Genomic DNA, 72,089 nt, shown 5'->3' on the forward strand with positions numbered 1-72,089 from the left:
AAGGAGGGACACATGGAAGCACGGATGGAAGTATGGAAGGACGAACGCCAAGACGGACGCATGGCTGGATTCACGGACAGATAAACGGGCGCACAAACAGACGGACGTACGGACGGACGGGTCAACGGAGGCACGGACGAACTGACGGACACTTCGTTTTACTCTTCCTCATGCACTCCGTGGATAAGCTGTGATTTTTAAGCAGCAAATGCGCTGGGACAACTGCTCAGAGCTCTCCCATAGTACAGTACTTTGAGTCGTCTACTATCTGTTCGAGACACTTTATAATCAAATCCACTTTACTTGAAGAAAACGACAGCACTTTTTAGGGGCGAAGCTCCTTAATTTGTGGGTCCTGCGTCTTCGATGTGTGTAGTAGAAGCATGTAGACACCTCTAGTTCAGCCCTTAAATTTTCTGCCGGCAAGTACCCCTATACAAGTACTCCCATACTTGTATATGATGAAAAATGACGAAAAGTTGTAATAAGGTGGTGCTTGGAGTGTTGAATGGGTGGACGTACGGACGAACCGATAGACAGACAGACGGACGCTTCGACGGGCAGACAGCCAGACAGACAACGCATGGACGAACAGACAGACGGACATACAGAGACGGACTACACACAGACTGACAGGTAGACGGAGAAACAGATGGACTGACAGATGGACGGACAGACGTCGCCAGCGGACGCACGATTAACAGTTAACTGATAAAACCCTCCAAACCTTCGCCCCACTCTTCATTAATCACTCCGTATAGATGCTGTGATTTTTTCTTCGCAACTGATTTAGCGGCCGGAGGTGCTCCATCAACATTTTCGTCTATTTTTCGGTGTATTATATTTACATAAATCTATATTACGGGTAAAAGTTATGCAGTGAACTATCATAGGTAAATATTTGGTTTGGCTGTTACAGATAAGAACATTTTATTTTAGCTCCAATAGGCTCCTAAAAAGCATAATCGGCCGTGAAGGATTAATATCACAGCAGTAACTAACAAAATCAACGCCATCTCTGTGTTCCGTGGTTACCGTCTTTTTCTTCATGACTTCAATGGCGATGAGAAGACTTCCAGACAGACTGGCCTCTTTCAAGCAAAAGGAGCTACAATCTGTTAACGGCAGCAATTTGTTTTTCATGGAATATATTCAAAGCCTTCGGGAAGAGATGCAGCTCTTTTTCCTGGCTTGTTTTATGCCGAACTGTTACTGATTACTTCTAGAAGAAGTATATCGAAGTCCAATCGTTTTGGTTTTCTTCCTTTTCAAATATGCCATTTTAGAATGAAAGGGGCTACATTATCGCAAAACTCGAAAATAAAAAAAGACTAAGAAGCAATGCGATGTAGGACAGTCGGCCTGAAATGTCTTTTTTTATCAGTTTTTTTTCAAGATGATGCCTTTTGGTAGATTCTAGCTTGCCTTAGAAAACATGTTGTGGAACAAAAAAGGGGGATACGAAAGGCGCTCTCGTCTATTGTAAACGAGAGTATGTCGATAACCTTGAAGTACCGTGTTATTGTCTCTTTCATGAGCTCAATCATGACAAGCGAAAGAAGTAGGCTCACTGGTCCAGATAAGTAGAATAATATGCGGCATGTGGTATGCCGTGTTCAACATGTGTCTGTTGTACACGGTACTGTGTCTGAAAGCTCGGCAGGCTACCTTTCAGACAAGAGAAATTTAGAATGGAACTTCCGTAAGTAAGGATTGCGGCATTGGAGGCAATCGCCAGTGCATTCTTCCACCTCGGACATTTTCTGGGGAGCTATGCGATTTGAACCTAAAATGTTGTGAACAGTCCTACGCATTACGCGAACTGTAAAACTGTAAGATATTTGGGTTTGAAAAAATGTACGTCACAGTCAATTCCAATTCTCAATTCAACACAACACTTGCTTCCTATTTTTACATTTACGAGCATGGAAAAAGGTGCACCTTAAAAAACACCAGACGGTCAACATTTGCGGAATCTTCCACTACGCCTTCTCTTGCAATCATGTGGGGGTTTTGGGACGTTAAAACCCAACAAATAATATCGTTATGAGCATGAAAAACATGCTTCAGTCACCTGAATAGAAACCAACACGTGATATGACCTAGAGGCAACATGTACAAGTGAAATTTCACTCATGGAGTCACGGAGATAGTTTACCACAAAAACCTGGTTATACAAGTGCACTCTACGTGGTTGAAAAGAAAGCACCAATCGATTGCGAATGTGTACATTCTGAGTTTTTTTTTACATGGAGCTTCTGTCAATGCCAACCGCGGCTCACAACTGCAAGAAGTGGTTAGGTGGTGAAAAAACAGGCTTCACGTTTATTTCACAGACCCACACAGTATGGCAAGACTACTGCGGAAGGAATAACTTCTCGCCAAAGAAGAAGAGCTTCTCCGAAAGTACAAACAGAATCTCAGTGTGCAACAGCTCGGAGATTGTAAAGATTATGCCAGCGCGACCGCCCTAAAGCTGTTGCGCCGAAGACAGAAAGCGCCGGCAACAGTGAGAAGGTACGCAAAGCGGCCTCGACAACAACGCCTAGAAGGCACGAAGCTATGTACTGGGAGGCCATCTACTCTGAGGCCATGAAATCCGCTTACGCGGTCCTCCACAAATACTTACATTGGAACAATAATTTGGCACAAGATAATTTGTTTCCCGAAAGGGTAAGTTCTGGCATGTGGCTGACTGTGCTGCTCTTAATTTCTAAAGGCGATAAAGAGTGGAAGCACACCCACACACCCTCAGACACCACATGAAGTCTCAAAGGGGACACGCAGAAAAGAGGCCGTTAGCTCACTTCTATAGGCACGCGACTGCAGCTTGCGTGGTGAACTGAAGGAAGGAACGCACCGATAAAGAGCTATTGTGTTTATTGTGGGCAGGTTGACTGGACTTGATCAAAAAATGCAAAAGCTGCTGCGTCAATCGCGGGGTTCGTTATTTATTGTGGCTCCATGCTAAGCAGTACGTAAGACGGGAAGTGTCCGCAGTAAGCACCCACACATCAATGAAGAAAAGCTTGCTCGATAGTATTGACTTATATTGAAATGGGCAGTAGGAAGTGCAGTGCCTGTAACCGACAGCGCATGGGCACTGAATGAAAAGGAATGACTCCCTTGGAACGCTGTTGTCCTAGCGCAGCAAAAGAGGCCGACTCAGTGCAACCAGATAAAACAAAAAAAATTGGCAGCATATCCACGGATGAATGATGGAGAGTGGGGCGAAGCATTCGTCCGTTCATGCGTCCGTCTGTGTGACCATCCATAGGTCTGTTCGTGCACCCGTCCCTGCGTTCGTTCATGCATCCACCCCTGCGTCCGTTCATGCGTCCATCCATGCATCTGTCTGTGCGTCCGTTCGTCCATCAATTCAACACTACAAGTACCACCATCTCGCATCTTTTTATCATATATTCCCAATATAGAAGCACCGCCATTCAGTGGACATTCCAAGGACTAAACGAGAAATGGCACATGCACACTTTCTTACGGCTTGCGCTTCGGGTCTACTTCCCACCTTCAACCACCTTGAGTTGGTGGTATTACTAGTTCACTGTATTCATGGCACTGCGGCCCAATGCTCGCTAAACCTTTCCAAAACCAAGGAGGTTACGCCCAGCGAGTATAACGTAGCAACCTTTTCCTGGCAGATAGAGCTCAATGTACATGCCAATGGCTGCATGAAAAATGAGAGACAGGAGAATTCGGCTTTTACTTTCCTACGGCTTGCACTTCGTACCTACTTCCCATCTTTCACTACCTCGAGTTCATTCATGGTATATACTAGTTAATTGTATTCATGGCACTGCGGCTCAACACTCGATAAAACTTTCCAAAACTAAGTTGGTTACACCCAGCAGGTATAACGTAGCAACGCTTTCCCTTCAGATGGTGCTCAATGTACATGCAATGGCTGCTAATGGGGATTGCAGCGTGCAGGTTAACTCAAAGCCGAATGCTCCGGTCTCTCATACCCCATTATCAGCTATTGGCATGTACATTGAGCACTATTTTTTGTTGTTCAACAACGCACAGAAGGAATCTCTCATCGGCACCACCTTGGAGGTCAAAATGTTTGCAGGTCAAAGCGTAAGTAAGACTGGTTACATCCTACGCGGGACGAACGGGTGACGCTATAAGGAGCTTTGTCCCTGAAAAGGAATGCAAAGCCGACTGCAGAGATTGCACAACACGTCACAGTGGTTGCACCACGTCACAGTGGTACCAAGTTTAGTCACAAAATACAGCCTGCGGAAGGCACATCTGTTGGGGAGGCGCAAAGTCGAATATATGTGTGTACGGAATTTATAATGCCTACAAGAATGGTAAGCGAAATGATGTCACAACTACTATAGAGGTTGTATAAAATACCCTAAAGTACGTGACTGATCGAATTCGGGAAATGAATTTGCGTTGGTGGGAGCGGTGTGTTGGACTATGTCATACAGTAAAATGACAACCAAAATTTTTTACTAGGCACAAAATTTTCAGATGCAGAACAAAACACCTGAACATGGATTGCCTGGCTATCTCGTTTAACTTGTACCAGACGCCGTGCACATAAGATAGTATGGCATGCCGGCTCTTTTTGACGCTACTGCACTTTTTCGGATTGTCCACTCACCGTAAAACAGTTAGAACGTTGCTTTATCCCCAATAGAACGCGATTATCTGCCTGGCTGGGCTTTAGAGTACCCGAGGACCCGTAACACGTGTTTTTATGCAGACATGTTGATGAGGCTACTTGTTTTGTATCGTCCTCTTCCACACATTTATTTTGCCACTTTTCGAAATTTTATTTATTTATTTTATTTATTTTATTTATACTGTCAACCCTCACTTGAGGGTCATTACAGGGAGGGAAGCATAGGATATGGAAAGTAAATACAGACATTGATATTTTCAGCACTTTGAACAACAACACAATAGCATATTCATTGCTCGGCAAAGTAAACATCAAGAGCACATTCAAATTTTTTAACGTCAGAATTTTCAACAATATGTCGCGGCAATTTATTCCACGCTTCTATAACATCAGGGAAAAAAGATTTGCGAAAGACGTCCGTGCGAGCACCGAAGGGGCGAACCGCCGCGTCATGATTGATCCGGCTGCTGAGCTTATGCGGGGGGTGTACGTAAATTGTTCTATCTATTTTTATTTGACCATGCAATATCTGAAAAAATACCTTTAGGCGCTGCTTTTGTCGTCTAATTTCTAGAGATTCCAAACCACTTAATTTTAGCATCTCGGTAACCGAATCAGTCCTTTTATACTTCGAACATATAAATCGCGCGGAAAGTCTCTGAATTCGTTCCAGTTTATCTATTAAATCCTTTTGGTGGGGGCTCCAGGCAGCACAAGCATATTCTAAAACAGGGCGCACAAACGTTTTATATGCAAGCAGCTTGACGTCTTTCGTAGCATTCGGTAATTTAGCACGCAAGAAACGCAGTTTTCTGTAAGAGGCACAGCATACATTCTCGACATGTGCACGCCATTTCAAATCATTCGTAATATGCACTCCCAAATATTTAAATGCACACACCTGCGGGAAATAATTAGGTCCAATGCTGTACGTAAATGGTAAAACGTGTTTCTTGGTAGTTATATGCGTATATGTTGTCTTAGAATAATTTATTTTCATCTCCCATTTGTCGCACCATGTTTGAAAATCATCAAGACAATCATTAATTACAATTTGGTCATTCGCACACGTCACTGGGGCATAGATTAAACAATCATCAGCAAACAATTTAATTTTTACAGGAGGGTTAACAATGTCCACAACATCATTTATATACACCAAAACAGCAATGGGCCCAACACGGAGCCTTGGGGCACACCGGAATAAACATCAAGTGATTCAGACTCAAACCCATCAATTCGTACCAACTGCTTGCGGTTCGTTAAGTATGCTTCAATCCACTTCAGGATATTTTCATTTACGCCTGTTCGTTTGAGCTTGAAGAGCAATTTATGGTGGGAGACCTTATCGAAGGCTTTTGCAAAGTCTATGCATATCACGTCGACTTGTTCTCTGTTATCTACGGCAGCGGCAAAATCGTGGAGAGTTTCAATCAGTTGGGATAACGTGGAAAGCCCTTGCCTAAACCCGTGCTGTTGCCTACATATCAGCCCATTTGTCTCCAAGAAAATAGCCATCTGTTTGGCAATGACGCGTTCAAAAACCTTACAACAAACACACGTCAGAGACACTGGCCTGTAGTTGGTAAAAAGCATCCTGTCGCCACTTTTAAATACCGGTTTCACAATGGCGCTCAGCCAGTCTTTTGGAAGCGAATGTGTCAAGAGTGATTTTTCGAAGATAATGACTAAGTAAAACGACATCCACTCCGCATACCGCCTCAAAAACACAGTTGGTATTCCATCCGGTCCATTAGCCTTCTTTTCGTTCAAATTAAGTAGCTGCTGAAACACGCCCGCTTGATCAAATGAAACTGGATCCATGGCGCATGTGCAAGTATCGGCCATTTCCTTATCTTCATCCGTGAATGCCATCTTTGTAAATACAGATTGGAAAAAGCGATTGAAACCATTAGCTATATCTTGTTTCTGGGTTACAACATCAGAGCCAACCGCGATATGTTCAATCGCTTCTTTCCTATCGCTCAAGTATAGCCAAAATTTTCTAGGCGAAGTGCGCAAGAACCCAGAAAGCGTTTCATTGAAGAACTTTTTTTTGGACTTGGAGATTTGGATTTTCAACGCTGCTCGTAGTTGGGAAATCTGCTCAGAGTGGCCTTGTCTTTTGCGTAATCTCTTTATTTTGCGTTTAGTGTGGATAACATCTCTAGTGATCCAGGGGTTAGTCTTCCTTGTTTTTTTCAATCGAATGGGAACAAACCTTTCTATACAGCTGTTAATTATTGATTTGAATTTCTGCCACAAACAATCAACTGGCTCGCTATCAGAGGCTTGCTTGAAATCATCAAAAGCAGTTTCCAAAAAGTCTAATATTGACGTGTCATCTGCCCGGCCGTAGTCACTAACAGGCACCCGAACGAAGGGTCGTTTTCCAGGTTTTGTACCACATAGAATCTCAACCGAAATCAGTTTGTGGTCAGATATGCCGTCTTCGACCGTAACACTGAAGTCCTCTATAGTGCCCGAAAGGAATACCAGGTCTAGCAGTGACTGAGAACCCGATGTTACTCTAGTGGCCTGTTGAACAATTTGGGTTAGGTTATGGCTGATCATTATTTCAAATAACTTTTCGCTGCTAGTAGCATCTTTATTACCGGCCGATAAAGAAATCCAGTCTATATTTGGTAGGTTAAAGTCTCCGGCCAGGACTAATTTTGTTGTCTTGTTTACATTTGAGTTCAAAAACGTCTGAAGGTCTTCCAGGAACTCGGGCGAAGTGGCAGGTGGTCTGTATACGGCTCCGATAAGGTAATTGGTGTTCGCGTACGTAAATTTACACCATACAGATTCCGATAAATTGCAATTAATTGGAACTGCTGATATGCATTTTTTATGACAATTGCAACGCCCCCACCACGGGAATTTCTGTCCCAGCGAAACACTCTGTACCCAGGAGGAACAACCACATCATTCGGAATATCGTTGTTTAGCCAAGTCTCTGTTACGATCACCACAGAGGGAGATCTCGACAGCAATAAATGTTCGAGTTCAGTTACCTTATTAACAAGACTACGAGCATTGAACAGGAGAAGCACTAGCTACGCATGTGACGGTGCAGCCACTGCCCCTCCCACCGGGGCGCCGCCAACGCTGTCAGAGCTGCGCGTTGCTGCCGGCGATCCTTTATCATATCGCTCCTTACGATATGGTTGGCGTTCATCTCGGTTGTAGTCCCAAGTAAATAAGCTTTCGCCTACCTTCAATTTGTCATAAACTAGCGATACCTTCTTTCCGCTGCCCCTGTCCGCAGCTGCGCTGTCCCACAACTTTTTCCGCACCGCGACCGTCTCCTTCGAATAATCATTGCTCACGCTAATAGAAGTTCCCTTTAGTTTGCTGCAGTTTCGGAGTATAGCAGCTTTTTCTTTGAAATCGTAGAACCTCATTATGACTGGTCTAATATGCCCCGGCCGTTGCTTGCCCAATCTATGAATTCTTTCTATTGTTTTAACATGGACGTTCAGTTTTTTGCCAAATATATTGTCGACTACAGAAACTTTCAGGTCTGACTCCGATTCCGGGCTGCCTTCCTTTACGCCAAAAACCAAGAGGTTATTGCGTCTACTTCTGTTTTCAAGTTCACTTAGCCTTTCTGCCTGTGTTTTTACAGTATGTTCCAGAACTTCAATTTTTGCGTTAAGTTCTTGGACTGAAGCAGCTAAGCCAGCCAATCCATCGGTATTTGTCTGTATCTGGGCTAATTGATCATGAATGTCAGTCAACCGACGGTCAAATGCTGCCTGATTTTCCAAAATAGTCTGTAGCTGCTGGGCCACAGTAGGGCCGGGGTTTTCTTCGACATCCCCCGCCATCAACAACCGCAGCAACACAGACCAGCAATCAACAAGAATCAAGGAACATATATGAGGGCACGGCAGGACAATCAAAAATCTATTATCACTACGGTAAGTGACAACAGTAGTTTGAAAACCAACCTGGAAGACGAACGGCGGCAGTTTAGGCATTTCGTTCGCATGGACGTTGCCGTGCCCTCTGAGGAGTTGCTTGATGTGCTGCTCTTTAAGTAACTGCGCTGCCGGTGACGTCACTGAGGCCGGTGCTCCGTTGATCCACGGCGCATCTTCCAAAACCAGGCTGAGATGAGGAAGCAGGAAAGGCGTCCCATCAGATCCGCTTGTCGCGATCGCTGTCAAAATCCACGGCACAACCTGGAAGACGAACGGCGGCAGTTTAGGCATTTCGTTCGCATGGACGTTGCCGTGCCCTCTGAGGAGTTGCTTGATGTGCTGCTCTTTAAGTAACTGCGCTGCCGGTGACGTCACTGAGGCCGGTGCTCCGTTGATCCACGGCGCATCTTCCAAAACCAGGCTGAGATGAGGAAGCAGGGAAGGCGTCCCATCAGATCCGCTTGTCGCGATCGCTGTCAAAATCCACGGCACAACCTGGAAGACGAACGGCGGCAGTTTAGGCATTTCGTTCGCATGGACGTTGCCGTGCCCTCTAAAGTTAGTTGGAAGTTAGAGCTCTTTGAGTTTACTCTGTCTTTCTGTCCTATGTTCGCGCGCTGACAAAGCTTACCAGTATCACTTTACATAAGTTAACACATGGTGTCACTCTAGCGAATGGGACACAAAACGTGCATACAAGGTGCGTTCGACCAGAAAAAAAATAATGGCGCAAGGCCTAAAGTTCAGAGAGCTAACAAAGAAATCGGAGACTTTTGGAAGCTAGGCACTGCACGTGAAATCAGAGCATACTCAAAAAAGAAACGCAAAGGCGTCCGGTACTGAGGATGTCACCTGTACTCTCAACCCCTTGCTTCAGCACTAACAAAACAACTGGGCTTAAGAAAACCACAAGCTTTCACAGAAAAACGTAGCCCCCTATAGAAGTGCGTTAAAATAAAAAAATGCCTCAAATTAGCGTTTATTTGGTGTGGGCTATCAATACGTGACATGTTTATTTTTCTTTAAAATTTATTTTGGACGAATTCAGTAATTTGTGTCACTTACCACCAGTAACTGTGGTTACAAATTGACCTCGCAGCACTTATGATGAAGTGACCATAACCTTCGATCCGAATTTTCTCTTGCTGCCCACATACAGCGCTGGTAGCAGCAAGTGGTGAAGTCAGCCATCGATCTGTTTCAACATTCCCCAAGGATTAAGCATTCGGTATGTTTTGTAGTTATTAGCGAGATATGCTGCTTGCTTAGATGCGCCAAGCCTAACGCGCCAAAGAGGTACTGCTCGGGCTGCATCGCCCACGGAAGGCATCGCCAGACCGAAAACGCTGCATATGTAAATATTGGACGTGCAACCTCGTGCAGCGTTCGGCGTGAGTCGGACTCTCCTTCAGTGGACACAAGAAAATCAAAGCATATTCATAGAGTAAATGACGATGAGCGCGGCGAGCATTTGGACGTTTTATTGGTATCATCTGTACGTCCGTCTGTCGGTTGCCGCATCTGTCCGTCCAATCGGCTGTCCATACATCCATCCATTTGCTTATCCGCCTGTCTGTCTGTCTGTCTGTCTGTCTGTCTGTCTGTCTGTCTGTCTGTCTATACGGCTGTGTGCCTCTCTTTCTGTCCGTTCATCCGACTGTCTATCTGCCCGTTTATATCTGCCTATATGTCCGTCCTTGCGTTCATCTCTGCATCTAGTGAACTTTCCTAGTACCACCACCTCACATCTTTTCATCATATATTTATTATACATAAGTACCGCTGTCTAGCGGATATTCTAAGAACTAAACGAGAAGTGGCCACCCACAACTACATACACCGAGGACGCAAGACCCAAGGCTTAAGGATCTTCACTCCTAAAAAGAGTGAAAATGAGCGTTTCTGCAGGAGATACCAAGGATTGCGTCGACGAAAAGCCATACGCGCCATGAAAGTCATACAAGAGCCACAGAAACCTTCGAAGAAAAGAAGCGACCATTCGTTTTCGCCATAAGATGAGTTCCTTGAGATCTCCGTGTAGTTGCTTGTTCAGCGTTTTACTGTGTATTAAAGCTATAAACCAGCCATATTAACTGCTATGAGCTTGTAAAGACAATGCGGCGAAAGCACGCCGTGAAGACGGTGAGTCGACGACACAATGTGGATGTATACACGTGGTGGAGCGAATCGTCCTTTTATTGGCTGAAGGACCCTGTAGCCTCCACAGTGCTGAAAGAAATTTTTGAAACGGAATATATAGTGTGTAAGACCTTTCCGGGGAGCTCAAAGTATTTAACAACGCCACGAGGCCAGGTGGCGTATAACAGAGCAGTCGGGGGTCTTTGGGCTCTCGCTTCAGCAAATGATTTTTGGGGTTTTTCATGTGCTGCGCCCCAGGATCTTGCTATGAGTCGACGCATAAGTAGCTGAGGTTTACGTCGGTAGCGGACTTTTACTGGAAGATCAATTTTTCAGCATTTTTTGGAGTTTTACGCCACCGACTACACTTCGTGTGCTTGGGCGAACAATCACCACACCGAGTTTGCGTCTGCCTGGCAGAACGCGCCAGGACCTTCTCAGTGGGGACGCGGGGAAACGCCAGGACCTTTTCAGTGCTACAAGAAAAGCTCTAAATTGTAAGAATAAAGTTATCAAATCATCAAGAATGCCTCGACTGCCTAGCGAGCACTAGAAAATTATCGTTCGTCCAAGGGGTGGCTTGGATGTTGAGAAGACGGGCTCAGCTAGACATTGCCGGGCAATCGCAGAGGCGGCTGGTATTGCCTCCACGCTCATGGGTCAGGATGTCGTCTGCCCGAATGCAACGCAAAATATTACAGTTGTTAGTACGGCTTTCAAGGCGAACGCTGGCTTCTACCTCAGAATTAGCAGGCTTACATAGGGAATGAAGAAGTGTGACATCAACACTCACGAGGCTGCACCGCCCGAAAAAGTGCAAGGGGGTCATCCGTAAGATTCGCGCAATGGAGCGTCACACGAAGCTGGAGAGGAGCGTCCTCACTGAAAGAAACCCCTCAGCTCTGGGTGTGAGACGTATTAACATCACTGAAACGGTGACTATTGTCTTTGATGGCTACAAAGTTCCCAACTTCATTTATTTTGGCATGGCACTGGTCAGATGCTCGCTTTATCATCGGCAGCATGACTGTTGCTACGCCTGTGGCAGACTGGGGCACAGTGCGGACGTCTGTTCGACTCCGGACAAAGCCGTGTGCAAGAGGTACAGAATCAACAACCCTGATGAGAGACATCAATGTTTCCCGACCGGTGGATTCTGTGGTGACCCACACGCCATGACTGATAAATGTTGCCAGCGAAGGTTTCAGCTTCTTTTTATTGTGCGAAGGCGGCGAAGGGAGCGCTGCGCGGAATCTGGGTCTAGTAGTCAGCAAATGTTACGTGTCAAGGCCGATGAGGGTGTGAGCCAGCCTGCGCAGCGCAACTCCCGTTCAAACAGTCGTTCTTCTGCAACTAGGGTGTACAGCCGTGACTCATCGCAACGGGCAAGCTGTGGGTCCAGATCCAGATCTTGGTCTATAAGTCGCTCGCGATACCAGCGAAATGGAACGTCGTCTAAAGGTCGAGTCATGTCCTGGTCCAGAGATTGTCGTTGGTCTCAATCTAGAGGCCTGTCGCACTCGAGGAGCTGGTCCAGGGACCCACATGGAACAGTCTGTTTCCAAAGCCCACCCCAACCGCAGATACAGTGTGGCACCTAGGCTGACCGGGTGCGCCGCGGAGGAGGTGGAAAGGTAACGGGGCACGTTGCTCCAGAGCATGGTCTAGCAGAGCTCAACCAGCTTAGGAAGGAGAATGCCGAACAGCGCAGCATTATTGAAGCACTGTGAACCGAAATGGCTGAGCTTAGACGTGTCAGTACATCTCAAGCTACTCGGGCATCTTTTTCTCATTTGGGAGGTTCTTCCCCTCCTCAACCTACGGACGTTCCCATGGTCGGGAAAGTACACCCCTCGGGTGACCCAACCAAGCGTAAGGCTGCAACTTCGGCTGAGAATGTGCAGGCTAAAGCTAAATCTGAAATAAGGAGACCTTAAATTCAATTTGCCTCGAGATTCAGACTTATTGCGCGTTTCTCGGTGGCAGATAAACGTCTCAGAGTTATGGATCAGAAAATATATATTCAACATGCCAGAATTCAATGTGTGAAGACTCAATCAGAGAACGCCGGCTTTATGGTGCTGAGCCCCAATATCAGTGGAGCAACATGAATTCACCCGCATTTCTTTACAGAGGGAACGTCTTTATCGGCGCCCATTTTTATGAGTATCCCCGATTCTTATAGTACAGTTGCTTTCGTACAGAACCTGACAGTATGGTCAGGGAGCACCTCGAAGGATCAAGATGACCTCGCTCGCTGAATTTCGTATATGGCAATTGAACTGCAGGGGGATCCTAACAAAAGGGGCACAGTGCAGCAATTAGTCCGCTCCCACAGCAAGATGTCGCAGGTGATCCTACTGCAGGAGACGCTGTCTGATAGTGTAACGCTCGTTGGGTTACATGGGACACACAGTTAAAGGGGAAGGCAGAGGGATTGCCCCGTTAGTCAGCAACAAGTTCGCCTTTGTGACAAATGTTCTAGGGGTAAGGTCTAAAAAAACAGAACTCTCCCTTATTGAGGTCATTCCGAGTGCTTGCAACCATTGCAGTATTTTTATACTGAATGTATATAGTAGCCATAGTGATCATAGACAGCATTTAAAGACAATCATAGTTAAGGCAACAAGATTGACGGGGTTCTACCCTCCGGTTGGGGTGGGAAATTTTAATGCGCATTTCTGGGCGTGGAACTACCTGTTTGATTGTGTTAAAGGTTGGAGCTTGTGGAAGAAAACGGTGAGATGTGCATCTCTCGTTAATAGTGGACCCGGAGTTTCCTACTAGACGTTTCACATACACCACTTGGTACTCCACCCTGGGCCTAGTTTTCGTGTAAAATGCTGGCTCGGTAGGTTGGAACAATCTTCTGACAGATTTAGGAAGTGATCAATATATTACAGCTACTCAATTTCAGATGAGGTAAAATCTAATAGAAAGTTTACTTACGTGGATTGAAAAAAGTTTCGGGAGTAACGCAGGGCTCGAGCGGAACAGGGGAAAATCTCAGACTCCCTGGAGCAATGGACGGATATGCTGCTGTAGGACGTTAGGGCGGTTACGAGGACCATTGAGACAGAGGTACAGACAGAAAAATGGACAGTCGGCACGCGCAAATACTGGAGGCAAAGCAGTCGCTATTGGCCAGATGGAAGGGTCAGAGGCTTAAGTGTAATCATCAGGAAAAGATTGTAGAGTTAAATTGAAGAACATTACCAAAGCTTGTCGAGGCAGAGGTAAATGGAATCTTTTAAAACACCTGCCTAACGAGTCATGCACTAAATAAATTCAGAGAGGGGTCTTCGCTAGAGTACTCCATCTTGCTCAAAAATACTGCTCGGGCACGGAGCAATTGGAGCAGGTTGTTGAAAAGCATCTACAACTGGCAGTCGATTCCAACGTGCAAGCCTATCCGGGGTATATGGGAATACCTTGTGCCCATTTGGGTGAATCCTTTGCCATCAGGGATGTGCGACGTTCCCTGCACGAACTCAAGGGCCAATCAGCACCGGGTACGGATAGGGTCACCAACAAAGTTTCTTCGGAATTTGGAAGAAAACTTTGTTGAATTTCTTACTGAAGAGACTAATAGGATCTTGAAGGGAGGTGACATACCGGAGCAATGGAAGTTGACCATGGTAATACTCATTCCCAAGCCCGGTAAATCACCAACGTTGTATAATCTGCGCCCCATCTTTTTCACGTCATGCGTGGGAAAGGTGTCGGAACACGTTATCCAGAAACAAATGGCAGATTACATAGAGCACAATGATCGTTTTCCTCATTACCTAATTCGTTTTAGGCCAGGCTTATCTACACAGGATGCTATGAAAAATTTTAGGACTCAAAATTTAGATAATCATACCAGAGACACCAGGGTGATCCTAGGCTTAGCTATAAAAACATTTGATAATGTCCGTCATAATTCTATTTTCTCTAGTCTCAACCCAGCTTCCTCATTTTATGCGTTTGTCAGATACTTCCTGAGTGGTCCACAAGCCATATCTAATGTTGGAGATCTAGAATCACATGCTCAAGTGCTAGGAAATAGTGGCATCCCGCAGGGATCTGTTCTACCACTTTTACTTTTTAACATCGTCATGGCTGGTTTCTCGAGGCAGCTTTCTGGTATTTGAGATGTTGGTCACGCAATTTATGCCGATTATATCACAATTTGGTTTAGAGAAGAAAGTGATGGCACTGTGCAGGCTGGCCTGCAAGAGGCCATCGACTTTTACCGAGAGTTTTCTGGAGGACGCAGGCCTTTTCTGCTTTCTGGAAAAGTCCGAGCTTCTCCTCTATAACCCGGTTAAGAAGGGCCATCGACTGCGAGGCTTTATGCCACTGCTAGAGACAGACATCCACCTACGTACCGAAAGTGGACAATCAATCCCCTAGGTGGCTTCCATTCGGATCTTAGGTATGACGCTAGAAACAACGGGCACCAATAACATCATGATTCAAACGTTAGAAAAAAAGACGGATAACCGTATTAGGCTGATAAGGCGGGTGGCTGATTGAAGGGCAGGACTATCACAGGACAACTTAGTCAGGCTTATACATGCTTTTCTGCTGTGTCATTTTGCATAAGTGGTGGCAATTCATGTTTGAAAGAGACAAGGAAAGGACAAGCTTAATGTAATGATTAGGAGAGCGGTAAAGAATGCCCTTGGGCTCCCTAACTACTCCCACACCAATCAACTCCAGCAGTTGGAAATTCGTATTACATTGGAAGAAATCGCGAAAGCGCAAGAAAGAACACGGGTAATTAGGCTGTCTGGCTCAAAAGCGAGGAGAATTATTGTTGCGTATATGGGTATTCCACTAGCTCAGATTGAGGCTCTGTAAGAAGGGTTGACGAGGAATCAGAAGGAGAACATTATTATCTCGCCTGCCCCGCAAAACATGCATCCCCAACAAAATTTTGGAAGGACGAGAGCACGTGCTCGGACTCTTCTCCGCCTAGTGGCGGATCTCGACGGGGGTGCCTGTTTGTAGCCGTGGCGCCATATGATGACCAGAGAGACCAATTCACAGTAGTGGCAGTCAACCACAAAGGGGTGACAATTAATGCACCATTGGTACGCCCCAAAACTGCCAATGCAGCTGATCAGGTTGCCATTACCTTGGCTCGTTGAGATCATCGTCATGAACATATATTTAGCGGTTCTAGAGCTCCCATTGGTGCCTTCAGTGTTGGAGCTGTGTGCAAAGAAGCCAAAAACATACTCGGTGAGAAGTCGCTTACAACCCATACCTTTACATGGTTGCCGGCTCGTAAGGGAAACATGGACGAAGGGATTATCCATCTCAAGGAGTTGGCCTACTCTAAGCGCGAGGGTTAGCTGCCCGCGGTCATGGAGGACCTTTGGGTCAAACGAGAGATTTCGTAAACAGGGCTTCTCCAACTACATACATTGAAATTGCCCAACAATTCACTATAGATCGGAGAATCTTTCTACCTCCACATAGGAAGCTAATTAGAGCGCAGGCACTTACATTACGATTACTTCAAACGGAAACGTACGCTAACCCTGCCTTTCTCCTTAAGCTTCACACTGAAGTTTATTTACCAACTGGTGTACAAAATGTGGCGGTTTAGCCACCTTAAATCACATGCTCTGGGAGTGCCCTTCGGTACGCCGCACCGATACAGCATCATCTAGAAAGTGGGACTCCGCTCTCCGGAGTCCGGACATAACATTGCAGGTTTGGGCTGTCCAGAGGGCCCACGATGCGGCGCTAGGCCACGGCCTTAATGTCCCATTGTGGGAGTGGCCCACTGTGTGCTAGGGCGCACGCTTTCGGACTTTCACAATAAAGTTTTCTCAAATCAACCTAACGCGACGAGACTCTATGAACGTAATTTTCTACTGAAATATACAGGCTTGTACCGCCAGCCACATGATCAATTTTATAACACTTATTTTAGTGGACACAAAACCAAGGAGGCAAGACTAAAATAACTCTAGGCTTACTATTAGACAATTAGAAGGTATATTGCAGTGATTAATGGTTCTTCATTCTAGCCCAAGCTTCTACACAAGGTTTACCTGTACCATTTGTGAAGTAACTTCAGTGAAGTGCTTGGCATACCAGTAAGACGCAAAGAGAATACTGCTTTCCACAAGGAGCATGAGATTTTTATTGCAACCTTTTTTTCACGACATGGCTTTTCAGGGTAGAAACGTCTTAAGGCGTCACGATATCATCCGTCTTCAATACGCCCGTATGATGTGCACAGTCTAAGCGCAGGTACAAAATATCTGTGGGCTAACCCGTCTACAGAGTGCCTGTGTGGTTTGAAAATATACAGCCCGTTCATCGGTCCGTTCGTCTATACGTTCATGCGCCCATTAACCCGGCCGTACTTGTTTGCGTTCATCCGTACGACCATCCGTGCGCCCGTTCATTCGTCCGTCCGTCCATCTGTCGCTGCATCCTTCATTCATCTGTTCAGACGTATATGCGTCCATCCATCCAGCCGTTCTTCCATGCTTGCGTTCATCCATCCATCTTGCATACCAGCCGGCCATCTGAATGTAGATATTTAAAAGCTTAGGACGTAGCTTCGCTCCATTATCAGCATCCGCCTACTACAAGTATTTAAAGCCCTCGTAAAGGCATTGTGTAGAGGGGGATCTATAGAGAGCATGAAAACATTGGATTAGCATCAAAAACATGTAGAAACAACGTAGAAGAACACAAAAAACAATTACAAGAACAGTAAAATATTTCTTAGTACAAAACTACTGTATGTATGGCGCATACGCATGCATAGGCGTGGACTGGATAGATTTATATCTAGAATTATATTTTTTGACGTACTTTTAATCGTTCACTGCTTCGTCTTTCATGAGAAACTGCCAGTAAGTTTCATAAAGATGCATTCAAATCACCAAAAATGATGGACAAGAAAAAGCATATTCATTAAGATAATGATGATGCAAGAGCTCACCCTGAACTGATCGAAAAGACCCGTGAACTTTCTTGACGAGGCATTCCTTGTAGGACGGCTTGTTAACGAGCCGGCACTTTACGCGTACATCAATGGTGGTGTTATCGGGTACGTTCCACTGCAGACACTGCACGAGGGGAAGCTCTCAAGAGAGCACAGCGATGTTGTTGGCACAGGACTAGTAGTTGTGAGATGTAGGCGATGGGGGTGAGGTAGTTGTCAAGCCACAAGTGATTGCATGCCATACAGCCGTGGCAGAACAAGTGCTCAAGGAAGTCACACTTGAAGCACGTGTCAGCACCATCAACCTTGGGTAGCGACTGCTATCAGCGCTAGACCACTGCTTCTCGGGCCCGTACTGATTTAGGTTCTCTTGCCAGCACTTGCGTATGGTTTCCGCTCCGCGGTCTCTCACTCGGGGATTCAATTGTCGACGAGCCCCCATTGCTTCAGCTGCGCAAGCCCTCGTCACTGCCGCTGCTTTGGATCGATGCTGGTACTGGCTTGCAATTGTTGTCGACATTGCCGTGTTTTGTAAGACTCGGGAGACTCGTAATACTCGGTAGTACCGGTTTATAGCAGCCTACAGCATTAATAATGATATTTTCTGGGTAGGAGGCCGATATTCGTTACGCTATTCTTCGTCATTACTTTGATAATCGTAGTATCTGCTTGAGACTTGCACGGAATTTTGTGTCTATTGGTCGTGCCGTGGCTGACGACGATGAGGAATGACGCCTGAAGTGGGTATGCGCGGCAGTTACTGGTGATCAAGAACAAGCTTTTGTAGTGGGTTGGAGCATTGGATGACCCACAGGTTTCGCTAATTGCACTGTGCGACGCCTAGATGTTCTTTAGCTCTTCTAAAATGCTTTATTACTCATTTTAACGCCGTTCCTTTTTTCCAAATCAAACCTGCCGGAGGCAAATTTGCGGACAAGTCCCAAGCGCCAGCATGGCTCAGTGGTGGAAAACTGGGCTGGCAGACCGTGGACCCGGGTTCTATCGCTACTGTGTCTTCTGTACTAGGTTTCGTTCCTTGTTTCTGTGATTGTGGTTACGGACACCGGTGGCGGCAGACAACTACGGCGCCGCGCATAACCAGAGTTTCGATCTCATCACAGCTTTGGACATAAAAGCAGCACAGAGAAAGAAGATTGGCCTGCCAAAGCCTCATTGGGCTTGAAGGGCAGAGCCGGCAGACAGCAGACTATTCGGCTAAATATATCTAAGACCACGTAGATGTGGACACTTTCTTTTTTTTTGTTTCAACGTGTGCCTTCCTTCTCCACACACACCGAAAGGGATAAGTGTAACCACAATAAAACAAATATATTTGTTTGCACGTTCGCATTAGAGAAAGTGCCGTGCCGCATGCGAAAAATTTGAATAGAATTGTTGAAATTGTTTTACTTTTGACATAAAAAACCTTCCATGCCTAGTTTGTGTCTTCGCCTTACACAAAGATTATTTCAAAGCAAGAATGCAAATGCGCAATCGCACCAGTAATTTCATCTATAAAACACGTCCCAGGAAAAATATGAAATAGTTCACTCTATCATAACAAGTTTGCTCTTAGTGCATACACTGCCGCTTTTAGAACCGCTCTATTACGCGTGCGTTGCGGCGAATATATTAGCCTTAGTCCTTAATTTGACATTATTTCATGAACAGTATGCAACTTGCCCCACAAGCAGTGTGTCAATTACTATTTGCCCAAATCATAACATTACTCCAATTACAGCTGCCTTCAAAGACTTCGCGACGGGATGCTACAATGCTGTGTCGGCTGTGGCTTAGTCTTGCCTTTATCAATTCATTCAGTTATCGCATCGGTATGGCTGACTACCTCCACTGTGAATACTGCCATTGCTTAGAAACTATCGACCGTTTAATGTGTCATTGTCCAGGCTTTGGAGACGATCGCAAGCCTCTCCAGTGTGCCTTAAGAGACTGGGTGATCGATCTTGTTCTCGGAAGAGGATCTTTGGCACGTGGCATTCAAGTACTTCTGTAAAGAGGAGAGAAACTAGCCATGCAGCCAGTGGAAAATGAAAGCATATCCAAGGAGTGAATGACGATGAGTAGGGTGAAGCGGCCATCTGGCTGCCCGTCCGTCCATCTGTCTGTCTGTTTTTCTGTCTCTCCATCCGTCAATTCATGCGCCTGAATGCAAGGGTGTCTCTCTGCCTGCCTGCCTGCCTGCCTGCCTGCCTGCCTGCCTGCCTGCCTGCCTGCCTGCCTGCCTGTCTGTCTGTCTGTCTGTCTGTCTGTCTGTCTGTCTGTCTGTCTGTCTGACTGACTGACTGACTGACTGTCTGTCTGTCTGTCTGTCTGTCTGTCTGTGCAACCGTTCGTGCGTCCGTCAGTCAGTCAGCCCATCCATCCATCTGTCTGTCTGGCTGAACGTCGGTCCGTCCGTCCATCAGTCCATCTAATTAACACTTCAAGTACCACCATCTCGCATCTTGTCAACATATATTCATCATATACACGTGCTGTCATCCAGTGGACATTCGAAAGAATAAACGAGAGGTGACCACCTACTACCCTACATACAACGCGGACTCTCGACCAACGGCACAAGGAGCTTCACCCCCTACTACTTGGACCCTCTCACCGGAGGAACCCTGGTGGGATGCGAAGTGGCAGCGTCGCGCACGGGTGGCGTCATGGGTTGAACGACACTAACATGGGTGCTGCGGTGAGCGCTGGAAGATTCGTTTGAAGTGATGGCTGGCCTAGGTCTTGTAAGTGACACGTAAAGAGATGCTTCAACGCGCACTATATGCGTGCGTCAGGTTTATTGAGCGTGAACCGACGAGTCGGTGGTGCAGCGAACGGTGGTCGCGGCAGATGCTACGGGTGAATGAATGAGGTGGCAGCTGTGGGCGTCGCGGTAAGCGCCTGGCACGTGAGGGAGAAAGTGACGCCAGCGCGCTGTTTGAGGGGAGCGTGACATCAATGCGCAGCAGCAATGGATCTACTTGGCACCACGCCAACACCTGCAGAGCGTTCGTACGAAGGGACAGCATCACACAGTCAAGTCAATGAGCTGCTTCGCATCTGAGTAAAAAGTGTGAAAAGTGAATCGGGTATGTGACGTCAAACCACTTGAGTTTACGGTAAAGTTCTGTTTATTTCGTGGTGTTTAGCCACACGAGTTGTCAATGATGAAAGGACGCATCAGCAAAGTGGATCACTTTTTGAATGCCTTGCACTGGAGCGCCATTCCAGAAAGCCACAACTGCCCAGTGGTCCATGCGTTGTATTGCGTAATTCATGTTGAAGGAGCGTCTGCATAAGGACATACGAAGGGGTGAAGGCCCTCACGACGACAGCGTCCGCTGCAGTACGTGGACATTAGAAGCAGTGTAGCGCAATACGACATAGAAAGTCCATCTTACTTAGTGGTAAGGCCATGTCGCCTACACATCATTAGTTGCACAATGTCATCTATAGGTGTAAATGTAGCTCATGTTCAGTACATTCTTTTGTTATAGTATCGGGACATGAGTGGTCAGTGTGTGCATTTGTTTCCATCAAAAGAAATATTCAGACAGCGGACATACATATATAAACCGATGGCTCCAGGAACCACAGTGTTCGTCAAGTGAAGTAGTTGCCCCAGTTAGAGGCGTTACGTCCAGCTTTAGGACTGACCACTTCACGGCATCTACAGTAGCAGAACTATCTGCTTTGCGCGCTGCACTGTGTGTGGTTGATCGGGAACCACCCCAACAATGGTCGATTGTTCAAGTGTATACATCGCACAGTGCCCGATCTGTGCGATATATACACTCCTTTTTAGTGTTAGCTACTTGAAACCTATTTGAAAGCACTAATTTATGTTTGCAGACTACCAATATGCACGAAGGAATCTTCATAGAACTAGTGTCTCTATTAACGCTATCAGGGTGTTTTTTTGAGTCAGTTTTGTGTATAGAAGCTATTAAAGGAAATCGTATGAGCAAATTACAAATTGCACAGATAAAACACATCACATTGCACCTTATCAGGTGAGAGGAAGTATTCAGCGTGACAAAATGTATAATCATCTGTTGCTTTGAAATAGGTATTGATCAAGTAACATAAATTTTTCAGCAGAATCTACTGCTCTTATTTCATAGCTTAGAGAACGGTCGCCTTTGTGGAATGAAAGCATAAGCATCTGCAAAAACATGTGAGGGCCAACAACCCAAGAATGGGTACATCAAAGTGGTGCTACCTGCCTGTTCCTGTGCTCACGCAACAATTGTCCTTGAAGATGTCGAATACAAAGTAGCCCAATAAAACGTACGTATTCCCAATTTTACAGGTTGCATCACGTCACACCGTAACGATTCCAAGCTAAAAGGAGCGTCGTAATTTTTGCTCAGCACAGCGGAAGTCACATGGGGAATTTTGCTCGTACCAACCGAATCAGCTTTTTCTATTTATTCACTTCTTAGTCTCAGCCACAATCTAGAAGCTGATATGATGCCATCCGGTATAATCCTGTCGATGTGGTATAGCACTGGTAATAAAAATGTGGCCCAAGAAGTTAATTTCAAGGCAATGCGAGATTGATGAAGTCGAAATAAATGGTTCATCATGAAAAAAGCTGCATTTGGAGCCCAGGATTCAGAATCTGACAAAAGAACTTTGATATAAAGCACCGGAAAGTTCGCCTAATCAGTTGATTGCTTGTCTTCACGAGTACAAGCTTTTTGAACTGGTCAACGGAGCCTTTTCATACTCACTCGGTGAATACAGACAAAATTTTGGATAAATTATCGGAGAAAATTCACCAGTGGGACCAAATGGACCAGGACGCGTTGAACAACGGAAGCTCTCGACGCGACGCATGTTTTCCGATCACGGAATCAGTGACCGACTTTTTCTATGACTATTTGTAGTTGTGGCTAGTCTCCCACACTAATTCGAATTGCTCAGTAATTAAAAAAATGACGCACTAACGCATGCTGTGGTAGGAATTTCGTAAACGTTGGTAAATTTGTGTAATGTGTACAGACAACGCCTTTGGCTCACAATAGCCTCAATGCTTGAGAAAAAGCCACTTCTTCGTTTTATGCGCTCTATCAAGGGGTATCACAAGGAAAATCTAAAATGATATAATACAATAACATTTGCTGTGAATATTTCAACTACGCCATTTGGAATACCGGTAGCAGTCTCACTGATGTTTGATCACCACTCAAAACTCTCGTGAACCATGTAGCATTACTTAATCTTAAGTGAGAACAGTTGTTCTGCATTTCCTTCTTTGTTTCACCTGGGTTGTTTAGTCTGTCAGTGTTCTTGTGCTTGTACCCTATCATCACAGCAATAACACAACGTTGAGAAATCAAAGGCTCTTAAAGCCCATTCAAGTACCAAGTCACGCAGTGTAAAACAAACAAAAAACTGACGCTTGACGTAAATTTGAGTGAGGCTGTATTTCAAAGTAAAACGCTTGTGCATCTGATGAATTGCAAAATGCAATCAGTGGCGTACTTGTCATCAACACCAATGGTACCGCATGATCGTCTATGATGATGTTGACGACAATGGTCTATGTTATGATGATGATAACTTCCTTATGTAAAAGCGTATTTGAATAAGGTCCGTCCTTTATAGGCTTCGCCAAACGAGCAAGCCTGCCGTCACCACTAACGGCACCAAACTAATCACGATGACGATAAGAAAATATTTGTAATGTATGTACGCATTACCAAGACTAATTATGGTTGTTTTGTGTTGAGCAGACAGCCGCCCGGAATGCCTTTCACCATCATATTATCATCTTTATCAACAAAAGCACTATCAACCCGATTGCGTCCACTGCAGGAAAAAGATTTTCCAATCTCCCGCCAGTCAACTTGGTCCTGTGCTTGCTGCCTAGCCGTTCATACACGCAAACGTGCTCTTATGATCTGCCCACCTAACTATCTGTGTCTTGTTCACCCACTTGCCTTCTGTTCTTCAACGACCAGAATCTTCAACGACCAGCGGTTATCTTGCCTTCGCGCTACATGCCCTGCCCATGACCCTTTCTTATTCTTGGTTACGACTATAATGTTCTTAACATCTATTTGTTTTCTGATACACGTTGCTCTCTTCTTGTGCCTTATGGTTGCTCTGTCATTGTTCTTTACATCGCTCGTTGCGTCATTTTGAACTTAAGTGGAACCATCTTTGTAATCCTCGAGGTTCTTGCTCCGTAGGTAGGTACCGGTACGGTGCAGCTGGTATATATCCGCTTCTTCAAAGATAGTGGCAATATACCATTTAGGATATGAGAGTGCTTGCTTAATGCGCTCCACCCAATTTTTATTCGCCTAGTTACTTCAATCTCATGCTTCCGCTGCACGAATACTAGCTGTCCCAAATAGACGTGCTCTTTTAGAAATTCAAGTGCACTGCTACTTATCTCGAGGCACTGTTGTCTTTACAGGTTGTTGTACATTACTTTTGTTTTCAGAAGAATGATTTTAAGACCTACTTTTGTCCTCTACTTGTCTAATTTAGTATTTATGAATGGCGATTCACCCTCTGAGTTACTCAGCAATGCAATGTCATCGGTGACGCGCAGGTTACCTTGGAGCTCTGTAGCAACTCGTATTCCTAACTCTTCCCAATCTAAGCCTCTGAAAGCCTTCTCTAAACACGCGGTGAATAGCATTGGCATGATCGTATCCCATTGTCCCACACACCTCTTTATTCTTTATTCTACACCCCTCTTTATCCTGCACTCCTCTCTGTCCTACACGCTTTTTTTTTCCTACACCCCGCTTTCTTTATGAAACACTATAGTTGCTGTTTATCTACTGTAGATTTCTTCCTGGATGTTTATCAGGGACCAGGAATGAGGGCTTCGTCGACGCCCTAACTCCGAAATGTCTGCATGACTACTGATATGACTACGGAATTGAATGCCTTCTCGTAGTTTCTGAACACTGTGCATAGTGGTTTGGTGTATTCTGAGCATTTTTTATCACCTTCTTGATAGTATAAATGTGGTCGATTTTCGAGTCGGCTGTACGAAATCAAGATTAATCCTTTGGTTGATTGTATTCTAAGGTTGTCCTAACGCTGTTAGCAATTAGCTTCGTAAATACCTTGTATACGATGGTGAGCAAGTTGATCAACCTACAATACCTCAAGTGTTTGTTGTCTCTTCTCTTATTAATTAATTTGATGTTAGCAATCTTCCAAGTATCTGGTATCCTCCCCATCAGGAGAAACTTTGTAAACAGGGTGGCAAGATTTTCTAACACAATAGTTCCTCGGTCATTCAGCACATCTCACGTAACCTAATCCTCACTAGCAGCTTTGCCTCTTTGCATTCTCTCCAAGCCTTTCCTGCCTTTTTTTGTCAATAATTATGGGATGTCATCTAGGGTACTCGTAGTTTTTACAATATTGTCGTGGTTGTCCCGGCTACTGCGCTGATCTCTGTAAACCTCCTTCACTTCTTTAACTCTGCTATCCATATTGGTAGTTACTTTGCCTTCCTTGTCGGTCAATGCGTACTTCTGGTTTTTTCCTATAACAAGTTTCCTCTTCACCATTTTGTCGCTTTCTCCGTTTTTTGGCGAATGTTCTATTCTCTCCTTGTTATTATACCTTTTACATCGGATACCTAACACTTATCGATCAGCACCAAAAGCTTTGTCCGTTCTACTTGGTCTGTCGTGTGTGAGGCTTTCGTGCTTTGGCGTTTCCTAATGAAGCTCTTCTTCGTCTCCTGAAACAACTTGTTAGTGTCCTGTGCAACTACCGTACCTTCAACGTTCACTTTACCTTCCGTAATAATACTCCTAAGCTATCATTCATTGCGCCAGTGATAAAGCTAGTTTCCTCGATAGAAACTGAGTATCTATTCTGAAGCGATACTTTGACATTTTATACTTTCACTCTAAGTGCTAGCTCAATAATTGACTTGTTGCTTATCAGTTTCTTTCATTCCTTGTTCAAATGTAGGCAAATTCGAGAACTCACTATTCTATTGGGCGACTTCAGTGCGAAGTTAGGGACGAAGCCGGCTGGAGACGAGGCAAGATGGTAATATCGCATAGGCACTAGAAATGCCAGAGGAGCGTTATCAGTAGAATTTGCAAAACGCAATAATTTTGTTATCTTGACTACCTTCTACCGAAAACAAGTAAACCGTAAGTGAGAATGGAGGAGCCCTAATGGCGAAAGTGAGAACAAATATATTTTATATTTTGTATACACCCAGGAATCCTGCAGGATGTATACGTGATTGGCAAAGTACGATGCACATGCCATAAGATGGTAAGATTTCGAATTCGTCTTCATATAGCAGTAGCGGAATCCATCAGGTACCCAATAAGTTTTTAGCACAACAGCACAACTAGGCAAAAGTGAAACGTTTGCTTTGAATTCTATCGCTTAACGAAAAACAAAAAAACAGATATATGTATGTCGTTAAAGTGAAAGCCGAACACGTTAGTTATTGCAAAGTGATGAAAAATGAACCTATTTTTAAAGTTAGTATTTCGAACAAAAAAAACGCTCGTTCCTATCCACACCTATATTTAAATTTACTACACACGTATAAATAAAAAACATCGTGTATTACACTTTGCTTTTTTAGAATGTTTTCCTCTATGTGCGTGAAAATGCAATACGGTTTCGTGATTTTGATAGAGGAACACCTGAAGGAGGTCGTTGGTTTCTATGTAGTGACTATTGCATCATGAGACTCTCGAATATTCAATTTCTTTAGTGAGCATTGCGGACGCAGAATGCTGTGTAGCGAGTTGGAGCTAGCAGTACAGCGCATAGCAAATATGAGTCATCTAGGTGAACGTACTGATAAGCGCACGTCATGTTGACAAAGACTCCATTGCGCAGTTGCTGGATGCATCGCAAGTTTGAAGCCAGGCGGTAGTATGTCCTGATGTTTTGTCACGATACCGCAGTACAAAGAATAGCACGCATGTCAACGCAAGCCCTGAAGCAATTGAATTTGCGTCTGTTGGACGAAAGGTACTTCGACCGCATACATGTTTACACCGCTGGCTCCACTAATTCCAACAGCTCCACGGGAGCAGTGGTTGTTCCATCTGAAAATGTGTTGCTTCAGTACAAGTTTTCTCACACCATGACGTCGACAGCAACAGGGCTCGCAGCACTTCAAGGTGCAGTAAAGTACATTCTTCGCCAGCAACCTAACCAATGGGCCATCTTTTGCGACTCCAGGTCAGCCTTACAGTCACTACGGTTTGTGTTGCAGCACGGGTTACATGAACAATCAGTATATCAGATAAGGCACGACTACCACGAAGCGCTCACGGAAGGTCACGATATTGTATTTCAGTGGTTGCGGAGTCATTGCGGAATCGTCCGCAATGACCGCGCAGATGAAGCTGCTTGATCGGCTCATGACCAAGACCAGCGCACGCCCATACCACTCTTGAGAACGGACGCTGCAAGGCTACTACAATCACTTGCTCGCCGTATATCTCTCCTACAATGGAATACGCAGGGTTTCTCCAACACGCACCTGTATTCGATCGACCCAAACTTGCAACTTTGTTTGCCGTCCGGGCTCCCACGATGCGCTGAAACTTTACTGTGTCGCATGAGGTTGGGCTTGGCATTTACAAATTTGTACTCTCATCTCCTTGGAATGGCGAGCACTTCGGCATGCAACATCTGCGCCTGCGAGGAAACGCTTGAGCACATTCTATGTCATTGCCCAGCATACCAGACTGAACGACGTATTATGGAAGCCAAACTCTGTCAGCTGGATTCACGGCCGCTTGCAGAAGAGAAGATCCTGGGACCTTGGCCGACGGCTTCCCATACGCGCAAAGCCATGAAAGCCCTCTTGTACTTTTTAAGGACCACCAAACTTCACGACCGCTTGTGAAAGAACTGTGCGAGGCCGCGCTGTGTAGTCTCGAGCTGACAATTTATGCTTCTTGTTCTTACTCCTCTTCTTCTCTTTCTCTTTTCGTTCTATTATTCTTCTTCTCCCCCATTCCAAGTGCAGGGTAGCCAACCGAGCCAAGCTTGGTTAACCTCCCTGCCTTTCCTCTATATTTATCTCTCTCTTTCTCTCTCTCTCTCTAGGTGAACGTAAGCTGGCAACAGTACTCCTTGATGTTACGTTCACAGAACAAAACTTGTGGGCAGGAAATGCATGAAAAATTCGGAGGACACTTGAGCTTTGCCTTCGAGAGCTGACCACTACATCACTCAAAAGTATAACATATCTTTTCATGTCCTGCATCGATTGGCTTGAGTGTACAGTGTTGTAAGAACTGCTCAAATCTCACTTTGCAGAAGTTTCAAACTGCCGTTTAGTAATCGCGACACCCCCAAAGGCATTGCCGCCGTTATTTCTTTTTGTTATTATTCCGCTGTGGGCTAATCAACCATAGCGCGCACAAAATGTATTGGCTCAAGTCGGGCGTAACGTGCAGTGGCGTGAACACCTGCAACTTCTTGAACCCGCAACATTTATTCTTACTCTCGAAAGCACGACTTTGGCTGTGCTCTACCGCTTAATTAAGGGGTAAGTTGGAGTACATCAGAAACTTCTAGCACATCTGCATCAGTCGAGCAGCTCGTTGGCAGCTGATGACGTCAAGTCGAGTCGAAAACAAGACACTGTGCATCACATTAACACTTCACAATAAAAAAAACTTACTGCCTGTCTCCTGCTGATTTTCGTATGATCACCGAGCAAGTAGGTGACATGCTTTAACGTGGACCCATTCAGCTGGACAAAAGGTCCTAGAATTTGTAGTCGGCACCGGACATAATCTACTAGGACAAACTCCAGGTGCTCGTTCATTGATTGATTTGTGGGGTTTAACGTCCCAAAACCACCATTTGATTATGAGAGACGCCGTAGTAGAGGGCTCCGGAAATTTTGACCACCTGGGGTTCTTTAACGTGCACCCAAATCTGAGTACACGGGCCTACAACATTTCCGCCTCCATCGGAAGTGCAGCCGCCGCAGCCGGGATTCGAACCCGCGCCCTGCGGGTCAGCAGCCGAGTACCTTAGCCACTAGACCACCGCGGCGGGGCAGGTGCTCGTTCAAGTGAGTGACTTGTGCCTCCTACTAATTTGTATTATTAATGACAGAGCTGCTTATGCTATTGTGTATGTGACCGTATAACGTGATAGTCAAGCACATACTGCTGCACCGTGGTCCCAAGACGGGGTAAGTCATTGTATAAATTGGCGCTGTGTTAAGCACTGAACTACTTTCATGTGTGTTTTAGGATGAGGGGTTGCTGCTTTTTCGTTCGCGGATTTTTCAGGCAACCAGTCTTTTTTCATTTTTGTTTGTTTGTTTGTTTGTTTGTTTGTAGGGCTAGTGACAGAGAATCTTCTGAGCTAGACTTGGTAGGACAGGCGCATCCGGGGCATTCGGAGGCTCGAGAAGGCTACACTCGGTTACAGAAAGCGCGAGGTAGGGCGCCCCTTCTCTCGATGACCTCGAGATGAGCGTGTCCAGAGCACGTGATTCAATTACAGTGGTGGATTGGCTGAGGTCCCAGAAGCCCGAGGGTTGCAGGGCGCAGGCGGCTGAGCGAGTATAACTGTCAGGCATCTTGTAAATCTGATAAAACAATGGCTCTCTCTGCGCTCCTGAAAGGACGCTTACTTCCGACAAAGGGAAGTCAAAGGTTGAGGCCCTCTTTGGAACTTCGTTTTCGGGAGACAGCAGTGCAGTGTGTTCTGTCGTTTTTTGCGTTTCTAGGTTGGCTGAGCTTGTGCAGTGTCCCCACAATTCCCGATTGTGCCATAACTGAAAAGCGTTATTCATTACATTTTCTTGCAAAATCTGAATGCCAATACATATACAGAGCTGCATGACGGCTGTACATTAACTAAAGAGGACATTTCTCTCATAATCAAGAAATGTTGGAACAATGCTTGCATAACAAAAGTCCATCATTTCCACAACTTTGTTATGCTTGTATATCCCATGCATTGCTTCTTCACACGATACGCAGTTTCTCGTAAAGAGAGAGGGAAAGACAGAAAAGGAGAAATGAGGGAGGTTGACCGTATGCTAGGATCTGGTATACACAGCACTGGGGTTGAGTCGATGAGTCATCCTCCTGTCATTTTTGCACGCAATCTATGTCCAGGCGAAAATATTTTCAAGAAAATAAAGCATTGATTGATTCATTGATATGTGGGGTTTAACGTCCCAAAACCACTACATGATTATGAGAGACGCCGTAGTGGAGGGCTCCGGAAATTTAGACCACCTGGGGTTCTTTAACGTGCACCCAAATCTGAGCACACGGGCCTACAACATTTCCACCTCCATAAGAAAATAAAGCAACATTGATGTGACTAGTGAAAAAAAACGTGTTTTTACTGTTCGTTATTCACTTCAAAGTAACTGTTTTTATCAGAAAAATGCAGCACATGCCTGTATAGGCATTATATTTTTTAAAATAAAAACGTTCAAAAATGATTTGAGGTATTCCAAGTTTTATTACTCATATTCGGCGCGAAACACTATTGCACGAGTCTGCAAGGGAGAGCGCTTCAGTGGGTTGCCCTGAGTTTTACTCTTCACAGAGAATAAAAGTGCTATTATTGCGGTGTTCTTCGCACTGGTCGAAAGAAACCAATAGGCACCAAGCAGTGCACGTAAATGCAATTCACTTGTGCAAATGAGAAGACTTGCCTTTGTGTAAAATATGGCCACAACAGAACTTCATTTCAATTTTGTGAATTTTTCGTCTTGGGTTAAGGCCTCAGAAAGAGGGATGCCTATCATGAACAGTGTGTCGATTGTCTATAAATTATGATAATCAATAACTAGAATTAACTAGGACCTTCGTCAATATTAAAAAATAAATAGTTGTCGTGTTCACCGTCAAAATTCTACGCTATGATTATGAGAGAGGCCGCAGTGAAGAGCTTCCTAAATATTTTACCCTAAATGGCTGCTCTAAAGATTTTGATGCGCAACAACTTTCTTGGTATAAAAAGCTGTCAGCGACTGAATGAAAGAAATGTCAATTACTGATTTTTGTTGTTTAGTTACAGCAGTGCTCTTCTAGCTTGGGAGAAATTTTTGTTTGCGAGAACTGGACGAGTACAGTGATAAGATTTTAACAGGAATCTACAGGCTCACACACACACACAGAAATACCTGTGTTTCCCATTGTGCAAGCTTGTTGATCCAGACTGGTAAGGTACACATCTTCACCTACCTCTCTGTTGCAAGAACTTTCACAGTTTTTAGACAGTGATTCCTTTACGGAACACACCTTGTTCACCTTTGGGTTTTTCTAGATTTTTCGCTGCAGTTGTGGGATATATTACCTTTACATCGCGTTGATGGATCTCAAACATAATGGGGCGCCGTCCGAGTCCGCTTCGACCGCGGGTACTATTTCTAGGAGGCGAGGAACCGCGTCTAGTGAGAGTGAGGACACTGAGCTCCGCTCCGCGTCAGCTGAGGAGTCCTCGGACGACGGCGTCCAAACCGTCCTATACCGCAAATCTAAACGACAAATCGTCAATGAATCTTCGCATCAAGCACGGCCACCGTGAAAACTGCTCCTCAGGGATGGCCTCACTCCATCCGCTTTGTGCCGCTGAAGGCTACCGACAGTCACGTGGGCTGAACAGGCAAGCACACTCTGAGTATCTTGAAAATAATACGCCGAATAAGATCAAGTAAGTACGACTAAACGCAAGAAGGAACATCTTGGCAAACGAAGATGCTGAAACTACGTGTGCTAAACGCGCTTCAGAAAGTAACGCAGCTGGGTAACATCAGTGTCAAGTCTATGATACCAGCTGATAGCACCACTTCAACAGGGGTCATTTACGACATCGCCACTGAAATTCCAAACTTGGATATTCCGTTGCTTTTAAAACCGGCAAATGAAGATGGCGTCATTGTGAATGTCGGCCGCCTTCGTAATATACGTTGTGTGAGAACGACGTTCGAAGGGGACTGTCTCCTCTTCCATGTTAAGGTTGGCCACATTCGTAACTAGGTCCGACCTATCATTCCATAACCTATGCGATGCCAAGACTGCGAGAAGAATGGCCATGTGCAGGGTGCGTGCAGGTACTCCGCAGTGTGCTCCCGGTGCTTAGAATCACACTCTGAGGACAAATTCCGCGCAACCATACTAAAGTGCCCTAATTGTCAAGGCACTCACAGGGCATCTTCCAAAGACTGCACACGCTTAAAGAAGGAGTTTACCATTATTAGGCAAATGGTTCGAAACAGCCCTACACACAAAGAGGCTGCTGAAAAAATTTGGTGAAGACGATGACATCACCGTCGAAGGTCTTCACGAAGAACACAGTCAGCTACAAGAAGCAAGTCAACGCATCTGGGAACGGCACCCGCAGCAGCGTACACCACGGCGAACGCAGACGATGGAAGAGAGAAAACGAGTAAATCTCTCCCTGCTGAAGAGTAACCGCCACTTACGCGCACGTGACTTGTGGAAAAACCGCATTAGAAGCCGCATCCATCAGAGCAATCTGCGATACCAGAGGAGCAGCGGAACTTGAATATGCAAGTGATTGCTCTTTTACGACCCTAAATTAACGCCATTCGCACGGTATTAAACAGCATGCACACAACGTCAGCCAGAAGTGCGCTTCAAGTACTCAACGCTCTGAGTTTATAACTGGCAGCTCTAGAGTAGATAATGGCTCACCAGCCACTGAATTTCAGGGAAGAGGTCGGAAAAGCAACAGTTTTTCAGAGGAACGCACTGCAGATTTACGTCGGCTGGTTCTAACCAATATTTTCAATCATCCTCAGCTGTGAGCCAAATTTATTGAGCACTATCAGACTCTCCAGATACCAATCATTTATGTCAGATTCTTTTAGTAGAAACAGCAAGGTTCTGCTGTTTATTCAATATGAGTTAACTTGCATTCTTCAGTCTGCACAGCCTAACAATGTCAACCTATATTTATGCTTAACTGTGAAGAAAAGGGGTCCTACTGCCACTGTTGCCGGTGCCTATGTGTCGCCATTTGGCAGATCTGACCACAGAAGACTAGGACACACTCTATCATTCACTTCTGGCCCAAGGGTCATCATCGGTGACTTCAATGCCATCCATAGGCTATGGGCGAACCCGAAGATTAGCGCAAAGGGTAGAAGTCTGATAACATTTGCTTCAGACAACAAGCTGTATTTTTTAAATGATGGCAGTCCCAAATTTTCGCGTGGTCCTGGATACAGCAGCTGCCTTGACTTCGCTTTTGTCTCTCGAAGTCTTGTCAGATGTGGGAGCGACCATGGGAGTGACTACATCCCCACATATGTCAAGACTAGAGGATTATCACCTTGCAAGGTACGCGACACTATCCAAAGAGTGGAATGGACCAAGCTTGAATCTCTTATGGAAGAACGCTCTCAAGAGAAAACCTCACTTGAGTTAGAAGAGGTGATCAAGTCCACAGTCGAAGACACGGTGTGCACCCTCGCATGCTCTTTGAGAGTAACGGGATGTGATGTAAAATACAATGACTTCAGGCTATCTGACAGCGTGCGGAACTAAGGTACCAACGCAAGAAAAACAATCGACGGTTTACGAACCACTAGACCTCTTCAGAAGAAGATACAACGCCGCCTATACAAGCTAAAGTCACAACGTAAGGCAGCCTTCTTTGCGCCTTTAGATCCCCGCAAGCCTTTATCACACTTGTGGAGGAGAGTAAGACGGCTCCGGACAGTTCAAATTCAGTGATCTCAATTCAAGGCTCTAGCCCTCTCTCAACACAGATTGGAGGTCGACGTGGCAGAAGAGTTTTGTGCCAAATTATATGATCGGCTCACAAATCCCAATATTTCCATGCACTTAGGTGGTGGCACGACGTCACGCGATCACCGCATGGACCAACTTTTTTTCTATTCATGAGCCTAAAGAAGCACTGCCTTTGTGTAGATGGACATCAGCAGCCGGGCCTGATGGGATATCCTATAAACACTGTGTCACCTTGGTGAGTGTGCGAGAAGTGCCCTCCTCGAGATATACAATGATTCGTGGCGAGAGGGCACCCTCCCAGTCAACTAGAAGAGCAGCTGTTTGGTTCCATTACTGGAGACCGGCAAGTCACCATCGATGCCCACATTGTACCGCCCAATTTCACTGGCTAGTTGCTTGAGCAAAGCGATGAAGAGGTTGGTACTAGGACAGCTAGAATGGTTCCTGGACCATCACAACATCAACCAGGTGCTATGACAGGTTTTAACCGTGGCCGATCATCAATTGATATCATCTTAGACATGGTAAGCTATGTGCAACACGAAGAAGGCCGTAAGCGTCTCTGCTCTTCTTTGATTCTTAATAATAAAGAAGCGTAAGATAACGTCACTCATGAAGCTATTCTCCCCGCTCTCAAAAAGGTAGGAGCGGGTGGTGGGATGCTTCAGCGGCTACGACCTATCCCTCTAAGCAATAGTTCTTCGTGAAAACCGAGGATGGTGACACTTCGCTACATTACAGCCACCGTGGTGTTCTCCAGGGTGACGTACTTAGCCCTGTACTATTCAACTTGACGCTAATAGCTCACCATGAGCATTTGCCAAACACTGTCAGGTTGTCAATGTGCGCGGATGACATCTGCGTTTGGACGTCTGCTGTAACACGTCTACAGCCGCCAGCGCGAATTCAGAGCGCTGCCATTCACACTTCTAGTTACCTCCGTAAATGAGGTCTGAAAATTTTCTCTGAGAAATGTGCACTTGTGGCATTCACGGGCAAATCAATGCAGAATAACAGCGTTCTCATAAACAGCGGAAGGATAGTTCACCTCCGATCGTACAAGTTTCTAGGTGTTATAATTGACAGAGACCTCTCAAGAAGCCCCCATGTATCATACATGAAAAGGCGGTTGAGAGGCATCTGCGATTTGTTCAAATTGTTCACTGGAAAGGTCTAGCGAATGTCCTCAGCCGCTACGTTCTGACTATACAGGTTTTTTTTCCCTTGGATTTTTTCAGTACAACCCACCGGCGTTAACCAACGCAAGTAAGAATGCTTCAAAGTATCCAGGCTCAATCACTCCGGATTTGTCTAGGCTTGCTCCAAAGTGCATAAACAGCGGCAACTACTGCCATCACAACGGACCACCTCATCAAGACCCACATTAATATTGAAGTTCTTAGGACACATATACGACACCTTGCTCGAACTCCTCGACATCACCTAGCCTCTCTACAAGTGGACCGACAACGTACATCTTACTGCAAAACAGAGACCACACATGACGAGTCGATGCTAACTTCGTTCTTTCCTGCAGCTAGAGCTGTGACTCCGCTATGGTACCTCACTCAACCAATTAATAATATTACCATACCTGGCTTCCACAAAAAGCCTATTTCTCGTCACCAGCTCTTAAGCAACTCACATTACTTTTCTTGTAAGGAAAATACCAAGACTCCATAATATAATACTTAGTACTGACGGATTAGTTCAGTCGAACAGCTCAACCGGAGCAGTCGAGATACCAAGGTTGGTCACAACGAATAAATTCAAGACATCCCACGCAACCACATCAACAGTAGCGCAATTGGCAGCACTTCGTAACGCGTAGCAATTGGTCATTGATCAGCCTACACGCATGTGGTCTATTTTCTGCGACTCAAAGGCGGAACTGCAGTCTCTACTATCAGTCTTACGCCGGAGACCGCACGAGCAGCGGGTACTAGAGAAGTCACAGGTTATACACCACCTGACTCATAAAGGGAACTAAATTACATATCAGTGGTTACCTAGTCGCTGCGGAATTATCGGAAATTAACGGGGCCACCACGCTTCGCGCTCAGTCCACGCAGATCATGAACTACTACTACCATTTTCTTGGGCATATGCTGCACGAAAACTCGGCTGGCTTGCTCGCCAGCAAACCACATCACAATGAAATCAGCTGAACTTCAAGCATGCCTGACTGTACTCGCTTATCCCTACGGTATGTCTTCAGGTCCCGTCAAGGCTTTGCTGAGCAGACCAGACCCTTTACCGTAGGCTGTGGTTGGGCGTTGCGTTTACCAACGCCTACGCTTTCCGCATTGAGATGGCCGACACGCCAGCCTGGGCCAACTGTGGGAAAGAAGAAACCATCCAACATATCCTTTGTGACTGCCTAGAGTATAGCAGACAATGAGAATGTCATCGCAAGGAACTCAGCAAAGTAGATAAGTAACCTTTGTCGGAGGAAAGAACTCTACAATATCGACCTGATGCAATTTCACAGAAGGCCCTCAATGCGCTACTGCACTTTTCGCGATCGACCGGCCTTTCTGAATGGTTGTAGCCAAAACGCCCTTCCTGTGTGTTTCTTTTTTTTGTTTCCTTATGAGCGCACGTGCGTTTTTTTCTCTCTCCCTGTCTGTCAACCCCCTCTTTCTCTCCCCTATATCCCCACCCCGAGTGCTGGGTAGCAAACCAGACGCCAATAAGTGGTTATCCTCCTGGCCTTCCTTTTCTCTCTTTCTCTTTCACAGTTTCTCAGCATTCTTACAGTGTTTTCGCGTTAACCTTTGGATGCTTGCTTAGTGCAGCTTTGTGCTTAATTTCACTGACTACAACACAATCCATGCCGCATGTGATTGTTTATGAACACGGACTGTAAGAAGTGGCATAAAAACATTGGAGGTTACCGTAAGGTGCGTGACATGGGTGTCTCGTGAGGCGCGGATACATATTGCATGTATGGACAATACATTTCAGCTTGTTTTTACAGCGAAACTCCAAGTCCCTCGCTGGCGGGAAGATTTTTTGGCGCACCACCTAACTATGCGTTGCGAAAGGGCTCTTTGCCATCATTCTAACTTCTTGTGTAAAGCGCAAGCCACATAAAATGGCATCTCCGTATCTATAATAAACATGCATACATAATATAGCTCAGTTATTATTTAAAAATAAAATGACAAAACAAACAATGAGGCAGTATCATGGACGATAGGGCGTCTCGGAAGTAGTCTTCCACGCTATCCCGGTAAGGAACAGGTTTCAGCTGCTCTCAAAAAGGCTGTTCGACGTAATTGAAAGCCGCCGAGCGTAGCGCAAACCACATATTGAATGAAAAAGCACGTTTCCTACCCCCGAGTCTGTTTTCCACTTCTATATGCATAAGGCAGACCCTTGTATCAACTCATGCAATTTCTTATAACACTGCCATAGGTAAACCAGGGAAATAGAAGGCGCCAGAAGAACAGACAGAATACAGTGCCCGACAAAAGCAACAGAGTTGTCTTGCTCAACAGCGCCGTATTCAAAAGAAGCCATTCTCACCGAAAGAGCCCCGCGCAAGCGACAGTACCACGCAGACGAAGAGTGCCTTGAAGCAGAGAACGCCTTGAAAAGGCACAAATATAGGGCCGATGCATTTGCAGGTGTGATCAGTGCTCTTGCGGGGATGTTGCAAACTTCACTGAGTACATCGCCTTTATAGCAAACTTCACTGAGTACATTATCTTTATAAAAAGAGAAAAAAAAGGGAGAGGGTCATAATATGCAACAAAAAATACTCAACATAAGGGCAAAAATATTCGTGATAACTTAGGTATCTTTCAATGCAATGCTGCCTATAGGTAACTATATCAACTATATAGTTGATATAGTTAGGGTGAAAGGATACACGAAACATACTGTTTTAGATACCTTGATGAAATTACCTTGGCATTCTGTTTGATTTTTTAAAATAATTAAACATAGCCTGGTAAATGATCTTGCACAGCGCCCTGTTGCCGACAACCCCAGGGAGAGCAATGCCGATGTAGAAAGCTCATGGCCCTTTTTTCGAAAAGGTAGATTTAGAAATCTTTGCCTAAGGTTCTGATATCTTCAGCACTTCAAGAAGAAGTGGGTAGCACTCTTACCACAATAAGCCACCCCTCTATCACTTTACACGAAAAAAATTAGGATGCGTATAAAGGCATGTGCAGCGAGTTTACTGACAGTGTTAAGAAGACTGCCATCGGTCGTCGTGCATGTTACTGGGTTCGCCATAAATAAAACTTCTTCCTGAATAGAAAATGTCACTTATGAGTAACGCCTCATCCGGCGTTTATTTCGCTTTCTTTTTTGGTGAGCCTTTTGTGCTTTGCAACTATCAGTGATAATTTTGCTGCCTGGTGTGAATCCAATGGGTCATGCAATATAACATGCGTTAAGAAAACTCCTTCTGTTACGAGGTAATCTTGAAGCCTTTTTTTTTCTTTTTTACGCAGTAGTTTTAAGGTTGCATAAGGCACGCAGACGAAACCGGACAGAAGAGGGAAACGTCAATACGACGGGTGGCTTCCAGTATTATATTGAATCAACACGAACTAGCCTAATTTTCCACGCTGCAGTAGTTTTACGCACTGGCTGCGTCCATTGTAGTACCTCTGCTTGTCATGCGATAGACCAGGGTTTCGTTCGCACCGCCTACAGACAACACCGACTTTTCCGCTAACAACCAATGACTATGCAAGGAACGTCGAATTGAAATTTCCGGAGAAACGAACTCTTTGACGCTCTATCGTTAATATTATTGTGATGTCTGAATTTTATTTTGGGGCAGCAGCCAACTGCAAGCACTAGCAATGCTAACGCTCAGCCTTGCACGAAAGACTACATCTCGTTGCTGCTTCTGAGTTCTCGCCTATCTCAATCCGAGGTACGTAAGATTAGAAAAGCGGGCTAACGCTGCACCTGACCCGAACTTCATTTTTTTCCCAAGATATTACTGCAGCTAATCTGACGGAGCAATTCTCATAGCATCTTTCAATTTTTTGCGTCTTTTTCTGAAAGTAGTACACATATATGGAACAGGAAAGCAGTATTATAAACGTTTTTATATATGCGTAAACATAATGAAAATTGTTAGAGGAAACAGAGAAAAAAAGGTCACTGACTAGGCCGACGCGTACCGGGTTCATTTGGTTATAAGGCTCATTTGTGGCTGCAGCGAAAACCTAATTTATGTCAGAGGCGTATGCCTAATCAATTCTCCTATGGAAATCTCCAAGCAATCGAGCTAGCGCGGCACTTCTTCCAAGTAAATATTCTATGAACACCCCGTCTTATATGATTGAGGAGGATCCTTGCTCTAGAACTTTCGCTCCGAGAACAGCTTATTTCCTACCATAAGGTTTTCTTGTGTGCAGCTCTGTCCTTTTATTCTCTCAAATCCCATGGTGAGTAAATTCGCCGTAGAAAGTCCGAATTTATGCTAATATATGGCGTAAGCCAGGCTTGCCTGACGGTCGCCTTCTGCGTCGCGCCTCACCTGCGCTCATAGACGCTTATTTAGAACTTCTTCCTTACATATACGGACAGGCTGGGGCCAGATACGTGATTTTTTTGTTGTTCTCCAGCAATGTGGAAGCTACTTAGAACGCGAACACAACGGATACACTGCTGTTTACGTCTCGATAAAGAAGTCGCAGAAACAATCTTCGGAGACTTACCTAACTGAAGAATTAGTGAGGTTGCGGAACTTTTGAGCCAAACCGCTCATAACTTTGCGCAAGTGAACAAAATACAAAGTGTTATTTGTGGAACGGGTACTGAAAAGCAAGTTGTGTTAAGTTTAGAAAGAGAAAGTATTTTGTTTCCATAGGTGGCGCAATTCGTGAAATCTCAAGCTGCCATCTTCTGGTCCTGATATATAGTTAAAATTTTCAGTCCTTGCAGTACAACACTCCCGTCACACCAATGACTATGCAGCAATAGCTAACGCGTAAATTTTGTTCGCACTAAGCCGTCTTCAGCTTTGCAGATAAATTTCACTACGAAGACATTATACGAAGCTTTCTCCGCCATAAGCAGCGGATTAGTTGAAAGCAAACTGTTCCTATTGCTAACCTTTGGTTCTCACATATGCTGCATTGAGAAACAAAAAATGCAGTATACCCACAGTATTCAACGTTTCTGACATCCAGAGGTTGTGCCTTCGTGCACGGATGGCTGTTATTTTCTTTATGCAACCTTTCTTTCATCAGTGAATATCGTCATCATTTGAATGCTACCAAATCTACGGCGATCTCAGGGTAATGACTTTGGCTAATCTCATTGTGTTCTTTAAGTGGAGTTCTTCAACCCCTTTACACCTGAAAAATGTGGGGCAGCGCTTAGAACACCCAAATAAATATAATATAGTGACATTGAGAGACAGGAATAGCAAGCACTGACCTACTTTTTGATGCAAGAAGGAACAAGCTTAGCAGCACCCTCGACTACCAAGACAAATTTGCACACAAAGGTAAAACATTTTATATAATGCCAGCGGACCAAGTTTATCTGTCATGCAGACGTGCACCGAAAAATTCAGGATGATGATGGTAAGGCAGAAAACACAGCTGGGAAGTTTCCCTCTTAGAGTGAAAATCACCGTACTTGTCCTCTAGTTACAAGAGTGCCTACCTAGCAAAACTTAGGCTAGGCAGGAAATCTGGACTGATATATATATATATATATATATATATATATATATATATATATATATATATATATATATATATATATTGAAGGGAAGGCACGACAGTTCCGGGTAATTTCTATATCGAATGAACTTGCAGATAGCACATCTGAAAAGGAAATTGCCTTTACTAACGTTTCGGCTGGCGCACGGCCTTCATCAGAGAAAGTAGGTACGATACAATGCAGGCGCTTTTATGGGCTCACGTGATGAACTCTCGGTGCAGCAGCTGGGACAATCAAAGTAATCTGTCAGAAAGCTTCTGTTAACATCACTGACTTGAGATGGGTGCATGAATCTACAAGTTTCAAATTTCCTTGCGCATCAACACGTGGGGCACAGTGTGGTTGCGAAGACGTGTGAAAGAGCTCTGAAGTAAAGAAACCATGGATGACTAATATACATAACAATGTGCATTAAAATATTTTACTAATCTAAGAAGTCGTGTTGTAATAGTGCAAGACAGGTGAGATTTCCTACGTTTTCATCGATACCTGAACGAAGGGTGTTAAATTTGTGGATCAAGAAGGATTCCCTCACTTTCTTATCGTGATTCGTCTTGAAACCGGACTGAATATTAGGGGCCCTAAATTGGTCGAAACCGTGGTCAGGCATACTGACGCGTTTCGACAGTGGTAGATTGGGGAGGCTTACGACGTGTGCATGGTGATTATTAAAACAAATTCTGAAACTTGTCTCTGTTTGACCTATGTATTGAACTTTGCATATTGAACACTCGAGAAGGTAGACGACGTTAGTACTATCACATGTCTAGTCCCGATTTGTTTTTAATGAAAAGCTAGATGAGGTACTTTAAACTATTTTAGATGTCACCATGTGCGCGCACACTTTGCAACGTGGTTTGTTGCAGCGATGACAGTCTTCTTGACGTGAACACGTGGTTTTAGATGAGGTTAGTAAATCACGAAGGTTTCGCGATCGTCGGTAGACAACGCGTGGTTGTTCTATAAAGATTTCTTTGGACCACTCACTCTCTATTAAAATGTTGAATTGTTTCTTTAAAACATGATTGACATAGGGAGCTGAGGCTGCGTGTGTCAAACGTGCTATCAGCAAGTCAATTCAATATATATATATATATTCTTACACACCATTACACGGCATTAAATAGTTGGTTTGTGATAATGTGGTTTGTAGCAATTTCTAAGTGGTGTCAAATTGACATTATCAAACAAATCGTCCGAGATAAATCATCGCACAGAGATGCTGCACAATGGATAAGGCGCCGACGCAGCCGTCGTAGAAGACGTGCAGTACAGGGTGTCGTGCGTAACCCGTCTTATTCGAACACCAATAAAACAGTAAACACGAAGCGAAATGAAGTGGACAAGCCCATAGCTGCATATGACTGCCCTAAACTTCCTCGTACGCAGCTTGCGAAGGAGCCCCCTCCTAGGACTCCCCGCCTTTCAGCTTTCTCCGAGCCAACAACCGTTGAGAATGTGTCAAGGGTAGATCGACTGCTTATCTCGATGCTAAGATCCCTGGTAACTGTCATTGCATACCTACCTAGGAGCGTAGGAACTCCAACTGCTCGAAGTGGCCTACAGGTGCTGGACGCGTTGAGCCCAGTCCTCACCGCCTTCGCCTGGAATCATGACAGGAGATCAACAATCGTTCCACAAAGAGGTTGGACAATCATCAATTATCCAGTGAAACGCAAGAGAACTTACTTAGATCACGGATTTTCGATTTTTGTCAGTACGTGTTCTTGAACTGTTTCCCAATCACCGTGATTTATGAACCAAACTTAACAGGCCCAATCAGACTATTAGAATGCATAATAATTCCGTCGAAAACCTGCAATGAAAGCAGGAAGGTCCTTGTTGACATTCGCCGCGAGTTTATTATTCATCCTGTGTCACCACACGACAAATATCAGTATGTTTGCCTCACTGTGAAGCAAAAAACTATCGCCTTCACATTAGTGTGTGTTTACCTATCCCATTCAGCGCGTTCTGATCGAAAAAGACTAGATGACATATATGCGAGCGTACTGGGTTCATAGATATTTACAGGGGGCTTCAACGCCCACCACCTTATCTGGGGAAGCTTTGCCACGGGTGGGAAACATTATTCATTTGTGTCAGCCCATAAACTTTCTCTACTCAATGATGGTATCCCTTCATTTCTACGAGGGTGTACGTACAGAAGCTGCTTGGACTTGATATTTGCGTCTCAGACACCCAGGTGCATGGTGCATAGAGATCAAGGTGCATGGTAGCCACTATATCTCTAGTTATCTCCACGTTAAAGGCTTCGCCAGTGGTCAACCGCAGAAAACCATCCGGAAGATAGATTGGTCTGCATTCACACCCCACATAGAAGACGCATGTGCAAACGGCTTATCCTCTGGCATTGAGCAAGCGATTAAAGAAGCAGCGCAGAGCGCGATGTGCACGCTGACGTGCTATTCAAGGCCCTCGGAAATGGACGTGGAGTTAAAGCGACTTCGCGCGATTCGTCGGCGTGCAGAGCACAGATATCGACGCATGAAGTTCATTGAAGATCTACGCATAGCAAGGCGCATGCAAAAGAAGATCTAGCACCGTAAAGATAAACCGGATTTCCAACGGTGGGCGAAGTTTTGCGATTCTCTGAACCCTCACAAACCCCTCTCTCAAATATGGCGAACCGTGCGAGGAATACGCACATTTCTCGAACAACGTATCTTTGATGATGGTCACACCCGGCTCCATGCTCGAAGTGATGCTTGGAGTGAGGAATTTTTACGGAGCTGCGGAAATGGGAAACGTGCATCTGTCAACGGTGAGTTTGTTGATTTTGAACGCACTAATTACACAGATTCAGCTGGACGTCTGTGGCAGCTCTGCAGAAGTGGGCTGCCAACCATTTCTAACAGCAGCCTGTGTCGTTGGGCTGTTGCAGATTCTCAAATAAAACTCGCCAAGGGAGTTGAAACCACCGTGTCCGTTGTTTCGTGAGTGATGCAATAACTTATAAAACGCGAATATTATCTCATCACACACTGTGTCTGCACTTCTGAAGGTACCCCATATTTTGTCGAGGTCAGCTTTATTGTAACTCATAATAATATTTTCAACGATTCTCGAGTAAGCAGAATTCCTCTGCAAATGAAAACGTGCACAAAAAAATAGCGATTCTTAAGGTTCGTCTTCAAAAGTTTAACGCGATAGCGCGTACTTTTTATTGTATTATGCTACTCGAAAACTTTAGAGAATGGATCATACAATGTTATCAATAAAGTTGAAAACGGCTTGTGTCATTTATGCTTTCGCTTATGACTGCATTTATGTAACAGGTAGCGTGTTTTACACCACGTGCATTTACACGCGCAAAATGTTCTCGGAACTGTTACGCACTCCCAATGCGGTTTAAAGAAAACACGCGCAGCAACTTGTGTGCCTTTTGCGAAGGGTGGTTGGCAATAAACCACGAAATCGTTAGCATAATCACATATTCTGGCGCCCGAGAGCAACGTACGCTTGTACAACGCAATACTACTGTGATATTACATGTAATAAGAAGCTTGTGCTTTCTTAAAGCTATTCTTAGCGTTTGATGTAGTACTGTTCTAAAAATTGTGCGTTGTTTCGAGAAGTTTTTTTAAATATTGCTGAAATAAACTCATGTTATTTTCGGTCTTTTGTAGAACCGACAAGCATTGCTAAAGTTGCTTAAACTGAACACTTCATTATTCCGAGCAGTACTCACGTGAAACTAAAGCATGGGTCAATTCCGTAGTAAGCTTTACAGTCGCTATATGCTTCTGCGTTGCATGTCCTGTTACCCACGTAAAAGCGTTCTCTAATTAAAAGAAGTTGTCTGACTCCCTCAAAAAAGTTGGTATCTGATCTTGCTTTACAAATACTTTGCCTTTTTCTGAATTGGCCAGAGGTCTCTCCCAGAGAGCGCTCCCTCAGACCAATCAAAATAGTCACCGTGTTTTTCTAACGTGAGTATTATACGTGGCAAATCAGAATTCTCTGAAAAGAGTCACGCATACTTCTATTTTTGTAGAGTGTGCCAAGTGATGGTATTCGAAGGTACGGAATAAAACATTCTTTACCTTTCAGTGGCATAAAACCAGTGAACGCAGTGAAAAGTTATGTATTCGGAGGTGTGCTTTGAAATCTCGAAAAACTATTTCACATGATCACAAAATGTCATTTTCTTCCGCGACACGAATACACGAGTGGATCAGCGCGACTTTCGTGAAACATTCCTTTTACGTCAGACCCGAACTAAAAAAAAATATAATGATGAACTGCCAAGTGAAATCCACGTTGTTCCTTGTATTTTAAGCTATTACGTGGAATTTCTACTCTAGGTTTCAATGAAAAACCTCTACAAGTAATGTGAGTACTGTGGTCGCTAGAGAAATGAATGCACGAAGGAAAGTACAGTATTGAATTTCTGGGATGCCCTTTCGACAGAAGGACGAATTCCAGCATGAAACATAACAACGGTTTAATAACGTGGAAGCGACAGCTGGGTGATCTTGCCGATGATGCAATCTAACGGTCATAGATGCAAGAATAGCCGAGCTGGGCAGTTTGTTTTTCACAGCCACCAGTGGTGACGTAAGCCTTCGGTGAAGCTGCGGTGGCGCTGTGTATCATCGGAAGCATTTTACATCAAACTGTCGTGTGACGACGGGCTAACCTGTGACGATACGGAGGCTGTGCAGGTTTGTGGGCAGTGGTTGCCACAAATTTTTAAAGCATGAAAGCGGAAAATATGCCACGCTCATGTCATTTGTATCTTTGTGGTGTGCTTGCACTGTCTCACGACTTCCACCACGCAGCACAAGATTACACCACATTCCACGCGTACTTGTTCTTGCAGAGAGCAGAGTAGATAAGCAGAGAGGATGGAAATTTTATGCGATTACAATGTATCGCTCTGGGATGCCAAAAACCGAGAGAGAGAGAGAGAGAGAGAATTTATTTACAGAAAGGTAGAGAGGTCGGCCTGAGCTATAGTTTGCTCTGGCCTGCTACTCTACACTGAAGAAGGGTGACTGGGGAGTGAAAGATTGATGAATGACGATGGTAAGGTACAGAGATGATATGTTCTTATTAGGCTGGGTAACTTCACAGATGTGCATCCAGTCCAGTGGCTTCTAAGAAAGCGATGACGGCTCGTATAACTACATGTGTGCTGCTGGCGTCAGGCCAAGAACCTAACACAACCTCATCGGTTAATGGTCGACTAATATATCGGCCAATCGAAGATATCAGTTGCTGACGTTCACTTGCATATGGTGGACAGTCGAAAAATATATGTTCGAGCGTTTCTGGCAACCGACAGTGACCGCAATTGGAACCTGTGTCATTACAGCCAATCAAGTGGGTGTAACGTCTCGTGTAAGCCACACCGAGGCGAATGCAGTGGATAATGCATGAGATGCTTCGCTTTAACTTGTGAGGCATACGGAACTTCATTTCTGGTTCGCATTTGTGCAGCCGCTTGTGCTGGTGTTCTGGTTTCTGCCAGTTCTCTAAGATGGAGTTGCGTATTACGCGTCGAAGTAGGATGTTAGTGTCTTGTCGAGAAAATGCGATGCACACTTCCGGAGCACTATTTACAGCTCTCTTAGCCTCAGCGTCCGCCTCTTCATTGCCCATTGTGCCACAATGAGAAGGTATCCATTGAAATGTTACATCATGTCCATTTTTTGTAGCAATGCCAAGAAGCTCTGCTATTTCAATCGATGAAGTATGATATGGACCTTGTCTCATGAAGCCATCGATGGTTTGAAGAGCAGCTTTGGCATCGCACAGTATCGTTCATTTACGAGCGGGTTCTGTCGACATGAAACGTATTGCCTCCTGAATAGCAACAAGTTTCGTGGCTGTTGATGTGGTCTTGTGATCTATCTTGAAACGTCGAGATATCTTCATCTTCGGGATGACAAAGGCTGCGGCGAAGACGATTTTATAGTATAAACGGCTTCAAGGTAACAAGCGTTGTACCTCGAAAAACTTCCAATCACACCAATCACTAGTCCCTCACGTGAAAACTAAAAGCACGATTTCAAGTTTTTTTTCAAGAGAAAGGCGAAGTCTCTCATTAGTCTTTCACAGAAAGGAACGCTCGTTAAGTTTAAGAAAATTTCTTATAAATTTCTTGTAGTTCAAAAGAAGATCTCTTTGAATATATTTTACAAAACAACGGAAGAAAAGTGTGGAAAATGAGTGGGTTTTCTTCTAGAGCTCTCCTTGCCAACCTATGCTATTAGGGCATATCGGTAGATGAAACCAGATGTCATCAAGGGCGTGTGTTGTAAACAGTGAAAGGGTCTATAGAAGAGGAAATATTGTAGTGCGTGTATTGTGACGACCCTCCTCCCATAACATCTACACTGTCGATGGAATACGTTATTACTTGACGTTTTTTTTTCAGTGGCTCTATACTATATTTTGTTTTTTATTCTAGTTTGCAGTGCCATCAGGTCCATCACACTAAAGAGGGAAGTAGCGAAACAAATACTACGATATAATAAATAGGTCAAGTATTCGTCACAAGAAATTACGCAGTATAAGCAAGCTGTTTTTGCAGATCAGTGGCAATAGTTTTAAGATGTAGTACACTAGTTATTGATATTCTAGTTATAGCCTGTTAGTTCTCAATAACATTATGTCTAACACAGAAAACAAGCACATAAATTTACACTTTACTTGAAACAAACGCTAGTCATCCAAAAAGGCATAACACAATTGACTGTTCATTGCTCTTCACGCTATACAATGTGTCTAGGCACCCGAGATGCGTAGTTAACACAAGTTGCGAGGAAGCTGAATTGAATGAGTACACTATTTTGAACAAAATATTGGCCATATTTTCAGCGTAAAGTAGTAAACAATAATACTGTAGGCAGCTTTTATAGTAAACCGGTTCTTCGTTTTCTGAAATAAATAGGTAAAACATGGTGTTCAAACGCGGTCGCCAAAGCACCAATGAAAATTTCTTTATTGTTAGCCAACTGTAATTTTCTTAAACATTTGATTCGCCTTTCATTACCTGTGTGCTCAAGTGGCTGCCCTCTTAACCTTCATGACACTGGTTCGACTCATAGACAAGGCAGCGGCAATTCAAAGTGGACGGCAGCAAGAACGCCCATCCGAGTTTGGTGTGTGCTACTGCGTCACATTCGCAGATGCTCTAAATTACTTTCGAGAGCCCACCACAGCCTGTCTCCTAATCATATTGTAATTTGGTGGCTAAAATTATAAAGTTTCATTCACACATTAATGCGAATTTAATCCACTTAAAGCACGAATTGTCACTTTAGATGTTTCAGCTCTAATTTCTAATTTAAATCTATCTCACTCCCCCTTCTCATCCTTCGTACAACTCCCCCCTAATGCCCCCCGTCAAGAGCTAGATGACCAGCCGCTGTCAAAAGAAAGTATACTGTGCCATCGTCAAGACCCATTATCATAGAAGAAGGCCGTGCAAGCGCTACTGGGCTTCTTGCAAACTACTAGCCTGTTGGAACACCCCTGAATGAACTGAACTACGGGCCTGTCGGAACACTCCTGACTGTCCATGCTTTGCTATTATTTATATTTCAGCTCTTTCGCGTTTTCTCTCTTTCAACCCCCTATTACCCAGTTCAAGTGTATGATTGCATACCAGATAGTAGCTTCTGGTTAACTTCCCTGCCTTCCTTTTTTCTTGTTTCTAATGCCCCCAGTAAACTGTGAGCATATACCATTTGAGCGGGCATTGCCGAATGCTTTATGTATTTAATCTTGAACGCTGTAAGATTTCACCACGACACAGCAGAGTGAAAAACTCTACAAGATGTGTGAAATGCTTTATTCTATCTTTATATGAACCTTTAGTTTAAATTTAAAATAAATGTTTCTTTAGCGCTTCTCCCAATATTCCGCAATTCTCGTCGTTCTTCTAGTTTCTTTTATATTCTTCTGAGATTCATCACAGCAGTGAGGAGAAGAAAGAAGATTTGTCGCAAGCCGCTAGATCACGCCTCAGCGATCTCTTTTATCACCAAAAAGAAAAAAATAAAACAAACCAGCACATACTTGGCACCAGTGCCACATGCATGCCAGCGACTATAATTAAAAAAGAGACAAAAGCTTAAGTAAAGATTGACAAAGCATTTATGCAATTTAACTTTAGCGCCAAACTAGTAGCCAAATAAAAAAAAACATGTTTATTCTCTTCATCATAGGAATCGGTAAAACACGAAGATAAAATCGGTCCTTAGAGAAGTAATACATTTTAATGTACATTGATTTAAATTACCTAAAACACTGTCTATTGACTTCGCGTGCGTGCATACACGTAGTGGCTTAGTCATATTCTCCATCCTCTAACATCCATCATTACAGAATAAACAAATCATCTTAGCCACAGGTGCTTTTGTGAGAGTGGAACCAGAGAAATGATGTGACAGCCAGAAGAGCGTGACTGGTTGGCCGCCAAACTTGGGCTAATGCAGCAAACACCACTGCCTGACGACAAGGAAACGCAGTGCTGGTTACGTCTTCCCTTCGGCCGGCCGCGATTATTCGTGGGGCAAGCGTCCAAAGAAAACGTGGAGTTGAAGCCAGATGAAAGCCAGAGCTATATGGTAGGAATGAATGCCATGAGCGGTGCCGACGCCTTGAATAAGGTCGCCACCTGGGAGCGTGTTAAGGCATTGACACAATTGCAATTCTGCTATACATCAGAACACAGCGAGCTCAGTGCTTGCTGCCATATTGAAAAGCGCGTTACGCCGTCTGATGCAAGCGCGGCGAAGCAACACTCAACTGCCACGTGAGCAGACGATCTCCAAATCAAACGTGAAACTTCACAACTTGAGTCTGGTTGTAAGCATGTTTCGCGTTCTTCCTGTGCTAAAAGTTTATGCTGACTTCGCGTGAAAAGTCGACGAGACCTTCCTCGACAGTCCGAAATGTTTGTATCACGTACATTGCAAACTACGGAAGCAGCTTCATCAGGTACGTACTATAGCGATAGAAAGAAACACGGACAACGGAAAGCGTTGCTTTCGACTCATTCGAACTGCGGCGTACCTCGGCTATGACATGGCAGAATTTGTGTTGTAAGCTGGCGCCAAAGTTTACGCTCATGCACCGCTCATGCATCGCAATTTACGCTCATGCACTGCATGTGTATCCATTGCCAGTCCTGCCGGGAACTCGGAACACACACGCGCTGCAAAACTGCCAGCCAGAACAAGATATTAAAATGCGACGGTGACACCGGCCGCGGGCGGCCTCTGGAGCTTTACGAGTGGGCCCTGAAGCCGGCAGGCCTGGATCGTATGTCACTCGTTGCCGTACCGTCATAACGGCCAGCCATACCGTTGGTGGCTACTTTGCATTAATAATTTTTTGACGCTGTCTGTTGCCGACAATTTCAATTTGGCAGCATGGATACTTCTGGGCTACTCTGAAGTTTTATTTTAGTGCATATGCTAGCCATTATTCATTATGTTACGTAACAATATCATTTGAACGTAAAACCGCAAGCGCTTTAAGAGTAACTATAGTTTGCAGGCTTTTCCGTCGCTTTACCTTATGGCCACACCTGCCTTTTCACCGCCGACAGACTAGTGCTCGTTAAGGTACACAACAAACATCCCTTTATCTTTCAAGACGGAAGCACGCACGCAAGTAACAAAACAAGTGGCTATATTTCACATTCTTGACGCCAAAATGTAATCCTGAAGCACAGCTCGTGAAAGATATATTGGTAAAAAATGAATCTGGGCTATCATTCTTGAATTTTACTTTAATTCTCGAGGCTTCACTGGCACTATTGCTAGTTGGTAGCAATTTAAGTCAACGGCTTCAAGTAGTTAAAATTGCCAGCATATCTACGGAGTTAATGATGGAGAGTGGGGCGAAGCATTCGTCCATCCATTCGCTCTTGCTTCCGTCCGTCCATGCGTCCATCTGTGTGACCGACCATCCACCCGTCCGTGCGTGCGTCTGTTCGCGCGTCCGTCCCTGCGTTCGTCCATGCATCCGCCGCTGCGTCTGTTTATGCGTCCATTCATGCATCTGTCTGTGTGTCCGTTCGTCCACCTATTCAACACTCCAAGTACCACCATCTCGCATCTTTTCATCATATATTCCTCATATAGAAGCACCGCCATCCAGCGGACATTCCAAGGAATAAACGAGAGGTGACACACGCACACTATATACGGCTTGCGCTTCCGGTCTACTTACCACCTTTAACCACTTCGAGTTCATGGTATATCCTAGTTCACTGTATTCATGACACTGCGGTCCAACGCTCACTAAGCCTTTCTAAAACCAAGGAGGTTACGCCCAGCGAGTATAACGTAGCAACCCTTTCTTGTCAGATAGTGCTCGATGTACATGCCAATGGCTGCTAATGGGAATTGAGAGACAGAATTCGGCTTTTACTTTCTTACGGCTTGCGCGTCGTATCTACTTCCCACCTTTTACTACCTCGAGTTCATGGTATATACTAGTTCATTGTATTCATGGCACTGCAGCCCAACGCTCGCGAAACCTTTCTAAAACCAAGGATGTTACGCCCAGCGAGTATAGCGTTGCAACCCTTTCTTGTCTTCTGTGCGTTGTTGAAATATAAAAAATTCCCAGCGTGCGCGTTAACTATAAGCCGAATTCTCCTGTCTCTTATTCCCCCTTAGCAGCCATTGGCATGTACATTGAGCCCAATCTTTTATTGTTCAAGAACGCACACAAGAAATCTCTCACCGGCACGACCTTGGAGGTCAAAATGTAATACTGGTTACACACTACAACTACTACTACGACATCGAGGGACGAACGGGTGCCGCTATAAGGAGGTTTCGCCCCTAAAAAGGTAGACGCTGTGTTGCCTGGGTAAGGATAGCGCGAAATGCAGCATGTCGCATTTCGCGTAGGTTGCCGTCGGGCCGCACCGATTGATGCTGGTCGCGCCTGGCGTCTGATTCTAGAGTTCTCGCGTTTTGACAACGTTGCATCGTTGTGTCCAGCGTGCACGCGCGTCAACGCTACATTGGAGTGTACTGGGCCCTTCATGGCGCGCTCGTGGTTCTTTTGCTAGCTCCACATATACAAAATTTTGTGTTACGTGACGTCAATGAATGACGAAATATATGACTGGTGCAAACAAGATAATCCTGACACGCGTGTAATGTAAGAACATCACAACATACTAAGCTAATAGCGTGTTCGGGGCCATTCTTCTAGCTCCACATATACCAAATTTGGTATCACGTGACGTGAATGGACGATGAAGATAAACGACACATCCAAACATAATAATCATGACGCAGAGGACTTGTACGACATCATTTACCTACACGTTGTAACGTTGTGCTGATTTTAAAGTTACATATCAACATTTCTTATTCGTGCTTCGCATATCACAGATTACCACTCTACTTGATATTTGCCAATTTTTGGACGTAGTGAACGGAACGCCTCTATCCCGTTCACAAAAAGTGTAATATCTCACAACAGGACTGTGAACATAACGGAACATCCGATGATGCCATCCCCGGCAGAAGTCATCTTTATAGCTGAACGTGATGACTCAGGTAAGACAGCAGACCATGTTTGCATATACTCGGAGACTTTAAGACAACATCAATCAAATAGCAACACGCACGTATCTTTCTATTTCTTCTTCATTTGTTTCAAACGGCTATGAACGAAGGTAAAGTAACTATATGTTATAAATTGTGCCGGCCATTCGTATTTAAGGATCGCCGACAGCTGACGAGATAGTACCTCATCTTAACATAGATGTTGAAGAAATGGCAGCACATCGACGGAGTGAATGATGGAGAGTGGGGCGAAGCATTCCTCCGTCCATTCGTTCTTGCTTCCGTCCATCCATGCGGGCGTCTGTGTGGCCGCCCATGCGTCCATCCGCCTGTCCGTGCGTGCATCTCTTCGTGCGTTTGTCCCTGCGTTCCTCTAGGCATCCGCTTCTACGTCCATTCATGCATCCATCCATGCATCTGTCTCGGTGTCCGTTCGTCCATCTATTCAACCCTCCAAGTACCGCCATCTCGCATCTTTTCATCATATTGATACGTGTATGGAACTGTCGCCCCGACACAGCTGAATTGGCACCCAAATGAAGAAGACGACAACGTTGTTGTTGTAAGTTGGACTCTCGAGCTTCTCCCGTTAGCCTGCATGACTGGGCGCTCTCTAAGCCGTTAGCAAGACCAGCTCTCGGTGAATAAATCTTACCCGTAACAATATATTCCCGATATAGAATCACCGCCATCCGCGGACATTCCAAGGAGTAAACGAGAGGTGGCACACGCACACTTTCTTACGGCTTGCGCTTCGGGTCTACCTCCCACCTTTAACCCCCTCGAGTTCATAGTATATACTAGTTCACTGTATTCATGGCTCTGTGGCCCAACGCTCGCTAAACCTTTCTAAAACCAAGGAGGGTACGCCCAGCGAGTATAACGTAGCAACCCTTTGTTGTCAGATAGTACTCAATATACATGCCAATGGCTGCTAAGGGGAAATGACAGACAGGAGAATTCGGGTTTCAGTTAACGCGCTCGCTGCGAATTTTTTATTTTTCAACAGTGCACAGAAGAAATTTCGCACCAGCACCACCTTGGAGGTCAAAATGTAAGATTGGTTACACACTACTACTACGACTACGATGGACGAATGGGTGCCGCTACAAGGAGCTTCGGCGTTCCAGTCTTCAACGCGGTCAGCGTTCCGGCTGCGTTGCTGCCGGGCGTCCACTCGCGACTTTGCCAGCCAGTTTTTCTTGAGGCCTGATCCCATCGTCGTCGGCCCCTGCCGGGACCAGCGAGGATGGCGTCAAGGCCTGCAGCGCTCCCCCCCAAGGAGCACTGCTTCAACTTCACCGTCCCGGAGGGGACGGCGTCCGTCGACGAGATCATCAATGGCCTCGAAGACGTCATGGGGAGTGAAGGGGTGCTGTTCCTGCAACCCCTCGGAGCTTCGAAATTCCTAGTTGCGGCTTGGTTGGCTGCACAAGGAACTAAGTTGATGGTAAACCAAGGATTCAAGTTACAAGGTCACAAGGTACAAGTTTAGGCAGTCGGGGCGCCAAGCGTACAAGTCAGTGTGTTCCGCTTCCCGCCGTACGTGTCAGGTGACGCAGTTATTTCAGCTCTTCAGCCATACGGAAAAGTGAAGGGTATCACATTTGTTACCTTGCAAAGGCATCAATCAACGTACACTGGTGCCCGCATCGTCCGAATCGAGATGGCCAAGCCCGCCCCTAACTTCCTATCAATTCAAGGTCACCGCGTGATGCTCGAGTATCGTGGTATGCGCAGAGTATGCGCACGCTGCAGCAGAGAAGGTCATGTTGCGGCTACTTGCACAACACCCTTCTGTCAACGATGTGGCACCTTCGGCCATACATCTGAGGATTGTGTGTCCAAGCGTAAGCGCTGTAATGGGGACCACGCGACGAAAGATTGCTTCCGTCCTAAGTCATACGCAGACGCAGCGCAGAGGACCCCATAGTCACTGAAATGACAGTTCCCAGAACTTTGAGAGAGTGCTTCGAAGAGAACAACCCAAATTGCAACCTCCAGGCACATGGAGGTTTTGCAACGCAAAACCAAGCCACGGCCACAGAAGATTCCAGATTATTGGGATGAAGACAGCGCATCCGACACAGAATTTTATGACGCCAAAACAGAAGGCACCAGTGGAGTTGATGCCACCTCGCCATGCATAACGAGTGACAGCGTCGTTTCTGCACTGAATGGGGACACCGCAGCGTTGTCATCTCCCCCAACCTCGTCACAGGATCCCAGCAACGCTGTGGAGACGCCGAGTCCGTCTGCTACGTCTTAATCAGAGGTTCTCAAGGCCACAGAAAACGAACAATCCTCGAACGCATCACCGCTGGAGGAAGCGTCCCAAGCATCTCGGAGCGCTGGCCAACCAGAAAAATCTCTGCGACCTTCTGAGGCAACAAGTGCAAGTGACGAGCTCCATGAACGGCCTCCTGTGGGCCTGGAAGGAAGCGTGAAGACGACGCTCACGAAAGAAGTAAATACCACGTATTCAAGAAAATCTAACACGCCTCGCACACACACTGTACAGGTCCAAAAAAAAGCGCACGACAAGACATCCAGGCATCGTAGGAGCCGGTCACCATCACGAAAATTAAGGAGTGACAGATTTTCGCAAGCCTCACGATCAGTCTCCTGAAAATACGTGTTCTCCCGACAAGTTGTCTAGAGCCACAAACTCTAAGCGCCGCACCAAGCCTGGTAGTTCAAGCAGTGTAAATGATGTCACCACCTCCGGAACATACAAAAAGCCCCTAGTGGATTCGCCAAGCCGAGATCCATCACCTGATGCGGGTGAAGACTCAATGTTTTTTTTTAATTTGTGCTGCTCACATCCATTCTTTCCGCTTTCTATTGTCTTTACCATTGCAATGCTTGCTTCCCAGCCGTACAACCACTCTGCATTTCTTGTCTCTGATGCATGCAAACTGTTTAGTATTCCATATGTTACTGCCATTCACGATGGAACCTTCATGTGCGAATTTGTGAGCTCTATGCTGTGGTGGCTATGCCCTGTTATAGTAATTGCATCATGTGAGTTACGTTGCATGCTGCGTGTACTATTTCTGTTATTATCTGTGTTGCTTACTGGGTTCGTTCTATCTGTGTGCGTGAGTAAATCTCAGCGCCATTCCTTCGTGTATCATCACGTTGACTTCATCCACTGCCGCTTGACACAGGAGAGGCCGTGCCGTCCCCTTACGCATCGCTTGTAAAGAACAGAAGAAAAAACGATTGTTTCGTTTCCGCCTAAAATTACTTTAAATGGATAGGCCATCTTTCATGACTTTCAATGTTCGAGGTTTCAAACATCTTGTAAAACAACAGGAGATAATGAAGCTTGTGCGCTCGCTCGGGGTCGACGTGCTTTTTCTGCAAGAGACCAACTTTTGAACGCGGCACGACATCAAAACCTTCCATACTAGGTTTTTCGTTGAAGGCTTCTTCTCCTTAACGCAGACGAAGACTCGTGGCACCGGTGTCGTGTTTCTCAATCCGAGGTTTAGGCGCGGTGTGCATTGCCTCTTCGATGCAGAAGGCCGTGTTATTGCGGTGAACATGTGGATAGACGACCAGATAATACGATTCACCAACTTTTGCGCGCCCGTGTATGGATGACTCTTGCCAATGACTTTTTTAGAGGTGTCAGGTTATTCCTGCTAAATTCAGCACCGTACGTGTTGTTAGGTAATTTCAACTGTGTTTTTCATTCAATTCGAGATGTCCGAGGCCCTAGTCAAGGAAAAAGCACATACCATTCGAAAGAGTTACAGAAAATGTGTAAATAGTTGAAGCTGGTTGATGCATGGACAACGCTTCACGAGAAATATTTTGGCGCCACGCGCGTTCAGGGTACGTCTCAGAGCAGAATAGACTGAGTCCATATCCCTAACGAGCTCGTTGAAAATTTAGAGACATGCGATGTCATTTCTTTAGCGCCTGGGCAATGCAAGCTCAGCAACCACATGCCAGTGCTGTTCACCTTGAAGGCCCTGCTGGGAAGGCATTGCTCCAAGTTGTGGCGAATGAATTCATCAATTTTGAATGATGAAAGTTCAGTATCTGAAATGCGCATGAATACCTATGCGTCTTTGGAAGACACGCCACAAATTACGCCGACAGAATGGGATCTCTTGAAGGCCAGATGGCGTGTGATTGCGCAGGAGGCCGGAAAAATGTGCCATGCACGTCTAACATCAGAAATTAATGAAACATTGAGGCGTATTCAAATCGTTTAGCGCGCTGGTAATCTGACCAGCGCAATTCAAAAGTACATTGGGGCCAAAAAGGCTAAATACGACCCCTTGTTTAGGGCAAGGTCCGGGGCTTTTAAACGCGCAGAGGAAGTGCACCTGCTTGCGGATGAACTAGGTAACTTGGCGTACGCACAGTGAGTAGGGGTAAGGAAACAACAGCCCAGTATTATCGGTGCAGCACGCACAGGGTGTGGGAGCATCGTCACAGATATCAAATCAAGCGAGGTGGTCTTTAGGGCGCATTTCGAAAGGCTCTGCTCTGCAGATCATCGCTCCAAAGACAGCAAGCAGCATAAAAGAATCGCAGAATTTTGCGAAGGCTTGCCCACGCTGTGTCCTGAGGCGTCTGATATGCTCTGCACTGAGGCGACGAAAGATGAAGTTTGGCAAGCCTTGAGGAAAATGAACACCCTCACGGCTCCAGGTCAAGACGGAGTACTGATGGGGTTCTATATAAATTTCTTCAACGTCCTAGGTGACGCACTTACTGACATAGTTAACGGGTTCATTGTTCATGGGCAAAACCCGAGGTCTTTCAGTGAGGGCCGTGTAGTCTCGCTGTCAAAGGAGGGCATGGATCCTGACGATATAAGGTCATGGAGGCCGATTACCCTCCTTAACACGGACTACAAACTTTTAGCTACGATCCTTGGCTTGAGGCTAAAACCTTTTCTGCCCGGTATAGTGTCACCCACGCAAACGTGTACAGTGCCGGGTAAGTCAAATTTTCAAACACTTACTCTGTTAAGAGATTTGTTCTACTATACCAACGCCAAAAACTTTACCGGTGCTTTCGTGTCATTGGATAAAGCAAAGGCCTTTGACAGGGTCGAACATGACTACACATACTGCGTCTTGGAATGTTTGGTTTGCCTGAGCAGTACGGTCGTTGTATAAAGCTTCTATACACCAACATGACCAGCCAACTTCTCATCAATGGCGTGGAGACAGCAAGCTTTCCAGTAACAAGAGGTGCTCGCCAGGGATGCCCAATCGCAGCGGTGCTCTTTGTTCTTTCCATAGATCTTCTTCTTAGGAAAGTGGCAAAGTACCCTAATAATCAGGGCTTTCCCATGACATGTCTGGAGTCAGTTAGCATCACTGCTTATGCGTATGACATCTCTGTGTTTGTGCGAAACCAAGCCAGTTACCGCTCTTTCTTGGAGCTGTTTGAAGAATATGCCAGTTTATCGGGTGCTTTCTTGAATCCGGAGAAAAGCAAAGCCCTTCGTTTCAATAGCTTCCACGGCTCTTTGCCGGGTGGTATTCTACGCGTGGATGCCGTAAACATCCTCGGAGTATACTTTCAAGACGGGAAGGTGGCCAAAAGAAATTGGGAGGTCGCCGTACACAGAGCCACGCAGGTCTTCGCATATGCCACTGACTTCAATTTGTCACTTGACGCCAAAGTGATGGTGGTGAAAACCAAAGCATGCAAACATGCTTTTTATATCGGGCACTTGAACTCATACCCACACTTTTTGCGAGCCGCCTTGCGTCATTGGTTGGAGCCTTCCTATGGGATGGGACGACACCAAAAGTTCAACAAAAGTTCCTGAAGCTCCCAAAAAGTTGTGGAGGACTCAGTCTGCCAGATGTTGCGACATTCACTAAAACACTTGCAGCTAAAACAGTTCACAAATTGTTTCAGAAAAATGACTATCCTGGCCGTAGCTTATTGCTATAGTGAACCGGAACTCTTGGAGCCGCATTCACGTGGGAAAGGTACCGGGGACCTCAAGCAAAACACCCACATGCCTTTTATAAGGCAGCAGAGGGCCTCAAGCTTTCGGTTGATCGCGACGCCACCGAAGAATATTATGCAAAGCTCGCACCCGCACGCATTTGCGAAATGTTATTCAGTCGCTCAATTACTAACGAGGAAAAACAAAGATGGAGGCCCAGCAAATGGAAGAAATGGTGGAACAACCACGTACCGGAAATAGTTAGAGAATTTGATTTGCTGCGGTGATGGGGCGCGTTGCCCACTCGTCAGAGACTGTTAAAGTGGGGCGTCGTTCCCTGTGACCACTGCCCCAACTGCGTGAAAAGAGAAACGATCCGCCACACGATGTTTAAATGCGTAGCGGCCAAAGGCGTGTGGCACGTCGTGCGTCGTCAATTCGGAGTGTCAATTCCTTCGAGCCAACAGTGCAGAAGGGGCTTATTTGAACAACTCGTACTGTACGTCACAATGTTCGTCTTGTGGCGTCGCTGCTGTATGGCCGAAGCACGGCGACGACCCCAACGAGCTGCATACCCAGCGTTACAGAAGAATAAAATGATCATGTTCGGTACCTTACCGAACAGATGGAAACTCAGGGTGAAGAAGCATTTATCAGAAGGTAGCACACACGTTTTTTTGCCGTTCGGAACGGAACAGGAATATTGAACTTCCTTTACTGCCATTTTAACTCGGGGGAGAAAAGTGCTTCTCGTCGCACGTAATATGTGAATCTGTTCCAATTTACTTCTTTTTTCGCGTTTCTTTTCTCTTTGTTTTCTTGAGTGATTCGTGATCTGTGAGAATATTGGAAGTGCTGTATGTAACATCCTGTCTATGTTCTCTTGTTTATACACGCCACTGAAGTGATTTTGTTACACCAGACAGTTGTACTCACCTGAAATGTTGTTACCAGTTTGCAATAAACTTCCCTGTTTCGCCCCTAACAATGGCAGATCCCATGCACAGTGACAATCTATGATATGCGAAGCACGAACTTTGAAATGTTTTTACGTCACTTTAATATCAGCACGACATTACGACGTTGAATGAAAATGGTGGCGTACATGACTTCCGTGTCATGATTCGTCATAAATTCACGTCACGTAATACCAAATTCAGTATCGCAAGCTAGCGAAATGGACGCGAGCAAGCTATGACTGTGGCATGTTATCATGTTCTTACATGGCATGCGTGTAAGGATTTTCATGGTTGCACCAGTTATATATTTCGTCATCCATTGACGTCACGTAACACCAAATTCGGTATATGTCGAGCTTTCAAAACGGCTGTGAGCGCATCATGAAGGGCCCAATATACTCCAATATAGCGTTGACACGCGCGCACGCTGGGCACAGCGACGCTACGTTAGCGAAACGCGAACGCTCTATAATCTGATGTCAGACGCGATATGCTGCATTTGACACGCGACATGCAAATGCGACATGCTGCATTTCGCGCCAATGCGTTACCCAGAACACACTGCGCCTCCCTCTTTTTGTGACGGAGGGGCGCCAGACGCGCTGAAACGCGCATGCGTCAAAGCAACGCAGTGCGGCGCGCGCCTCCGAGTATATGGCAGAACTGGCGCCTGGCGTGGCAACGCAGGCGTGACGCGACAAAATGAACGCCAGCGAACACGTGCACCACGTCACCTCTAAATGTATTCTAAATGTATTGGCGCCCTGACATCGGCATGTAGTTATGTTCTCACATGACATGTATCTCATGATTATTATGTTTGCACTGGTCACATACCTTCCTCATCTATCGGCACCACGTAATACCAAATTTCGCATATGTGAAGCTAGTAAAACTTCCGCGAGCGCATCATGAGCGCAACATGTAGTCATGTTGTTACATGAGATGAATCTCATGATTATCATGTTTTCACCAGTCACATACCTTCGTCACCCATTCGCGCACTGTAATACCAAATTTGGTATAGGTGACGGTAGTGGAACGGCCGCGAGCACATCATGAGCATGGTATGTAGTCATGCTGTTACATGACACGCATGACGTGATTTTCATGTTAGGGTCTGCCGCTTGTGTGTGCCATGCAATCATGCCCTACCATACCAGTTTTGCAACATTTCATGTGATCAAAACCACCGCAAGAGCTACAGGACCATGGAATGTAAATCATGATACTTATGATATATATATCATGATTCTGATGTTATGTCTAGTCAAGTATGTTCTTTATATTGCCATGTTATATCGTACCAAGTTTGGTATCTATACCATTATTGAAACGGCCAGGAGAGCTAAAAGTCATTGGCGGCTAGTCAGTTAGATAGATAGAGAGATAGATAGATAGAAAGATAGATAGATAGATAGATAGATAGATAGATAGATAGATAGATAGATAGATAGATAGATAGATAGATAGATAGATAGATAGATACGCTCAAAGTCGCCGAGGTTCGCTAAAAAATGCTTCCTGTTTAAAATAAAAACTAGCACAAAGCACTGTGTAAGATGGATGAATGGACACACGAAAAAATCACAGCATACCTATGGTGTGAATGATGGTAAGTGGGGCGAAGCATCCGTCAGTCCATCCACCTGTGCATCCATCTGTGCATTCATCAGTCCGTCCGTTTGTCCATGTGACCGTCCATCCATCCATGCGTTCATATGCGTCCATCTTTCCGCCTATCTGTGCTTTAGTACATCCTACCGTCCATACATGCGTCCATGCTTTCGTCTGTGCGTCAGTCTGGGAGTCGATCGCTGCGTTCGGCCGTGTGTGCGTCTGTTTGAGTGTTCTTCCGCCTGACACGCATGTCTCTCTGTGTGAATGCATCCATCTGGCCATCCATCGTGCTTTCGTCTATGCGTCGATGCGTCCATCTGTGCGTCCTTCTGTTCGTCCACCTACACTTCTGTTCTTGCATCCCTGAGTCTGTCTATCTGTCCATTCATCCGTACATCCGTCCGTCTGTCTCTGTCTTTCTGTTCATCCGTCCGTTCATCTGCCTGTCTGTGCGTCTTCCCATCTGTCGGTACATGTGTCTGTTGATCCATCCATTCATCTAGTAAACACTCCTATACCACCATCTCGCATCTTTTCATGATATGTTCATCAAATACATGTACCGCAAGCCACCAGGCATTTCAAAGACTAAATTAGTGGTGGCTATCTACTACTACTACTGCTACTACTACTACTACTACTACTGTCAATACTGCTACTCTTACTATTACTACTACTACTACTACATACAATGGTAACGCGTGACCCATGGCTTAAGGAGGTTCACCTCTAAATATCTATTGAGGTGCTGTTCCACTGTTTTATTGCGAATGAGTTCTGCAGGAACTCGCAACTTGGTGGAAGGGTTAAGAAAGCGAAAGAAGACTAGCACCCGTTTGTGTAGCGCGAAGTCACATGGAAATCTGTAACGACTTGCCGTCTCAAAATGGGAAAGATCGTGGGCCCTCCTACGTAGGGACTGGGAGGCCTAGCCTCGCCACCACGTCGTGAGCCTTTTGGAGAGCCTTGATTTGTTGTATGAGAGTCGGGCTCTTCAGCTTGAAATAAAAACATATATATGAAAATTCTTTATGTTTTTTTTGTAAACCGGGGCACCTCTAAAGCATGTGGCTAACATCACGGGTATCATGCCAGTCCGGGCAAAGTTCGAAAAATTATTTTTCTGACTTGTTACATAAAAAGAGGCATGCTTTTCACAGGTACTACAGAGCCTTGCAATGCAGAGCAGGGCTCTTGCAGTTCTACAACAAGAGGGCATTCCTCGGTTATTTTCTCTTCTTTTATGCGCAACAGGACAAATAATAATAATGCTATCAAAAATGACAGCATATCTACTGAGCAAATGATGATGAGTGGATTGAAGCGTCCATCCGTCCATCCGTGTTTTCGTTCGTTCGTCCGTTCGTTCGTTCTTCCTTCCATCCGTCCACGCAACGGTCCGTGCGTTTGTCCGTGTATCGTGCATCAGTGCTTTCTTCGGATTGTCCGTCCGTGCGTCCGTAAGTCTGTCTGTCTGTCTGTCTGTCCATACGTCCGTTCGTCTTTCCGCTCGTCCGCTCGTTCATCCGTTCATTCATGCCTCCGTCCATTCATCCGTCCGAGCGACTGTCGGTCGGCCCGTATGTTCATCTGCCTGTCTGTGTGTTTGGCTGTCTGCCTGTCCATCCGTCCATCCGTGTGTTCATCTGTCTGTCTGCCTGCCTGCCTGCCTGCCCATCCATGCGTCCGTCTGTCCTTCTGTACATCCGTCTGCCTGTCCGTCCGTGCATCGATTTGTCTGTCTGTCTTCCTGTCCACCTGCCTGCCTGCCTGCCTGCCTGCCTGCCTGCCTGCCTGCCCTCCAATCTGTCCTTTCATCTTTTGAGCACTCCAAGCACCGCCATCTCGCATTTTTCATCATACATTCATCAATAGACATACTGCCATTTAGTAGAAAATTCAGAGACTAAACAAAAGGTGGCTACCTACAACTACTGCTAAATGCATCGGGGACGCACGACCCACGGCTTACGGGGCTTCGTCTCTAATAGCGCTTTCGGATGCCCTTGAAAGCCCCGCCTTTTTAATCGTACCTGAAGCCCTAAGCGGAGTGTTCGTCTACATGAAACACTGATGGTGTGCTTCCGTCACTTTCCACAGCTTTACGAGACGTGCGCCGAATTGGGCTACGCCACGTAAGCCTACATGTGCTAAGGGTCTGCTCCTGTATTTTTCTGTTTGGTACCATGTAAAGCTGTCGTTGGATAAAGTTCATCGTCGTTCATTTTAAGGGCGAGGCTCCTTATAGTCTAGAGATATCGCTCGTCTCTCCGGCGTACCCAGCAGCATCTCCCTTGTAATACAATAGATGGCATTGTGTGAATATGTCCTTGGAAATGATATTGCTAGATGGGCTTAGTGTTTTTGTGTAGTTGACAACTTTTTATAGTTGGCAGATTGACAGACATGCATGCAGACGTTCCGAGAGGCAGACAGATGGACGGATGAAAGCATGAACGTACAGATGGACGGAAGGACGAACGCTTTGCTCCACTCATCATCATTCACTCCGTAGATATGCTGTGGAAATTTTCTAGCGATTTTCTGTGCAGCGCTCGCTACAACATGTTTGACAAAGAAGCGTATACGACTGTCAGATTTGGTTTCTCTGTTGGCAATGCTGCATTTTGCGCTGTACAAGTCAATACGAGGAGTAAGGTGTTTTAGAACCGTTTACAGCAGTTACCCTACAAACACAAGGAAAAATATCAGTAGACACGGTCAACCTCCCTGCCTTAATTTTATCTCGTTTCTCTCTCTTACACCTAAATACCTGTATAACGTAGTTACAGTACAGCAACCTTGACCTCTGCCACCAAATAGCGTTTGTTGAAATGTTCGTGACTGCCGAAAGTGGTGGTGTCAGGCGTAATTTGCAGAACGCTTTTGTTGGGATATCTTTATTTATTCAGCTGCCTACAGGGTGTAGCTTATCCGATAAATCATGAATGTTTTTTTGGTGTATGGAAGAGTCTCTAATGACAAAAGGGTTATTTTTTCAATAGTAGTATCAATTTAGGCATAGAAGAGAGGCATGAAGCTATACTCGGGGTAAACAAAGTATAATTTATAATCCATTTCAGGGGTCTTGCGAAGCAGTAATGCGAAAAGTACACCATCATCCACTAAAAAATACATGAGTTGCGTGCGAAGCAGTGCATGTACTGACTTTAAGTTCCGTTCATCACGGGCACCATCCCGAATTTACCGCTTGCTTGCAAGCAGAGCACACTTTGAATTCACTGTAGTTTTTGTTGCTGTTACTCCTCCCGAACTCTTCTTTGAGCGTGCCACACAGGATAATCGCTACACTACGCAGAAGCGCCTTGGCTCATCACGCTTCTGCAGAACCTTGTTCACCGAAGGCATCACATGATTTCTGAGACAGCGTAAAGGGAACAGGCCACAGCGTGTTACCCAGCCTTTTAGCAGGCCGGAATGCGCTAGAGCATGGGCACCTTCTGGTGGTGCTTGTGCCTGTTGTTGCGCATGTGCAGTAAAGGTGGTCACGCCGCACGTAACCGGATGGAATTCAAACATAAACTGCTTCGCATAAAAAAAAGATACCTCATGCATTCTCGCGTACAATAATTGGAATATTTCATGAATCTCAGTAACCTGCAGTTGCTTAATCACAGAATGGGGACACACAACAAGAAGTGAAACTAAATATATTACAAAAAGCATGTGCCCCAACTGTTCTTAAGCAATTTTTCGTTGTCAATTCAAAGAATAAAAGCAAATAATCATGCCCTCAGTGCACTGTTCGACGAAACAAACAATGCACTGTTTGATGACACAAAAAAAACGCAGGGTGAAGAATACAGTCCTCATTGGTTGGCGATTTCACTGTCATCTCAGTGCAATAGCTTTTCAATGATTGTTTTCTGCCACACTTACTTGACATCCCATTAGCTTGTCGCTGTGAAGTGACTCAGCCTCAAAAAAATTGTGAGGAACAATTTTATGTGTTGCCTTTTCCCACAAAGAAATCAGTGGGCAGTGTACCAAATGTGCTGATAGGAGCACTCTTAATATTCTCTTCGTTTTAATTTCGATGGATATCTCTCTCCTTTCAATAAAGGTGCAGTCTTATTGCACCTTGCGCATATGTATACAATTTATCTGTGTTATAAGGCATCGTAATGCACTAAATGCAATGTCTTCACAACTTACGGAATAAAATAAGGAAGTAAATGGTGGTAGGCTGGCGTGTGTTATGAAGGAGACTAAAGCTGTGTTTACGTTGTTCTGGTTGCGTGGAAAACTGAAGATAAGTATGAAAGCAAACCGTTTCCCCCATGCAGACGTAAGGGTAGCACATAGGGAGATTTAACGGCATTAGTGATAACAAAACATCCTCTGCCGCCAGACTTGTCTTCCCCAGGGGCCGCCACATAAAATATAGAGCATCAGCGTTTAGGCCCCTTTTCTTGTAGCGTTCAAGTGCTATGTGGTACCGGAGGTCACGCGATGTTCTATAAGATAACTGGCCCTTGATGTACAGGTGCCGGAATGTGTGCACGTGACTTCGGGACATTATGCGCATAATTTCTTTCTTTCATGGAAGCCTATGTCATGACAATGTTCACTAGAAGCTCAACATCTCGTGAATAATTCATAGGGGCTGCTCAGAGTGACCGTTTCATAAATATTGGGTACTGAAAAACAATAAAGGCAGTGCCCACACGCAGTTTGTAAAATGGGTTAGTTAGTATGAAATAATGCATTCTACGGAAATAGTAACAATTGATAGAAATAGAAAAACGGAATCGACGGGGAGTGAAACGGGTTCTTTCGGGTGGGGGTGGGTGGGGGGTGACGTTTTAAATTCACCATATGAATATGAGAGATAAAGTTGTTCAGAGCTCCAAGAGCTGCAACCTGTGGTTTTCTAATGTGCGCTTGAATATAAGCACAGGAATCTCAAGCATTTTCGCCTTCAGAAAAAATATATATAAGCGCGACCACCGACACTGCGACTGAATCCCGTCAGCCGCAGGTAAGTAGTTGAGCAAAACCAGGCCCGGGCCGACCATAGTTGTGATGCTTGACCAGAAGGCCATGGGCTCGATCGCAGACGCAGTGGTCGCGTTCCGACAAAGGCGTAATGCTAGAGAACCATGTGCTCTGCGATGTGTGTACCTGTTAAGAACACCAAATGGTCAAAATATGCGGAGCCCTTCACTGCTGCATGCGTGCCTCGCAGTTATAGCCCAATTTTGGTTCATGAAACTTCCAATACTAACAGTTAATAGAAATATACATTTATATCTACAAAACTGGCACCTGATATTTCGTAATTGTCATTGAGAGTCAAAAGAGGGGCCGACAAGGATACTAGGTTCTCTTTATTTATATGATCATTTTAATTATTTTTGTTCAATGAAAGTTTATTCCTGTTAATTCTTCTTGATCATACGATATAGTGGTGCTAGTTCATTACTGCATAAAATTTGTACAACACATTTTTGTAGTTTTGCCATAAAACCCTTCAATCTGCATTTTTCGCATTGTAGTCAAAACGAAGTGACAGAGAACAGCTCATAAATAATGCACATGTGCTGAAGTTGAAGCCATATGTAGTAAGCGTTTTCTCAAGTCCTATATGTACACAGCTGTAGGGATCAGGTACGAGAGAGATGAGATGCGTATAATGCCACATAAGCCACAGTGGCTGCCTAGGGCAACGACAATCAAAAATAAAACGAAAACTGCGGGTACATGTGACGTTGATTGATTGATTGATTTGTGGGGTTTAACGTCCCAAAACCACCATATGATTATGAGAGACGCCGTACTGGAGGGCTCCGGAAATTTTGACCACCTGGGGTTCTTTAACGTGCACCCAAATCTGAGCACACGGGCCTACGACATTTCCGCCTCCATCAGAAATGCAGCCGCCGCAGCCGGGATTTTAACCCGAGACTTGCGGGTCAGCAGCCGAGTACCTTAGCTACTAGACCACCGCGGCGGTGCGGTACATGTGACGTTCTGAAGTAATAAACTACATGTGTACAGTTGCTCAAATTCATGTTTCTTTCAGGCTAATTAACTTGAACGAACAGAACCATAAAAAAATCACCACCCAAGCACACCGTACAAATGGTTCACCAGCGAAAGCTGAAATGTGTGGCCCCGTCGTTTTGCAGTGGGTTCAGCCGGATGTGGCACTGAAGCGTTTGGAAATTACTGGTTGTATGTTCTGCTTCTTATTGAAACTAGACAAACTTTTCGCATTGGTTTACCACGGAGTCTTTTTTTTAACTGCTACTTACTGTGTCTCGTGGTATTATGGTCGTCGAGGAATGTAGTTATAATTAAATGCATTTCGTAATGCGTTAATTACAGTGCTTCTTCAACACCTTAGGCGTTCACAAACGGCGTAGCCGAAGTGAATGTGCTGCGAGACAAGCTCCCGCTGAAAGCTGCATTCGACTCGTGAGAGCCCTCCAGGAATCATCACATTGACGCTGCAACGCTGCCTTGTTGCAGGCGTCTGACGTTGCGAGCCAACTCACTGGAGAGGTCTCAGAAGAAACTGCTGCACACGGGTCCAGCACCAAAGCTGCGATGACGTCACTCACAACACAGTCAATGGCGCCCGTGCTTAGGAATCACGTATCTGATAACACAGTCAACGGAGATCACCTCAGGGCACCGCTGCCGAACGAATTTTTGTTTCTGCTAGCCATAACCAGCTTTGAACGTTTCTCTGAGCAATATACAGCTTTCAAAAGAATCCTATTGCAAGCTAATATATGGAAAATAATAATAGAAGAGTAGGAAAAGACAAGCGTTGACCCTACGGCTATGGTGTTTCCACTACATACGATTTCCCTGAAGAAGCTTTTTACGTGTAGCGCTTCATCTTCCATCTGCCTACGACGAGCCAGCTGCTCAGCAAGCGAGATTTCGTAACCGAAGTAAACACACTCTCACATTGCAATCACTAGTTCTGTTTGTCTGGTGGAGATATCGGCGTTACCATGCAGAAAGAGCAGTAATTAGGTAATATAACATATATATGAGCCATAAGTACACTTATAACACATGGGTACGTTTTGATACCGCTTATAATATCTGCAGCGTTGCTTGCCACTATAGCCCGAAGCAGATTTATATAATTTTCGGTTGATTTATACACATTGGGGATAATTATTCTGGCCGTTAGTTTATGCGGAAAGGGCGTGAAAGTGCATGCGCTTTTTAGTAATTTTATTTAACTTTTGTTTTTTTGCTACTTGGAGGAACACATGCAGAAGTGATGCTATGTGTACACTATCTCCGTATCTTTTATCGCTTTGCCCCTTTATTGAATCTACCTGTGCAGGGTAGTAAATCAGACGTGTGTGTGGTTAACCTCTCGGCCTCTCCTTGCTTTTCTCTCTACCTCTTTATTCGCTAACCAAACATAAGTGCCGATATATACAGCGTAAATTGCAATAACTATGATGAGTGAAAGAACGAGTATACAGCGTGAAACAGAGAAAGAAAGAAAGAAAGGAAAAAGAAAGAAAGGAAGAAAGAAGTAAGGAAAGAAAGGAAAAAAGAAAGAAAGAACGAAAAAAAATGGTTGAAGAGGGCCAATTAGGGCTGCTTACTTGCCGCAGTAGTGAGAGCAATCTTTTTACTGGCCGCTTTCGTACGTTGTCGATTGTGCAGAAAATGTTCCATTGCATGTGAACAAGTCCCAATTTAAAAAAAAACGTCCATCTTAGGAATGATGGATGCCAACATCTACCATTATGGTGGATTATGGTACTGGAAATATTGGTGGCACATGGTGTATAGAGGCGTATGATGGATGCCGGAGTGTCATTGATGCCGGAGGGCGAAAAAAGCTCAGAACCACCGGGACAAGCGGCCATCCAAACAAAAATTAATAGTAAAAAAATTTTATAGAAAGTGATGTAAAACACCCGTAGAAAAAGCAACCACGCGCATTTGAACGTGCAACCTTTACATTTTCAGCTGAACACACTAAACACTGCGCCATGCCGGCACATGGAAACCTTGCTGGTAAATGACAAGTCAACTTACGAACTGACTGTTGCACTTTTGTTTGTAGCGTACTCGAGATGAACGGGATCTGCACCTGCTACTGAAATTTGCACACTTATTAAACACAAACAACTGCTGCCTGTACGGAGTGTCGCTGTGATAATGAAACAGCACTAAGGTTATATTTTTTTACACTTAACAATGGCAATAAAAAAGTAGACTAAGGAGCAGTTGCAGTTTATCGGCGGTTACTGTCAAGTTTACATAATATCTGTTTCTCGCTCGTTTCAAAGCGTGACGTCTGCTCAGACTATATGACGCCTCTATAGGTTCATTCGATTGGTATGCCCAAAAAATTGATTGAGGATGTTTTTGTTTTGCGGTACGCACAGTACAGTCGGGCGAGCGCGCTGATGTAGCTCTACCGTTAGCATAACGGCTTGGCCAAAAGAACGCAGTGTGCCGGAAACAATATGGAGTTACATTGGTTGAGAAAGCATACGAATTGATGAGTCTGTGTTCTTGCATAAAAGCCACAACAGACGTGCCGGCTAGAGCGACCGGCGGCTGTCGGTGAGGGTAGGCGTACGTTTAGTGGAAGTGGTGAAACCGCGTCGCATAGGTGTTTCTCGCTTCTTGCGTGGACACCGTACACAATAAAAGAGGATTCATATAGGTTAAATTATGCCTCTGCTCTACTGTATCGTTCTCTACTGTATCTCTACTGGCTCTACTGTATCTTACTCCCCGCAATTGGGTATTCTAAAACTCAGAAGCACCGAGAACACATGTACGTGCTCGTTCAGTAGGCCTAACCTTTGGTAGAAATCATGGGGCTATAACAGAAGGGTGAAGGACAGTTTCTCTGGGGCTCGTGTGGGCGCATGCGGTAGGTAAAAGTTTATGCATATTAGCTTCACACACACTATGTTAGCCTAAAGGTTAGCCTTCTATGTTAGCCTTCTATATATAGCCCTTGCATAAATATACTTACCACTTCAATTCGCAATTGGGTTCAGCAAATATTTCCATCGCATATCAGTTTGCTTTAAAAGCCAGCAAAACAAAAGTGCCTCCACGTACACATTATCGGCAAATTTTGCGTCTGTCAATAAATATGGACCCGGATATTACCCCCTCTCCGTCGTATATTCCAAGTCTGTCATTTGGCAGTGCCGTATTATACTTGGTCCGTATTATACTGGTCTGTCATTTGGCAGCGCCGTATTATAGAGTAAATTGTGGCGCGGTTTTACTCAAAAATTGAACAAAAATTATATTGTTTAATGTTGCGCCTAGAAGTCATCAGTGTGAACGTTTGCTTTTTGGTGATTCCTTTCTGCCATTTGCTTTTCTAGTGCCTCGAATAAAATCATCTCTTATTATGTGATTTAACTTTGCGAGAATACATTTTCACACCTTATGCTGATCATACAAAATGTATACAGAAATATTACGTGTGAAACCACCATCCACCTTCTCTAAAACCAAGTGAAGTTGTTCGGTTCACGATAACACAAGGGTTCTTACGAGTGTTAGCCAACGTAATGCAACTAGCCTTATGTTCTACTGCTGAATGCGATGTAACATAAAATAACGTTCTTTTATATATAAAACGATTTGTACATGATCGTATACAATGAGGAACTGTTTACAGCAATTGTATGCTCAAATATAACGAACTTAACATTAAAATTCAATATTGGTGCACATTCTCGAAGCCGTCAGAGTGTTTCTGTGGAGCAAATGGTTTTTTTCTATCTTCGCAAAGGAAAGAAGTGTGAAAGTACAATAGGCATTTGGCTATTTTAGTCATAGCCCACCAATCGAATAGACAGCAGCTGTGTTTGGCTAAGCAGTGTTGCAACGCTGTTTTTATTTTCGGTGAAAGCACAAAGGGTCTTTTAGACGGTTCATTCGGTATACTTACCGCTTGTATTGGCAGCCGTCACTTTTGTCTTACGAGTGCAGCAACGCTGCCACAACCAGAGGGTACAGTTTAGCGGTCCTGGAACGCTTCATTGCCAAACAGTAAGTCTTGCATTATATTTTCTATTGTGTTCAGGTTTCTCTACACCATAGCACATTTGCCTGAGGCTACGAGTTTTCACCGCAAATGTAAATGAATAATGTATGTGTTCCTCAAACTATATAAGGAAACAAAGTGCAAAGGAAGATCAATGTTTTACTTTCTGAAGCTACAGCGGGCGCTTTAGATTCGCGCTGGGCTGTTGGTAATCAGATATCCGTAATGTGGTGCCATCATCTTCAGTATAGTAAAACTTTTCATGAACAAATTTTTACACACGAATATAACCTCAAAGGTACTCAATTGATAGCAAAGCATATGCAGCCTTACTGGGGGTTCAAGACGGTTACATGAAACGGGTTTGCGTTAAGGTAAACTATCACAATTACTCAATATTACAACCGTAAATCATAAGGTGTCTATGCGGACCACCACTTTTGATTGTTGTACTGTTATAGGTGATATAATGTTTCATTCCGAAAGCGAAGACAACACAAAAATGTACAGATTTATACACACCTGAATAGATTTACCATCGAGTGACAGACTGCCGACAAAATGTTTAAGGCAAGAATATCTCAGGTAGGTGTTTTAGTAATAAATAAAGAACGTAAGAGGCTCACTCAAAAATTCTCAACGCTCCATACAGCAGCTTTTTGAATGTATTAAATTTTACAAGTTAACATGGGCGGCACTAACACGACTGACGCAGAAATCATCATTCCTTAATACACCGTGCGATGCCAACAATACGTCACATGTTGCCGAAATTCATGACGTTATCATGCACTCACATTGAGGTCTCATGTTTTTTTACTCACAACAATCCCCACGGATTGAATTATACGAGTTACAGTTAATTGTACAGTGTATATTACTGATTCCCTCCTTTTGGGCATTCCTGTAAAAGCCCATTTGGCTGTTTTATGACGTTTTTCTTATGATTTGTACTTCTTTATTGCCGAGTGGTACGTTAGGATACCTTTTAAAGAAGACATGTTTTAAGCATAATTTCATATTTCGCAAGCGTATATTTATTTAGCAACCACGATAACTTAGCATAACGTAGAGAATGACACTGTGTAAATACCAGGAGAAAACTTTTGAAGAAGCACACGTGGGCAGGCCTGTCTGTCTGTCGTTCTCCGAGTGCTCCACTCTCATTTATGCATTGTGAAATTCCATGCGTCGTGAATCAAGACCAACCAGCCTGAATATGATTTTTTTTCATAATGACATATCCTCGCTGAACCAAAGCACCAAAGGAAGACGGCGTGCGTTACATATGCGGGATAACAACCAATTTCGACCTTCAAAAGTAGCTTATCACACGTACACAATGGTGCCTCGATTTCGAACACGTTAAAGTGCGATCATGCTGTCAGTAGAGGCGGCATGACTTGCCATTATGAGCACAACTTACAATAGCTGTCAGATTTCATGACTATATTTCTAGTCGCTATTGTAATAATGTGAAAGTCATAGATACCTCTTCAACCACACAAAAGGACCAGCTGCGCTATTATCGGCGGCGCCAAAATGACTAACACAGAAATTATCATCATTCCTTAATGCACCCTGCGACGCCATCAAGACTACACATGTTGCCAAACTTCGTGACGTTACCATGCACTCACATTGAGGTCTCATCATGTGGTGTCGCAGGATGAGGTCATGACGAAATCTTACCTGAGAACAGTGACGGCTTGGGCCAGTTGATAGGTCATGATGATAGGTATAGCGGCAAGTACATGAGCGCCAAACGAAGGACTAGGACAATGGCACACACGTGGACAACCGCTCATTCTAGTGTGTGTAGTTGTCCTATAGTCCTGACCTCA

Source organism: Rhipicephalus microplus, chromosome 1 (genome assembly GCF_043290135.1).
Source record: "Rhipicephalus microplus isolate Deutch F79 chromosome 1, USDA_Rmic, whole genome shotgun sequence".
Lineage (NCBI taxonomy): Eukaryota > Metazoa > Arthropoda > Arachnida > Ixodida > Ixodidae > Rhipicephalus > Rhipicephalus microplus.